Below are 72,089 nucleotides of genomic sequence, written 5' to 3' on the forward strand. Positions count from 1 at the left end.
TAAATGTATAGAGTTGGCCTAATGGCTAAGGTGCTCGACCTCGGACCTGGGGATCTGGGTTTGAGTCTTGGTAACGACGCCAAACATCCTGTGATTCTGTACAAATCACGTAATCTCCCCATGCCTAAAAATGAATGTGTGTCCTCATGTAACGTAACTGGTGCTATGCAAAGCGGTCTGGTACCTGATTCCGTTCGGGTCAAGTTCGCGCTATATAAAACTCCGCAAAGAAAAAGAAAAATATGGTGACCGTCTGCATAAATGATGATTCTCCGCCAAGTGGGCGGTCTGATGGGTTTTATTCGAACCTCGGGTAGTCTACGGCATTGGGCTCCACCTGCATGCTTGTTGGTTGCATGTTCACTTGCTCAGTCATACACACCACTGTCTAGACTTGGTCTACTCTATTGTTGTTGTATACTCGTATTTTGGGGATTGAGTAGACAGGTCGGTAAACTATCCCCTTGACCCTCCACACTGTTTGTTTTTTGAGTATCTGCATAGCCTATATCCTTCTGCTGCAACTGCCCTTTCCAACGCTGTATTGGGTGTTGTGATTGGTGCTGTGGTTACTGAGATTACCTGCCTCAAAGGTTTGGGCTCTCTCTTTATAATATTAGTATGGATAAAGATGTGAGGTAGTATAAGGCATTAGGTATTCATCATTACATACAAGACAGATGTAAAATTCATGCTATTGATTTTGTTAACCTATTTACACCGAAAGTGAAAAAAATATTTGCCACTCGATTTGTCCTCCAACTCTACTTGACTTATGCCCCAATGGGTAATGGGTTTCCTATTTCAGAGGATAATTGAGTTTGATAAATTAATTAAGGACAGCACTCTCTGGGACATCAACCCCCCCCCCCCTTTACCTCGCACAGGTGGTGATTATGAAGAACACTGGTTGGATCATTTGGAGGCACAGCAAGGAATTCATCCCTTGCAGGGACTTGAGTATAATCATTTAAAGTGTCCAGGACTTGGGTTGATGTGCTTTCATTCATGGAGGGAAGTCGCAGGCAGGAGATAGTTGCAGGTCGCTGCTAAGGATACATTTGTTGTTCCCTGAAAGAGAAGACGAAAAAGGTATTAGAGGTTTATTTTCCAACTCAGAACAACATGATTTATATATAAGTGTGCACAATTCTGCTGCTGACATTATTTTATTAACTAATAACTATACATTGACCAGCTATGCAATAAAAAGAAATCATCAAAGTTTACTTAAAATAATATATTTACAGACCTATTCGATTTTTCAGTGAGACAACAGCAATGCAAAATGTTGGTAATCTAATTCCTACAGCTCTTAATATTGGCATTTTAATTGGAACAATCATTTAGCCAAAGAGGTAAAATATACTCACATGCTTTTTGTTAGCAACAGTGGTGTGTACCACGGATGTATGACGATTCAACGCAAACAAACACAAAGCACACCATTACATCGCATTCCTCACATCGCACACACCATTACATCGCATGTATTCACCACCCAAACCATTACATCGGACTCCGCATTCACACGCATACAAAAGACTTTTTCATCACACACTACGACCACGCATTCTATCAAACCGCAAAATTCTCCGTAACGTCCCCGCCAAACATAGTACAACACCCTCACACTTCCCTCAACCCTAAGGTGTAAACAGTAAAGGAAAAGCAGTACCATACACTAACAACCCTAAGGTGTAAACAGCAAAGGCAAAGCAGTACCATACACTAACCCTAAGCCCTAACTGTAAAGACTAAAAGAGTAGCATATACGACTCCTAACCCTAAGCCCTAACCCTAAAGCCTAAAACAGTACCATAGACGACTCCTAACCCTACGCCTTAACCCTAAAGCCTAAAACACAACCATATACGACTCCTAACCCTAAGCCCTAACCCTAAAGCCTAAAACACTCCCATATACTGCTCTGAACCCTAAGCCCTAACCCTAAACCTAAAACACAACCATATACTACTTTTAACCCTAAGCTCTAAAGTCTAAAATCCTCCCCTCCACTAAACTCCCCATAAACTACCCTAAAACTGTCCCCTCCACTACGGCCCTAAAGCCTAAAACTTGACCTTACCTGTTGCTGGTTGTGTTTCCAGCGGTGTCTCCCTGCCATCCATGTCCGGGCACCTGCGTTCTAAAAGCGCCCTCGATGTAATGGCACCCGTGATGTAACGTCGTGCGTAGTGAACGCACGTGTCGTAACGTCACGTGCGTTGTGACAGAACGCGACGTATAAGCATGCGATGCGACGCGTGAGTTGCGATGGGTGTTCCCCGTGTACCATGGATGGAGCATGCACATTCACATGCAAACACTCATGCCTGTACAAAAATTAATAATTAAAAATCTGTTTAAACATAGACGATTGATTAAGAAAAACCATGATCCTGTAAAGTCACATATAAATTGAAGACATGTTAACCATTATGCCAAATGCTTTCCTCTAGCAAGTTAACTGTACTGATCTCCGAACATACAATGAGAAAAACACCATAATCAGTACCGTAACACAAAATTATGGGGACTCCTTGCAGAGTGGGCTGAATTGTGGGCTGCTGATTGGTTGAGCCCCCCTACACGGCACGTACTTGCTTCGTAAAACAGAGTGGCTTTCCAAAGCGTTTCTTATCCAATTCCATTGCACGTATTCTGCAAAGCATGCAATGGCTTGGCTTAGAGGGCGAGGGGGCCCCTCTCAATACAAGAAACTCTGCCTCCACGCACCGCGGGCATGCAAGGGGTTCCATTCTGCCCCTGACCATAATTCATATATTTATAATAGAAAGTGCATCTTGATGTATTCAAAGTAGTTTTTTTTTGGGAAAATCTTTTTTATTGACTTTTTCCATACAGAAATACTTTGCCACATAGTTGACATCATTACATTCTCTGTAATATAGGAATACCACCAGGTTATCTGGCAGTTCACATTATCAGAATCTATACGGTCAATTGTTCTTGAGAATAGGGAAAGAAAGGAAATTAAGGCACTCTGTCATACGTTTCAGATTATTCCCTACTCAGTCCACACGTTTACCTATGACATGCTCACTTACTCATTACTGTCAATATGTAAAAAGCCATAATACACACTTAATTAAAAACAAAACAAGACAAAAGAATGGAAAAAGGGACAGAGCTTTGAAACAACTCATGTCTGTAATGTCATAGAAAGGAAACTTATGTAGACAACTAAAAAATAACTGCCAGGGGTCCGCGCGCTCCTATGATAGTGAGAAAATATACATCGATTCTCTAGGCAGGGATGGGGGAGGTGGTTAGGGGAGGGGAGGGACGAGAGAGGGGGAACACCCCTCATTAGGCAGAGGGGGCAGGGCTCTCAGTTCCAAGCACTCATGACACTCTAGTCCTCAGACTTCGTCAAATCATCTCCCTTGGCATGATCTGACACATGGCGAGCCTCCCAGGCCCGAAGAATGTCTCACCACGGTTCCGCATATGGCCAGCACCGTTTTGCAATCCTGTCCTCTGCAATCAGGGCCCTTTCCTCTGCTCTAGCCCAGCATGAGACATCCACCTCCCATTACATCACCAGTGGTGGGTCTGCGGACTTCCAACCAAGCGCTATCCATCTTTTAGCCAAGAGGAAGGCCAGGTCAGTAAACCTATATCCCAGCTTACGAGCTTTAGGTCTTGGAAAGAGGCCCAACAGATAGATTTCGGGAGTAGACAACAGAGTATGGGACACCACCATATTAACCATATCCATAATCCTAACCCAATAGGCACAGAGCCGCGGGCACTACCAAATGATGTGATCGAAGTCCGCAACCTAGTGCAAGACAAATCCACTCTATGATAGACCACATTCAGGCGGTGCGGGGCAAGATATGTTCAATGAAGTACATTACATTGAAGGACTTTAAAGGCGTATTCCTCGATGTGAGAAGTTGGCCTGGCATATGATGTCCACTATTCTAGTGGGCACCTTGCACCCGTCCAAACAACCCTTATTGATGGTAGGTTTAGACAACCTTTATAGAAAGCTATCCTAGTGGTAGCTGTGGAGAGCAGCCTTCAGGCTAAGTCTTGAAGGAATGTAAAGCAGCTTGTTTTACCAGTCTATAATCTCTTGAATGATCAAATGAAAGAGCACCACACCAGGTTTATATATAAATATATGTATTTATTCTAAACACAACCCCTCTACTTTTTTTATGAGGCTAGAGGCAAAAGTACAATACAAGAATTTGAATAGCACACAGTAAATAGCACGGTATACGTTTTGCCCTGTCGGCCTCACAAACCATATGCTAAAATAGTGGTATAAGAACAACGTGAGAGTTAGAAGTGAGTCCTAGGGCCTGTAGAACCACAGGGGCAACCAGGAACCACCCAAGGTAGGGAACCAGGAGACCCACGGGAGACGCGTGCTTTGTTTAAACACAGCAGCGAATAACAATTGACTTCTATGGCGAAAGTTAAAGTTACAAAGTAAAAGATTAGGGACACTTAGGCGTGGACTATGGTGGAACCCTTTCAGTACTGGACACTTCCAAAGTTAAGACCCACGGGAGCACCAAAGTACTCGTGTTACCTCACCCAGGGAACCCGGATGCATAGGTCACTTTTCGTGTCAGATTTCATCGTCGATTCCAATTGAGAGCTGAGAAGAAGTGATGCAGGCGACCAGAGGAAAAGTGTCCGGATGGATCCAAGGGTGGATCAGAGATCTGAAAAACCTGAAAGCAGAGAGGACAGAGTCTGGGTCACTAGCCAGTGACCGGGGATGGCGACAAGAAGATGCCAGCCAATGTTGGGTGCTTTAAGGTGAAGTAGGTGAAGCTTGACTCTTCAGCCACGAGGTCCAGGAGGCGTCGATGACAACCAGGATCTGGATTCGATCTGTTACACTTTGGATGGCGAGTGCTGAAGCATCAGAATTCAGATTGGGCCCAACAAGCCTTGGCAACAGCAACCCACACAAGATAACAAGATTGGCTTTGGTGCAGACCAGCAAGGTCTGAGGGACTCACGCTTTGGAAGGGAGTCAGGGAACGTCTAGAGCAACCAGGAATGCCCAAGAAACAAATGATTATCCTTCATGAGGACCCACTAGCCAAAAGACTAGAGATCGCATAGGAGCCTCAAGCTGCGGTGAAGAAAGTGGGCCCACGGAACACTTGTGGACTGTAGACCTCTCAGCTTTGGTGGAAAAGTTACTCGGGGCGAGGGCAATAAAGAGCCCAATGCACAACTTTGGAAATATTCGGGAATTAGGTGCACTTGCAAACTTGCAGAATGTCCAGGAGTTCTGGTCCCACGTCTCTCGTGATAGCTACAGGTCTCAGCTTCGCTGGGGACTCCTGTCAGCCTGAGAGATGTCTGGAAGTCCATGTCCTGTATCACAGATTCTTCAGAATCCATTAGGAGCCTTAAAAATGCAGACTGGCAAGCTGCTTCTTTGGTGCCTGTTTGAACAGTGGAGTCACTCCTTGACCCAAATGGAGATTTCTTCCATCTTTCAGTCGTTATGGAATGTTGAAGGTCCAAGATTTTGTCTTCAGAGTTTCGTCCAGGGTAATCTAAAGTCCTAGTGACTGGGTTCCTAGGGTTTGGATTAGCTCTAGGGTCTCACTTATGAGAGGACTTGGGAAGGGGTGATTACACCCCCTCCCCTTTGTCCAGTTTTGTGCCAGAGCTGGGGCTGAGTGCCCCAGCAACCGGTTTGAACTGGGAACTGCATGGAACACCCTGTGTGCCCTACGCAGTGTCTGAAAAGCATTCACTGATTGCAACCCACCCTGCCCCAATACACTAAAGTCTGTCTGGGGAGGTGCTGGCACCTCCCTGGACATGAAACCTATTGTCCAGGCCTTCCCTGCCAGAGTTTTGTCCAGCAGCAGGAGGTCAGACTCATGTCTGTGCCAGCAGCATCCTTTTTGTGATGCTGAGGCTCTTTTAAACATTTACCAGGTAAGTAAGTGTGTACATGCCTTCTCCTTCTAAAAGGGTGGAATGCTACCCCCGCCGCCAGAACTGGCAGGGGGTAGTGTTCCAAAGTGTTTGACACCAAACACGACATGTTTTGATAAAGCCAAACCAAAGTTAGCATTAACCGCGATGATTATGTATGTATGTATGTATATGGCATTTGTAAAGCGCAACAAACACCCTACGGGTACCCTGGCGCTAGTAGAAACGTAAGATGCAGACCAGCAGGAGCAAGAGAAATGGCTAAAGAAGGAATACGGCCAACATAAGCATTGTTACGGCTCAGCAGAATTAATTTCTAGGGAACAGCCATGTTTTAATCTTTTTCTTGACCAGGGACAGAGTACTGCATTGTAATGCACTTAAGAGTATATGGTATGGCCATATCACAGAACAGCTATAAGGAAGGGATTCTGAAAGCTGCAGAGGGGCTCGGCTCATGCTAGGGCACCCTCTCACACAATACCAAGCACTCTGCCTTCAGGATTGTCAATGCCTGCCATAGGAGGGACTTATAGGTTAATATGTGTCTGTTTTAAATGGTGGATATAAGTTTACTATATCCCTGTAAGGGGTGCTTACACCACCTTACCCAGGCTGCAAATGCAGACCTGTGGTGCCATTTTGGAAGGTTTCCCAGTAGTGGCATAATACATGATTCAGCCCCTGGTAGGCCTCTGGGGTACCTATGCCCATGGTACCTAAGGTACCATATACTAGGGACTCCTGAGTGTGACCCATTAACCAATCTGGTATGTACCTAAAGTACATGCAATCAATTTAGAGAGAGAACAGCTAGGCTGTGGTCCTGATTAGCAGGGCCACAGCCGGACTAAAGTAAAAAAAACAGTTAAACACAGCAAAAAGTTGGGGTAACCATAGGAAGCAGATCCAACTCTCCTACATTCTAGACTTTCTTGGGACCCTTCAGTACTTTCTGCCACTCCTTGTCTGGCAGGCTCCTATGTAAGGTCCCCTCCCATCGCTCCCGTAGGCTTGATAATGAACCCGGGCTTAACTCCAGTATTGCGGGATAAAGCCACCGCACCAGGTGCCCCGCCGAACCCAATGTCACTACCACATCCTAAGCTGGGTGGGACTCAGGTACTTCCGTGCCATCTCCCCACAGTTCCCACACTGCCCCTCTTACTTTGTGGTAATTTAAGAATTGCCCCGCTTGGAGTTCCTGATATTCTAAAAAGTTGTCTAGGGGGAGCAGTTCCTTATCCCTGTAGCAGTCTCCAATTGTCAGTAAACCTACTTCCTACCAACCTGCCAATTGGCCCCACAATATCCCTGCCTGGGGGATACATATGAGCGGGAGGCTAGGGGTATAGAGTAATCTATTTTTGGAGCACACCGTGCAACTATCCCAGCATTTAACTGCCACTGAGAGCAACGTGCCCATGTGTTGAAGTTTCTGGCGCCTGTTTAAAAGCCTGGGAAAGAGCTGGGCACAGCTCCCGTGGGAAGCGGCAATGTAACCAGGTTTTTGCCATCTAGCCAACTGGGTAGCCACTGTACCTGCGCTGTTAGATAGTAGGTTTCAAATTCGGGGGCCCCCAGTCCCCCATCTATAAGTGAAAGCCGTAAAGTCTGCAATGACTATTGTGGCTGCCTTCCCATACCAGGTCTCTCAAGAGTTTGTCCAGTATTTTAAACCAGGATCATGGTATCAGCACTGGGAGGTTGACAAAATAATATAATAGACGGTGCAGGACCACCGTTTTAGATAACGCGACTCTCACCATAATTGGGAACTTAAGAGTGCGCCAGAAGGCCAAGTGCTCCCAAAGTGCCTGCAGGGCGCCCCGAGATTCCCCTCGAACATATCGCCCTGTATAGGGTACCCCTGTATCCCCAGATATTTAACAGGCATGGGCGCCCATTCTATGTTGGTCGGCAAAGACAAGGGTCTGTCCATGGTGGGGTGCAGCATTTACTCATAGGCCCACATAGGTGGCAAACTCGTCCAGGATTATTTAGATAAATCGGATCTCTGGCGTTCCATCTAGGAGATAACTCAATTCACCCTCCGCATATAGCAAGATAATGTGATGGGCCCCGTCCAGGGATATCCCAGATATGCTCCCTCTCTCCGGATCCAGGCCGCCAGAGGCTCCATTGCCAGAGCAAAAAGCAATGGTGACTGGGGGCATCCCTGTCTGGCCCCTCTATAAACAGGGTAGGAAGTCGAAACCATTGTTCCTGTGCACACTCTGGCAGTGGGCTTCCCATAGAGGAAACTGACCCACTGCAACCAGTCCTCTCCCAATTGTATCTCACCCATGTCAGCCAATAAAACTCCCAGCGGAGGGTGTCAAACACTTTTTTCGAAATCAATCATCACCACCACTGCCTCAGGATAGTCCTGCAAGTTCGAGTGAAACATGACATGGTACAACCTCCTGAGGTTCTTTGATATTGAGCATGAAGGAATAAAACTGTCTTGATCCACACGGACCAAGCGACGCATGTGGGGGAGGAGTCTCAGGGCCAGTGCCTTACTCAATATTTTGAAATCAATGTTTAACATGGAGAGAGGGCAGAATTCAGCTAAGGGAGAGTGTACAGTCTTAGTCTAGGGCAAAGGAATGACCAATGCCTCACACAGCGTGAGCGATAACTGCTTAGCCTGGAATGCAGAGGCATAGATGCATTCAAGCTGTGGAGCCAATATTTATATATAGGTGCTGTAAAACTATCCCCCGGGTCATGTGCCGGACCACTGCTCTAATCTCACCTGCGTGAATTGGAAGGCCTAGCGGGTCCCTGAAGGCCCGATCCAGTTGGATCAAGGGTTGGTCAGCAATACATATCCACAATACTTCCTCTTGGGGCAGACCTGGGGAATCATAAAGCATTTCATGATATTCCCTAAATGCGTCATTGATAGCCCTCAGGGAGGAGAGCGTGTGCCCATGAAAATCCTTAACGCTCATAAGTTGCACGCTTCTGCTATTAGATTTAATTAACCAAGCCAAGAGCCTCCCAGCCCTACCTGCCACTGTATGTTATGTGGCCTGATCCGTCTAAAGGTCCAGCACTCTTGGTCTAGCCCAAGTGGCACTGTACAGGCTTTTTACTCAGCAATCTCCCTGTCTAAGGTCAAAATCCGTGTTTCCAAATCCTCCAGCTACCGGGTCACCAAATGTCGAGCGCTTACTGTCTGACCCAGGCAGTGTCCCGTAGTTACCACCTTAAACGCCTCCCATTCCACCAGAGGTGAACTGGCAGTGCCCTGAATATTTAAGAAATAGTCCCTTACAGCTGAGCACTTGACGGATCCCATCATCCTCTAACAGATAAGGGTACAGTCGCCACCACGGTATCAGGGGCTTCTCAGGGATCTGGATAAACCCCAGGAGCAGAGGACTGTGGTCAGAAAGGGCTCTGCCAAGGTATTCAGCTCCGGACAACATGGTGGACAATGTGGGAGGACAGAAAAACATGTCAATGCGTGTGTGTAGGTCATAGAGATGAGAGTAATAAGAATATTCTCTACTGTCAGTGTCGTGGAGATGCCACACATCATGAATATCCCACCCGGAAGCCCATCCCCAAAACCCTCTAGCCATGGAGGCAGCCATGGTACCCCGCAGCGGAAGTAAGGACCTATCCCACTACACATCATACACACAGTTGAAGTCAACTCCCAAGATCAAATCCTCATGGGGGAGGCTCACCAGGACACCGGAAAGCCGGTCCAGAAAGGAAAACTGGTCCCGAATCGGGACATATATACTACCTATTGTAATCTCCATACCCTTCAAAATGTCAATAATGACCACATACCTCCCCTCTGTGTCAATCACCTTCCGGATGAGCTGGAAGGGTACCCCCGTCTGACCCATTCCAAGGCTGCAGGGGTGAAGGCCGAGTATTCGCTTGCAAAGAGCTGACCCCTCCATCTACGCCTCAGGTGAGCAACCTCCATAGGTGGGTTTCTTGCAGCAAAACCACATGTTCCTCCCGTCGCTTAATGTAATTCAATCTATTGTATCTCTTAGAGGGCGATCCCATCCCCTGATGTTCCAAGTCATGAATTTATACTCCCCATTAGACCCCGCCATGAGAAGTCAGAGCATGTCCCCACAACCCCCCATCCCAACACCAAACTCGGAACTGCCCTGGTCTCCCCTGCATGTATCAACAACCCCAACAAATAAACTCCCCATCCCGAGGGCTGCCTGGCGACGGTCAGCTGCCCAAACTTATACCCCGTGACAATAGCTACATACCTGGTGGTACCTATATCAAATCACAAAGGTCCAAGCCAGAGATCCCTCCAGGGTCACTTTAGTCCACAAGCTCATCCGCCGTCTGCGGGATCACCTTCGGCATATCATCATTCTTGGCCTGTGACACAGCAGAGTCAGTTTCTTCTTCTCCATATTTGGCCTCTGAGTCCTTCTCCGAGGATGATCCCCTGCCTCGCAGCAGGTGTGCCACTGCTGCCAGCGCTTCTGCCCTTTCCGTCGCCCTCTGAGATGGGCTCGGTCATTTGGACTCCCTTCGATTCTTCTGGTGTCTCAGTCTCTTCTCCGGAAGTTCTGATCCAGACACCTGTCGCACAATACGCAGCTTGGCTTGGGGGCACCTTCCGATGTATACAATTCAATCCCGTCCCAGGCATGTTGCGGGTCCTCACAGAAGAACATTTTCCCGTCCAGCATGATCTTGAGCCAGGCAGCAAACATTAACGAGTACTGGATGCTTTCCTCGAGTAGTGTCTCCAGTGTAAAGTCGGAAAGGAGGGAAACTTTACTGTTCTCTCCTGTAAAGGGGCCATCGGAGCGGCTTTCCTTAATAACAAGTCCCGATCCTGAAAATGGAGCAGCCTAGCCACTACCGCACATGGAGGACGGCCCGGATTGACTGAGTGAAATAGTTATCTATTGTTTCCACAACTCTGAAGATATTGTTCTGGGCCTAGGGGAAACAAAGTTGTCATGTTTATACGGTTATCAGAGACTAATCCCTTCTTGTTTATTCGAGAAAGTTTCTAGTGACCTTTGAGTTAACTGGCACACACACAAATAAGTTTAGTATACTCGATAGAGACATACTGACCTCAGTCCTATTCATATTCATTCATTCGTTCAAATGCCCGACTTTTACGTCAATACTGGCATTCCTAAGCACCTTCAAGGTATAAATATAACTTCACTTGCTGTGGCAAAGCACGGTGTGGCTTGGTGCAGTTCGACTACCTACTTGCACGACGCAGCATGAAGCAGCTCGCTACAGCTGAAGCACTGACAAGACGCTAACCTCCTCCTGCCGAGAATCCAGCTCCAGTGTTTCTGACTCCCCTTGTGGGGTGTTGGGAAATCGAGTTCTGTGAAAGAGATACCAACCTCTCTCATTCTAAGGTATGGAGCTGATTAGAACCTAGAGAAACCTTTGGCAATTCTTGTCAGAACTAAAACTAATGCTAAACAGCACCTACTTCTTCCCTGGTACTAGACCTAGGTTAGGTACATTGGGGTAGGCGTATTTTAGAAGCACCACTTGACTATTTTTAGCCTGTGTTATTTTTGTATGTATTTTTATATATGTTATAGCAACAGACAATGCTATTACAGTATTACTTTGTATTACTGTTCACACTGTATACATTATACTTCGCATTCTGTCTAACAATTGTAGCAGTTTATATCTCTTGCATGAGAAATAAGACTGTTCAATAAACCCCTTCTATTGAAACGCCCGTCTCTCTATTTCTATGTAACTCTGTAGAAACGAAGCCAGTATTGACGTAAAAGTCAGGCATATGAAGGTCATGAATGAACCCAAAAGGAATAGTTGTTCATGCATAATAATGAGTTCTTGGAGATATCAATATCCAGGCAAGGGGATGTTCCTAACGGCTTAAGAGTCTGGTTTTCCAAGAAATCGTTGTGACGTAGATGAACGGATGGAAGTAGCCATGCCTATATTTGGGTAGCATGAGCTATGCCTAAATAAGGACTGGATTTCTATGCCTATATAAGGGCAATGTGAATTATACCTATATAAGGGCATGAACTGGGATATTCATTCGGAATCTATAATCGCACACAACACCCACTCCACTTTCTTATGTACGATGTTACTAAATTCTAAATCATATCTACACATGAAGAGTGAAAAACCCACCCGAAATACATAAAAACGCATTAGAACTGGTTGGACACATAGAAGATGCATTGGTGCTGTATGCATTAAAGCAATGTTTCATTCTATACATATATTGACATTCGAATGCTAAATGAATGAAGCATGAAAATATACATTTATGAAATGGCTCGTAAGTACAGAAGAAAAAAGGCCGAAACCATTTCATGTCAGATTACATTAAACTGTTTGTATGTGGACAAGGTCAAATATTGTCGGTTAGAAGTATTCAAAGAATTCTTGTTCTCTATGAATAGTTCTACTTTAATCAGATTACTTGTGCCAAAAAATAAAAAATACAAATTTGGAAAAATAAATTAATCATAGGAAAAACTTTGTTGTTTTCAAAAAATTAAGGTCAAATTCAAAAGTCTCTCAGAACACTGTGTGCTCAAAAGTCAGTGTTAGTGCCTGGGGAAAACATGAAATCTTCTAAGCCTGTAAAAAAGTTGTCTATCATTGTAGGTGACAGTTGGATTACCTCGTTTAGAAGATTAACCGCACATAAATGTGAAGCATCGCTTTCAGCATTGGTCGCATTAGCAATGTTCGTATTGGATGTTACCTGCATGCTTGTAGTTTCCCCTCGTACCTCAGCATCAGCATTTTGCATCAGTGAATTCTCAATGAATGCCATTATCAGAATTGGTAGCCGCTGGGGACAACACCGCGCATGAGCCATTACCGGGTCCAGCAAAGTATCAACATCTGTTGGCATGACTGATTGGAGTGTTAGACAGATGTCTAGCATGCATTCTTCTCCGCATAGCAGGCAAAGTAGAACAGGTAAGATGCAATCTTGCCAGATAGGTCTGAATTACAGAAATCATGTGGTATTTATTTCTTGTAAACAAGTTAATCCCAAAATGTGGATGATGCGCTCACGACACTTCATCTACAATAGAGCTCTCTCTATGGTGCTTGGAGTGGCGCTGGTGATTTGGCTTGCCATATCGTAGCAGAAGGAGCAAAAATAGTATTCCCGCAAGGAGGGATATCTGTCAAACACAGAGTCCACAAAGTTTGGAAATGTTCCTAGGGCTGCATTAAGGGGTACTAACAGTCCAGAACATACGTTCTTAAATAGATGTACAATACCACTCGTAGAAGACATGTTTAAGATACGGCTTAACATTTCCGAGAATGTATAGGGCAGTTTGTAGTTAAGAGGGCATTGGTGTGTCCCATCCCATCCATGTGAACAGACTGAGGACATCTGGCCTTGAGGAAACAGCCCTAGCTTGGCTGACCTTTTTCTTGAAGGATGGATCATTTCAATTATTTTCTTCTGAGACTAGATCTGAGACTAGTGCCCTGATCCATGGTGTGCCTCAAGGCTCGGTGCTTAGCCCCTTGTTGCTTAATCTTTACATGCCCCCTCTTGTGGACATAGTGAGGAGCTGTGTTCTCTCTCTCGTCTCCAGAGGGACATAACTCTAAGTCTCTCAACCTCGGTCTCAGATGGATTGCCTCCTGGATGGAAGGCAACTCTCTCAAACTTACTGGTGATAGAAAAAGAGGTTATGGTTCAGCTGCGGGGCCCCGAGCACTTGCCAGAATTTTTGGTGACCATTCCATCTCCATCCCCCAAAGTTTAAGGTTTATGTTTCTTTTTAGAATCAAAATTTTTTTATTATGCGCCCAGTTAGCAACATTCACAGCCCAGCTGCCTACATCGACTCGCCGGCAGGGCATAAGCAAGTAGTAATTAAACACAGCAGTCGGACCTACAGCCCGGAGGGCGGTCCTGCGTTGTAAAAGCCTAAGGCACACCCCACCGGCACAGCGGGATCCGCAATTTTCTGAGGAGAGGAAAATCCACAAAAACAGAATAGGAAAACAAGAGAAAACACCTCTCACCCCACCCTCCACCCAACCCCCCCTGTCCAAGCCCCCCCAAATCCATCCACCCGCCCACCCCCGCCGCATCAACCATCAGCCACGAAAAGAGCAACACATCCAACCCCCCGACCTAGGCATATCCATCCCAAAAGGCTAGGGTCCTGGTACAGCACCCTCCGGATCTAAAGGAATAAGCTGTAGGACCTGCAGGTACTTTAGGCATGTAACTTCTCGAATCTCTTTGGACTGGAGCCGCAGTGAGGGAGCCCACAGGTAGTGTATTTAGACCCTCTACCATCCACATCAAGTGAAAGGCGCTCCATCACCAGTGTATGCCACAGGCGCATCAACCAATCGCGCATCTCCGGGGCATCAGGAGAACCCCAGTGCGCCAGCAGGACCTTCCACGCAGACAACAGCCCCAATTCGATTTGTCAGCCTAGTGGGGTGCGCAGAGGGAAACAGTTAGGGGACGGAAGGCCTAGCAGCGCATGCTCTGGGAGTCTGGGCAACGAGATTTGGAATGCAGCATCTAGTTCATCGAACACCATCTTCCAGTACCGTTCCAAATTGGGGCAATGCCACAGCAAGTGTAAGAGAGTGCCCGACATGCCGCAACCTCTCCAGCAGAGACTAGATTTGGCCTTGTCCCAGGATGCTACGCGCTGTGGTGTATAGTACCAGTAAGTCGCCAGCTTATATGCCGAATCCGCACCCGCTGTGTTAGCTGTCGTGTGGTGTGCGTGATAGAACACCTGCTCCCACTCCTTATGCGAGAGCGGGCGCCCAAGTTCCACCTCCCTCCGCACCTGCGCTTTTGTTCGCTGCTTTCGCGGATCACGCAAAATCATGGAATAAAGCTCAGATAAGGCGCCGTTCGTTCTTCTTAGGCATAAGCCATTGCTCGAAGGTCGTAAGGGGGCGCGACATCGATGCCATGTTGGTCGGGTGCGTCACCCAATGTGCCACTTGTGCGTAGGCAAAGCTATCCGACGTCTCCATTAGGGAGTGTTGGGAGCGCAGCTCCGCGAAGGGGACGAGACCCTCGAGATCAAAAAGCATTCCCACGCGTTTACAGTCCTTCTCTCGCCAGCGATGGAAGACCGGCAAAGCAAGACCAGGGGGGAAGGCGGGATTGTCCACAATTGGTGTCATGGGCGAGGGGAAAGTCGTCCAGCCCTTACGGAGCGGTAACTGATCCCAAGCTCTAAGCGTTGGTGACGTCACAGGCAAGGAGTATAGCCCCCACGCCCTACACTTGCGAGGCTGCCAGAGTTCCCGCCAGATATTGCAGCCCGCAACGGTCTGATCCATGAACAACCAGTGTTTACTCGACTCCGGTCTGTTCCACTCAACCACGTATCGTAGGCAGGTGGCTTGAAAATAGGCCACGAGGTGAGGGAAGCCCAAGCCGCCCGCCGCTTTTGGGAGGGTAGTTGTCGTAAACGCCACTCGGGGGCGCTTATTGTCCCAAAAAAACCTGCTCAACAAGCCCTGGAGTTTCTTTAGAGCTCCCGTCGGAGGTGTGAGGGGGAGCATCTGGAAGAGATACAGTATTCTGGGCAAAAGAGTCATTTTAATGGCCGCCAATCTGCCCAACCACGACAGGTTAAGGCGCGACCATGCGAGATAGATTTGGCGGTCTGTTCTATCAGGTTAGTATAATTCAAGGAGAGTGTCCGAGGTACAGTCGACGCAAGACGGATACCCAAGTACGTGATGTCAGATTGCGCCCACCTGAAGCCAAAGTCCTGTTGTAGTTCAGCGACTTCATCCGAAGGGACAGAGATGTTAAGGATCTCCGATTTAGAGAAATTGACCTTAAAGCCAGCTATGTCGTGGAAAGCCTGAATTTCCGCAGTAAGTCGTCGCAGAGAGGGAGCAGGATCTTGCAGAGCTAGAATGACATCATCTGCATACAGACTTATTTTGTATTCGTCGGCTCCAAATTTAATGCCCATAATGTCAGGGTGGGCTTTGACTCGCTGGGCGAAGGGCTCCATATAAAACGCAAATAGGAGCGGCGAGAGGGGGCAACCCTGTCGCGTCCCTCTTGTGATGGAAAAGGGAGACGATCTACAACCATTGACCCGCACTACCGCCTTCGGAGACGCATACAGGGCCTGAATCCAACGCAAGAAATTACCTCCGAGGCCATACGCTTGCAGCACTCGGAAGAGGAACCCCCACTCGACCCTATCAAAGGCCTTCTCCGCGTCGATGGATAGGAGGAAGGCCTGAGTCTTCGCGCGATGGACCCCATCTAGTAGATGCAACAATCTTTTGGAGTTGTCACCTCCTTGGCGGGTAGGGACCAAGCCCGATTGGTCTGGCTCAATCACGCCATCCATAAGGGGGCTGAGTCGAGCCGCCAGAATGCCCGCCAAGAGTTTGGCATCAATGTTCAGGAGAGAGATTGGCCGATAGGAGCTACAATCAGCAGGGTCCTTGCCAGGTTTAAGTATGACCGTTATGGCAGCGTCGGACATAGAGGGCGTGACCGAGCCAGTCTCAAGGAAAGAATTAAACAGGCGGGTCAGGAACGGAGCCAGTTCCCGGCAAAAGGTTTTGTAAAAAAGCGCCGAGAAGCCATCAGGGCCAGGAGATTTAGCTAGTTTAAGCCGGGCTATGGCGGAGATAACATCCTCCACTCGGATCTCCACGTCCAGGTCCTCGACAGCTGTCTCCAGCAGGGGGGTAATGCCCGCCGCCTCAATGTACAGGTCGCAATCTGCAAACGTCGTACCCTCCTCCATGTACAAGCTCTGGTAGAAGTGGCAAAAGGCTGCTACTACCTCAGAGTCAGTGGTGTGCGACACACCTTGGTGATCACGGATATCGGCGATGGCCCGAGCCTGGGTCTTGGCCCGGAGGCGGTACGCCATCATCTTGCCCCCCTTGTCCCCGCTCAGGTAAAACTTATCACGCAAGCGCAGCAGCGCATATTCCGCCCTGTCCTGATCCAAATGCTTCAGCATGCATCGCTTAGTCTCCAACTCTCTCCAGACCCTGCGGGCGCCCGTGCGCTTATGGATAGATTCTAAACCCCGCACCTCTCCCTCTAGCTCTTCCCTCTTGTCCCTCCTAAGCTTGGAGTACGTGGCGGCTAAAGCAATGAAGTCCCCCCTAACCTCCAGTTTCAGTGCCTCCCAAACGACGGTATCGCCGTTTCTCCAATGGGATTCTCAGCAAAGTAATGTGTGATAGTGTCCCTAATCTGTCCCACTACAGAGTCAGCGCGGAGCATGGAGTCGCGCAGTCGCCAGCCAGCTGCAGGAGGGCGCGTGCCGCTAAGGGTAAACAGGATCATGAGGGGCGCGTGGTCCGAGAGGGAGCGAGGGGCAATATCCGCATCGTGGAGGTGGGGTAGCAGTGCAGAGGAAGCCAGAAAGTGGTCCAAGCGCGCATATGTCTGATGTGCAGCCGAGTAATAAGTGTATTCGTGCTCTTGGGGGTGTTGTAGCCGCCATACGTCATGCAAACTGCCATCTACCAACCACTGCTTCCCCTTGCGGGTGAGTAGTGCGCTATACAAGTATCAATTTACATTTACATTTTCTGTCGACCAGGACCCCGAATTATGCAGTCTATACACCGACCTGTCGAGGGTCACGTTCTTTACAAGATTAAAATCCCCTCCCACTAGGAGAAAAGCATCGGGGGAAGCAAGAACCTGGGCTAGGGCTGCACGCAGGAAGGGCTCCTGCTGTGTACTAGGCGCGTACATGGAGCCAATAGTGAAGGTCGCATCCCCCATTGCACCCGCACCGCCAAAAATCTCCCCCGTATGTCTACCAGGTGGGTCAGGATTCTACAACGTGTCCGGGCGCTGAAGAGGAGGGCAACTCCGTTCTTCTTCACCGGGCCTGAGGACCATAGCTGTAGGGGAAACCTCCTGTCGCGCATTCTACGCTCATCCTTATGCAGGAGATGCGTCTCCTGCAGGAGGCATACATCCCCCCCAGTTTGTTCAAGGAGCGATAGGACTGCGGAGCGTTTCACTGGATTGTTGAGCCCCCGAACATTGATACTCACCACTTTCAGCTCCCTAGCCATCCCAGGTCAACAAGATCAGCAGCTAATGCGGCCCATACAGAGTCAGAAGCAAAGTGTCCCCTGACAACACGTCCAGCACATGTACTCCCCAGCATACGAGACAGAGGCGGTAATGCACAGCCACCCAGAAGCGGTCTAGGTTTGATGCGGCGTCCCCCCCTTCACTCACTCCCCCTAACCCCCCCGCACACACACTGAACCCCCCCGAAACAGAACCAAACATAAGCAGGAAAAGAACATAGTGAAGTACGAAAGTTCGTAGTACAGGCCACAAGGGCATAGGGGGTAGGAACCAGTCCACAGTCTTCCAGTTCCCGATACGGGACTCACTCATCCAGCAGGACATACTAGAGTACCTTCAGGGAACGGCTCCCTCCGACGCCAGCGATGTACCCTTTCGGGCCTCAAGGTGCCTCCGAGATATCATCCGGGATCGCCTCGATGACCAAGACCACGGAGGCCAAAGCTGCACCCCTCTCCTGGAGGCATATTGAGGGGTCGGGTCGTTTCTTGGTTGCAGGGCGTCCCACTGTCTGCCAGTCCGTCGATCATCTTCTCCGCCTGGGAGTATTGATCCCGTCCGCCGTCTCCGTGCGTTCTAGGAGATCCATGGCCTCCGCAAGTGATCGTATCTGCACCAGTTTGTTCTGCCAGCGGAAAATGAGGCGTAACGGGTGACCCCACATGTATGCTAGGCCGTGCTCCCGCAGGTAGGACTTGGCTGGCTTGAAGTCCCTACGCTTCTGCAGTGTTGACGCCGCCAGGTCCTGGTATAGCATCGGATTGTGCCCACGGAACTGCAGAGGGCCAGCATCACGCGCCATTCTGAGGATACGTTCCTTCAATTGAAAGTCATGCACGCAGACAAGAATGTCCGGCGGCGGCACCTTTGCTCCTCTCGGTAGACCCACCCGATGCACTCTGTCCATGCGGATGTCCGAGATCTCCTCGTCCTGCAGGACCTGTTTGAAGAGGGCCTCTATGTCCTCCCGTAGATCGGACCCCTCTCCCTTCCATGGCACCGCTCTGATTCGGATGTTATTGTGGCGGGACTGGTTCTCCAAGTCCTCCGCATGTGCTTGTAGGTCGAGGTTCTGCTCGGTGAGCCGGATAACATCCTGCTGGAGCTGATGAATATCGCCCGCCGTCCCCAGGTCGTGCTCCTCCAGCGTGGCCACCAGCTCTCCTATGTCGTCCACGTCTCTTCGGACCTCCCTCAGGTCCGCAGCCAGCTGCGTGCGCAGTCCTGCAATGTCTTCCTTGATGGCTGCAAAGAGATCCAGCATGAAGGCTTTGGTCGCAGGTTCCTCCGCTAGGTCCCGGGTAGGAGATTTGTTAGCTACCGGGGACGCGGTGTCCTTTCGTCGCGCTGTCCTTGCCGGCTTATCTTTCCTCACCCTAGCCGTCGCCATGGTCGAACCTCGTAGGCCTCCGTTCTGCGGGATGTCTGCGCGACTAGGAAAGGCCGCTGGAGCGTTCTAGTAAGCAGGCCCAAACACACACGTGGATCACTGGGCCCCAGACAAGCACAACTGTCTTACGACCCTCTAGGGCCTCCGAGTTTTGGGACGCGGCACAGGGGGGGTCCCCACTGGCAGCCCTTCGTCGCTATGAGTGGGGGGGCACCTTACGGCACCGGCCGTCTGCCGATTTGGGGGAAAGGGCGGGACAGAGCCGTGCAGTACCGGGGCGCCGCGTGTCCCACCAGTGTCCACCAGGAATGCACTCGCAGGCCTCAGAGATCCGGCCCCACGATGGTCTACGCAGTTCTAGAATGCCCAAGTCCGTTTTAGCAGGAGGGGGGGCCTGCACAGTCCAGGACAGGCAGCCTCAGCCTCCGGGGCCTAGCAGGCCAATCGATTCAACACCCCAAGGGGGGGGCCCGCAGGTAGCAGCAGGCTCTGTGGGCTCTAGAAGCCCGGCGGCAGGACAGGCAGCTCGCGTGCAGGGTCTCGCAGTCAGGGCCTACCTCGGCTCCACTCACTTGTCCTCCTCCGGGCTCGGTCTCCGTCCACCCGGGTAGTGGGAAGCAGCTCCACGGGAACACCCCCAACCTCAGCAGGCCAGCCACCGTCACACTCCTCAGCCCCGGCTCCCGGCCGAGAGAGCCGAGCGTCAGGGCAGATCCCTTTTCCCGGCAGCAACCTCCGGCACGTCTAGGCCACAAGCCTCGGTCTCGCATGGATCGCGGGGCCGGGTGGCGCGCCCCACCCGCTCCGGGCCTCCGCCACTCCGCCTCCTCCAGGGCACTGCCGCAAGACCCAGGTTAGCACCACTCACACTCAGGCATCTCCCGGGCGCTTCTCGTAGTGCAGCCCCAGCGCACAGCCTTCCTCAGTCGAGCCGCGGCCACAATCGGCAGCTCTCCGCCGTGGCTCGTTTGCGCGGGCAGCCAGCTCCCGCTTCGCCAGGTATCGCTCTCAGCCCCCGGGACACAGCGGCAGGGCAGCGGAGAACCAGCAATGGGGTTCGGGTCTCCAGGAGATGCAGGGGTACTCAGAGGGCAGTAACCGAGACCCGAACAGGGTGCTAGAACAAAGCTGTTGAAGGCCAGGTGCCGGAGGCACCCAAAAGCACGTCCTACTCCGCCGCCATCTTGGCCACGCCCCCCTTATGTTTCTTTTTAGATGAAACTTTGTCTATGCCGCAAAAAGTTGCGAAAGTCACATCCACCTGTTTTGGATTATTCACCATTTGGCACAGAGAACTCCGATTCAGGCCCTAATTCTCTTAGGAATAGAACATGGTAATGTTCTCTATCTGGGACCCGACAAGGCCTGCATTTAGCGCCTACAGGTCATGCACAATTCTGCTGCTAGATGTCATGCCTGGCTCCCTAGACATGCCCTGGCCCCACCGATCCTTCGTGAGTTGCATAAGCTTCCAACTGGAAAGAGAGTGTGTTAGATCTGGGGGTCTCTAGTTGGCAGAGGTAGGTACCACTGTCCAAATAGGGACCCTTGCTTCTAGTCAGGGCAAGGAGATAACCCTCTGAGATAACCCCTGCTCACCCTCTAGGTAGCTTGGCACGAACAGTCTAGGCTAACCAGAGGCAATGCGTAAAGTATTTGTACCAACACTCACAGTAACACAGTGAAAACACCACAAACTGACTCCACAACAGTTTAGAAAAATAAAGGTATTTTAATCTAAACTACACAAGACCAAAACGACAAAAATCCAACATACACAGTTCAAGAATATGGTTTCAAAAAGAGTTCTTAAGGTTGCGTTAGAATTCTCTACGTTGCGATAGAATTCTCTACTGATGCGTGAAAAGTTCACAGTTGCGTCACGTTTACTCACAGTACCTTTTAGTTGCAACAAAGTTCCAAAAGCAGAAGCTGGTGCGGTGGAAAACAAGCGATGCGTTGCTCCTGAGACCCTGGGGAGGCGATGCGACAGCCCCGCTGCAGCAGCGGGCGTGTTGCGACGAATCCGGTCTGTATGGGGAGGAAGGCCACTTGTATGGATTCCGGTGCGTAGGTTCCGTAGGAAGTCTGTTCTCGCAAAGGCACGATGCGACGATCTCGTAGGGGCTGCGACGATCTCCGGGGCGACGATGCGCGGTCCAGCGGGGATCCTCTCTCTCGCAGCTCCTCGATGCGTTGATTCTGCGACGATGCTCGCAGCAACGTGATGCGGTCCGCAAGCAAGCGGTGCGGCGTTCTCACCCAGCGACGACAGGCTCTGCGACGATACTCGCAGCGATGTTCGATTCTCCCACACCGGTCTGGTGCGTCCCGCAAACGAAGGATGCGACGTCCGACGATCTCGACCTCCGTAGCGGCGGGAAACTTCTCGCACTGTCGGGGATGCGCTCCGCAAGCGAGCGATGCAACACCTTTCAGTTTCAAAAGTCACTCAAGCTCAGTTTCAAGCTTCCCAGCTCAGGTACAACTTCCAGAGGCCCCACAACTGGATCAAGCACTCTAGGAAGGACAGAACTCTCTCAGCAGAGTTCAGGGAAGCTGGGGGTGAAGTCCTTTTGTTCCTGGGACTTCAAAACAGGGAGCCAGCTCTTCTCAGGCCCTTGGAGATTCCTTCAAGACAGGGGACACAGCACACAGCAAAGTCCTTCCCCTCTCCTTGGCAGCAAAGCAACAGGTCAGTCCAGCAGAGCAACAGCAGGACAATCTTCCTTCTTCAGTTTCAGCTTTCTCCTTGGCAGAGGTTCCTTCTTGATTTCCAGGATGATCTAATTTTCTGTTGTCAGGGGTCCTGTACTTATACCCCTAAAGTCTTTGTTCTCTTGGTGCATGTGGGCCCTGAGCCCGGTCTAAACCAGTTCTGGGTGGATCCTGAGCACTTTGATTTGCTGGCTGCATCTTTCCTTTCAGAGTGAGGGGCAGGGTCCTCAGCCGCCCAGCAGGGGGGTGGAGCCAGCATTGTGGAAGGCAGGCACAGCCCTATTCAGCCCAGGTGCTAACTCCTCCCACCACTCCAGTTGCAACTGCAGTCAATCAGCCTAGTGCTGACTCATCCATCCTGCTGGGGAATTCCCCAGCCCCTGTCACTCACAAACCAGACAGTCAATACACAAACAGGCCCAGGCACACAGAAGGGTTAGACAAGAGAACAGCAACTTTCTAAAAGTGCTGTTCTCAAACCTAGGATTTAAAAACAACCTTTCCTAAAAGATGTGTTATTAAATTCTGAGTTCAGGGATACTAGATACTTATGTCCTATCTTGTTCCTATGGGAAGAAATGCTGTTAACCACTGTAGCCAGCATCCCCCATGTTAATCTATGGAGCAAGATAGCCTTACAATAGTGAAAAACGAAAATGGCTGTAATTCACTACCAGAACATGTTACCTGCACCAGTACGTGCTCTACCTTTCACATACACTGCACCCTGCCCAGGGGGGTACCTTGGGCCTTCCATAGGGGTGGCTGATGTGCACAAAAAGGGAAGGGTTAGGCCTGGTCAGGGGGGACACTGGCCAGGAGGTCATTGCAGTTCTAAACTGCCCATAGGCACTGCAGTGGCAGGCCTGAGACACCATTTTAGAGCTACTCCTGTGGGTGGCACAATCAGTGCTGCAGGCCCACTAGTAGCATTTGTCATCACCCGCCCTGGCACACCCAGTGCACTTTACTAGGGACTTCATGGTGATACAAACATGCCAAACATGTATATCCAATCAGAATAACAATTTACACAGGGAGCACTTACACTCTGGCACTGATCAGCAGTGGCAGAGTGTCCAAAGCATCTAAACCAGCAAAGACGAAATCCAGCACAGCATCAAAAATACAGGAGGTAGAGGCAAAAAGATAGGGGGAAACCACGCCAAAGATGCCAGGTCTAACACGTGTCCCCTCCAGCTGAAAGTGGGGAGAACTACCCACCCTCTTGGGAGTTCTCTTCACTAAGGCGGAAAAACCTGGACAGACCATCAGCGTTGGCGTGTTCTGTACCAGGGCGGTGTTCCACCGTAAAGTCCATTCCCTGTAGGGAGATGGACCACCTCAACAGCTTTGGATTCTCACCCCTCATCTGCATTAACCATCTGAGGGGCCTGTGGTCGGTCTGAACACGGAAGTGAGTCCCAAACAGGTAGGGCCTCAACTTTTTCAGAGCACAGACCACAGCTAATGCTTCTCTCTCAATCGCACTCCACCTCTGTTCCCTGGGGAGTAGTCTCCTGCTAATGAAGGCTACCGGCTGGTCTCCTCCCTCCTCAGTGATTTGTGAGAGTACTGCTCCCACACCATGCTCTGAAGCGTCTGTCTGAACTATGAACTCACTGGAAAAGTCAGGTGCCTTGAGCACCGGTGCTGTGCACATAGCAGTTTTCAGGGTTTCAAAAGCAGTTTGGCAGGCGTCAGTCCAGTCAACTCTTTTGGGCAACTTCTTGGAAGTGAGTTTTGTCAAGGGGGCGACAATAGTGCCATATCCCTTGACAAACCGTCGGTAATACCCGGTGAGTCCTAAAAAGGCCCTCACCTCTGCCTGGGTCTTGGCCAGAATGGTATCAATCTTGGCCTGTAGGGGCGCCACCTGGCCGCTCCCCACCTGGTGTCCCAAATACACCACAGATCCCTGCCCTATCTGGCACTTGCTGGCCTTGATAGTGAGGCCTGCCCTTTGCGGAGCCTTCAACACTTCGCAGAGGTGTTGCAGGTGTTCCTCCCACGTGGAGCTGAACACAGCGATGTCATCCAGGTATGCGGCGCTGAATTCCTCCAGCCCGGTCAGTACCTGGTTAACCAGTCTCTGGAATGTGGCTGGGGCATTCTTCAACCCAAAGGGCATGACACGGAACTGGAAGTGCCCCTCTGGCGTTGAAAATGCAGACCTCTCTTTGGCCCCATCAGTTAAGGCAATATGCCAGTACCCCGAAGTCAAATCAAATGTACTGAGGTACTGGGCAGCTCCCAACCGATCCACGAGCTCATCTGCTCTGGGGATGGGGTGTGCGTCAGTCTTCGTGACCGCATTGAGCCCACGGTAGTCCACGCAAAACCGGAGTTCTGGAGGGCCATCGGGTGTAGCAGCTTTCTTGGGTACCAAGACCACTGGGCTAGCCCAGGGGCTGCTGGAGGGCTCAATCACCCCTAGCGCCAACATCTTGGAAACCTCTTCCTTGATGCTGGCCCTGACCTTGTCAGCTACCCTTTAAAATTTCTGTTTCACAGGCAGACTGTCTCCAGTGTCCACATCATGGACGCACCAGTTGGTGACTCCTGGGGTCAGGGAGAACAGGGAGGAGAACTGACCCAACACTTGGCGACAGTCACTCTGCTGTTCTGGGATCAGGGTGGGCGAGAGGACCACACCATCCACTGACCCATCTTGCTCCTTAACTGCCAGGAGGTCAGGGAGAGGATCACTATCCTCTTCCATTCCTGCATCTGTAGCCAGGAGCATGGTTACTTCAGACCTCTTAAAGTGTGGTTTGAGGCGGTTCACATGCAAGACTCTCAGGGGCTGCCTGGGAGTCTTCAGGTTAACCAGGTAGGTTACCTCACTCTTCCTTTCCACCACCTCATATGGCCCAGTCCACTTGTATTGGAGCGCACAGGGCTCCACTGGCGCCATCACCCACACTTCCTGCCCAGGTTGAAATTCGACCAGAGTGGTATTCTGGTCGTACCATCTTTTCATTTCTTCCTGGCTTGCTTCCAGGTTCGCCTGAGCGAGCTTCCTGAAGCGTTGTGTCTGGTTGCGGATGGCCAGCACATAGCTGAACACATCCTGGGGGGTTTTCCCACGGGACTTTTCCCAACCCTCCTTCACCAGTGAGAGAGGTCCTCTAACAGGGTGGCCATACAGGAGTTCAAAGGGACTGAACCCTAAGGACTTCTGAGGCACCTCCCTGTAGGCAAACAACAGGCATGGTAACAAGATGTCCCACTTGCGTCTCATGGGCTCCGCTAGGCCCATAATCATACCTTTCAGGGTCCGGTTGAATCTTTCAACCAACCCATTTCCTTGAGGGTGGTAAGGAGTGGTGAACTTATAAGTTACCCCACACTCCTCCCACAGAGACTTCATGTACTTAGAGATGAAGTTGGTACCTCGGTCGGAGACCACCTCTCTGGGGAACCCCACACGGGAAAAGATCCCCATCAATGCACGGCCCACCACGGGTGCTGTGATTGTCCTGAGAGGGACTGCTTCCGGGTACCGGGTGGCATGGTCCACCAAGACCAGGATGAACCTGTTGCCTAAGGCTGTCTTGGGGTCCAGGGGCCCTACAATGTCTATGCCCACCCGCTCGAAAGGGGTGCTCACTACTGGGAAGGGTTGAAGGGGTGCCTTCAACTTTGTTCCAGTCTTGCCACTGGCTTGACAGGTGTGGCAAGATCTGCAAAAGGAACCAACGTGCTTTCTCATCTGGGGCCAGTGCAAGTGGGTGACAAGCCGGTTTAGGGTCTTGTCTTGCCCTAGATGTCCTGCAAGAGGCACGTCATGAGCCAGACCCATTAGGAAGTTTCTGAAGCGCTCGGGTACCACCAGCACACGGGCTGCACCGGGCTCAGCAAACTTAGGCTCGCTATATAACAAGTCATCCTCCCAGTAGATGAAGTGATCTCTGGCTGCTCCACCTGCTGCCTGATCTACAGCCTGTTGCCGCAGACCAATGAGGGAAGGGCACTCCTTCTGCGCCTTGCAGAATTCCTCCCTGGAGGGACCACCTTCCTGCTGCCAATGGGTCAGCTCAGGCAAGTCTCCCAGTTCGGCTACCTGTTCCCCTGTAGGTTCCAGGGCATCCCCCTCAGGTTCCGCTTCCTCCTGGACCGTGGGAACGGCTGGGGCTGGTTTCCCGCGCCCCCTGCCTCTTCCTCTCCTGGCAGGTCTCTGGGCCACTGTTTCAGGCTCCAGTTCTGCTGACTCCCCCCTACTGGCTGTCATAGCACGTGTGGACACACAGATCCATGCAGGCAAACCCAACATCTCCAAGTATGTTCTGTGTTCTACATCTTTCCATGGGGAACTCTCCAGGTCGTTACCTAACAGACAGTCTACAGGCAAGGCATCACTGACAACTACCTCCAAAAGACCAGAGACTCCCCCCCATTCAAAGGGCACACGCGCCAGCTTGCTGAAGCGCACTGAACTGTCAGCTGCCACTACAGGGCGGAGTACACCAGGGATGATTTGCTCTTCAGACACCCACTGACACCTCATGGATGTCACGCTGGCTCCTGTGTCTCTCAGAGCCTCAATCTCCCTCCCATTGATGGTCACCTTCTGCCCATATTTCTTAGTGTTAGAGGGCAGTAAGGTTTCCTGGACCACCTCTTGGTCTCCTAGAGAGACAAGGGTCATAACTGCTAGCTCCCCCCAATCACTAGAAACCAAATCCCCTCCCAAAGCTACACTAGCTAACGCTGGGGCGGGGGCACCAGGGGGTGCTTGCTTCTTCTTGGGACATTTTGGAGCTATGTGGCCCACCTCATTGCAGTGATAGCAGGTAGGTGGGCCCCTGTTGTCTTTATTGTCCCGCCTGCCCTTAGAGGGCCATGGCTGTTTAGGTTTGGGGGGTTGGGATTCCTTTCCCTGGGAACTATTTTGGGGCCCTTCTGAGAACTCCTTTTGATTACCCTTGTCCCCCCCACTCTTCTGCTGGGGACCCTGCCCACCTTTGGCTGTGGTACCCACAATTCCTCTGTGGACCCTGGTACTGGTCCAGCGGTCTGCCTCCTTAGCAAGCTCAATGGGGTCTGTCAGCTAGCTGTCTAAAAGATGCTGGCGCAGCTCTGGAACACAAAGACTACTCAAGTGCTCCCAACTGATTAAATGCAACAACCCCTTAAAATCAGTTACTTTACTGCCCTTCATCCAACCTTCCAGTGGAAGCGAGTACAAATTCACACACTCCATCCAAGTCTCAGACTCTCTCTTCTTGGAGTTCCTAAACTGCAGTCTGTACTGCTCTGGGGTAAGGCCATACCTGAGACATAAGGCCTCCTTCATATTGGGGTAGGTCATGGCACCTGCTAATTCTAAGGGCTCTAGAGCACTGCTCCCAGAAGCCTCAAAATGTTTCCACAGGCCCGCCCCCCAATGCTGATCCGGCACACCATTCATCTTCAATGCAATTTCATACGAAGTGAACCAGGCATAAATATCCTCACCCCTATGGTAATTCTGTACCTGGTCCTTGGGAATATATACTTTACCCCATGCACTGGCTGCGCGCTGCCACCATTAGAACTGGCATCCACCTCCTTGGCTTTAAGATCCAGTTCTTTCATGCTCAACTCATGAGCCAAAAGCAATTTATTTTCCTCTAGGGCACGAGCCTCCCTCTTGTCTTCCGCTGCCCTCTCTTTCTCCAATTCCAATTGCCTCAGTTTCATTTTCATGACTTCCAAGTCATATTCTCTCATTCTCTGATTTTCTTGTAACTCTTCTGGGGTGAGGCCCCTACCGGAGTGGTTGCTGCCAGCTCCTGAGCCTACTCTGCCCACTGGCAACTCTGTGCTTTGAAAACCATTTTCTACATCCACATCATCTCCTTCTTGTGCCTCCCAATGGGCTTTCAAGATTCTCTGCAGCTCCTCCTTTCTGTAGGCGCTTTTTATGGGGGCACTCAAACTCAAGGCAGACATTCCTTAGTTGCTCAACTTTGTATGAACACAAATCCTCAATGCAAAACTCTAATTCTGCTTCTGCCCCCTCACTGAGTGCCTTTCCTTTCGCAGACATGATGCTTTGAAGAGTTACTCAAAAATAGAAAACCAAAAACCAGTAGTATGCGGTGGCGTAGTGGTCTGCACTCACTAGTGATGTACACCAATTACTGTGGGTCAAGTACAAATACAAGTTCAAATCCCACCGCCTGACCACCAATGTTAGATCTGGGGGTCTCTAGTTGGCAGAGGTAGGTACCACTGTCCAAATAGGGACCCTTGCTTCTAGTCAGGGCAAGGAGATAACCCTCTGAGATAACCCCTGCTCACCCTCTAGGTAGCTTGGCATGAGCAGTCTAGGCTAACCAGAGGCAATGCGTAAAGTATTTGTACCAACACTCACAGTAACACAGTGAAAACACCACAAACTGACTCCACAACAGTTTAGAAAAATAAAGGTATTTTAATCTAAACTACACAAGACCAAAACGACAAAAATCCAACATACACAGTTCAAGAATATGGTTTCAAAAAGAGTTCTTAAGGTTGCGTTAGAATTCTCTACGTTGCGATAGAATTCTCTACTGATGCGTGAAAAGTTCACAGTTGCGTCACGTTTACTCACAGTACCTTTTAGTTGCAACAAAGTTCCAAAAGCAGAAGCTGGTGCGGTGGAAAACAAGCGATGCGTTGCTCCTGAGACCCTGGGGAGGCGATGCGACAGCCCCGCTGCAGCAGCGGGCGTGTTGCGACGAATCCGGTCTGTATGGGGAGGAAGGCCACTTGTATGGATTCCGGTGCGTAGGTTCCGTAGGAAGTCTGTTCTCGCAAAGGCACGATGCGACGATCTCGTAGGGGCTGCGACGATCTCCGGGGCGACGATGCGTGGTCCAGCAGGAATCCTCTCTCTCGCAGCTCCTCGATGCGTTGATTCTGCGACGATGCTCGCAGCGACGTGATGCGGTCCGCAAGCAAGCGGTGCGGCGTTCTCACCCAGCGACGACAGGCTCTGCGACGATACTCGCAGCGATGTTCGATTCTCCCGCACCGGTCTGGTACGTCCCGCAAACGAAGGATGCGACGTCTCTGGCAGCGGCGTCAGGCGCTGCGACGATCTCGACCTCCGTAGCGGCGGGAAACTTCTCGCACTGTCGGGGATGCGCTCCGCAAGCGAGCGATGCGACACTTTTCAGTTTCAAAAGTCACTCAAGCTCAGTTTCAAGCTTCCCAGCTCAGGTACAACTTCCAGAGGCCCCACAACTGGATCAAGCACTCTAGGAAGGACAGAACTCTCTCAGCAGAGTTCAGGGAAGCTGGGGGTGAAGTCATTTTGTTCCTGGGACTTCAAAACAGGGAGCCAGCTCTTCTCATGCCCTTGGAGATTCCTTCAAGACAGGGGACACAGCACACAGCAAAGTCCTTCCCCTCTCCTTGGCAGCAAAGCAACAGGTCAGTCCAGCAGAGCAACAGCAGGACAATCTTCCTTCTTCAGTTTCAGCTTTCTCCTTGGCAGAGGTTCCTTCTTGATTTCCAGGATGATCTAATTTTCTGTTGTCAGGGGTCCTGTACTTATACCCCTAAAGTCTTTGTTCTCTTGGTGCATGTGGGCCCTGAGCCCGGTCTAAACCAGTTCTGGGTGGATCCTGAGCACTTTGTTTTGCTGGCTGCATCTTTCCTTTCAGAGTGAGGGGCAGGGTCCTCAGCCGCCCAGCAGGGGGGTGGAGCCAGCATTGTGGAAGGCAGGCACAGCCCTATTCAGCCCAGGTGCTAACTCCTCCCACCACTCCAGTTGCAACTGCAGTCATTCAGCCTAGTGCTGACTCATCCATCCTGCTGGGGAATTCCCCAGCCCCTGTCACTCACAAACCAGACAGTCAATACACAAACAGGCCCAGGCACACAGAAGGGTTAGACAAGAGAACAGCAACTTTCTAAAAGTGCTGTTCTCAAAAGATGTGTTATTAAATTGTGAGTTCAGGGATACTAGATACTTATGTCCTATCTTGTTCCTATGGGAAGAAATGCTGTTAACCACTGTAGCCAGCATCCCCCATGTTAATCTATGGAGCAAGATAGCCTTACAATAGTGAAAAACGAAAATGGCTGTAATTCACTACCAGAACATGTTACCTGCACCAGTACATGCTCTACCTTTCACATACACTGCACCCTGCCCAGGGGGGTACCTTGGGCCTTCCATAGGGGTGGCTGATGTGCACAAAAAGGGAAGGGTTAGGCCTGGTCAGGAGGGACACTGGCCAGGAGGACATGGCAGTTCTAAACTGCCCATAGGCACTGCAGTGGCAGGCCTGAGACACCATTTTGGAGCTACTCCTGTGGGTGGCACAATCAGTGCTGCAGGCCCACTAGTAGCATTTGTCATCACCAGCCCTGGCACACCCAGTGCACTTTACTAGGGACTTCATGGTGATACAAACATGCCAAACATGTGGATCACTGAAATAATATCGACTACCAAAATATCGACTACCCAAAATATCGAGGAAAAAATATCTACAACCAAAATATCGAGTTTGTATGTACAAACAGGTAAGTACAAAAATATCGAGTACAAAATATCGTTTACAAAAATATAGTTGTAAAAAATATCGACTTTAATAAAAACAATGTTTAATTACATTAATATAAAAAATTAATTACTAAAATATAATTAACAATACTTAAAATAACTTTTAATAATTAAATAATTAATGAAAGTAAAAAAATAATATTTTTTTAATCATATTTCTTAAAACATATATATATATAGTAACAAAATTTAATTAAATAATAGCTAATATTATTAACGTACAAATACAAAAGAGTAAAAATTACTATTCCCACTGCAAAGAGTGCAACAGTGGATATATGACGTTACAACGCAACTTTTACAACGCACTACCATTACAACGTAAGTATTGGTAAGTATATAATAATTTTTTTTTAAAATAAATAAAAATATTTAAATATAATTTAATTTAATTTCATTTCATTAAATTAAAATAATGTAAATTTAATTTTACTTTATTTTTACACTGTACCCCAAAACTGACCCTGAACCCTAAAAAAACCCTTTACCCAAAAACCCAAAACTGAACCTGAACCCTAAAAATACCCCTTTACCCAAAAACTAAAAACTGACCCTGAACCCTAAAAATACCCCTTTACCCAAAATTTAAAAACTGACCCTGAACCCTAAAAATACCCCTTTACCCAAAAACCCAAAACTGACCCTGAACCCTAAAAATACCCCTTTACCCAAAAACTAAAAACTGACCCTGAACCCTAAAAATACCCCTTTACCCAAAAACTAAAAACTGACCCTGAACCCTAAAAATACCCCTTTACCCAAAAACTAAAAACTGACCCTGAACCCTAAAAATACCCCTTTAATTTAACATAATTAGCAATTAATCAATTAAATTAAAATAATTACCAATTACATTTTAATTAATTAACAAATATTATTTAATTACCAATTAATTAAATATTACTACCAATTAATACATTTACATATTTAATAAATAATAATTAAATTACTTCCCACCCTATTCCCCTATAAACCCACAACCCGCTACAGGAAATACATTATTTTAATTTACATAATTAGCAATTAATAAATTAAATTAAATTAATTACCAATTAAATTTTAAATAATTAACATATATTATTTAATTACCAATTAATATATATTATTTAATTACCAATACCATATATTATTTAATTACCAATTAATTAATGTATTATTTAATTACCAATTAATTAATTATTACTACCAATTAATAAATTTACATATTTAATTAATTATAATTAAATTACTTCCCACCCTATTCCCCTACAAACCCACAACCCGCTACAGAATAAAATTACACAATAATTAAAAAAAAAATCATTAATTAAAAATAATTATAACATAAAATGACACTTTTCACACATATTATAACATAAAAACACTATAAATAATTACATATTATATAAAAACGATATTTTTTACTTTCGATATTATTTACAGTCGATATTACTTCACTTACCTTAAAAACGATATTTTGGCTGTCGATATTCTGACCTGTCGATATTTTCTCCAAACGATATTTAAAACTCGATATTCTGTCCAAACGATATTTTGGAGTCGATATTATGTCTGTGTACCCAAACATGTATATCCAATCAGAATAACAATTTACACAGGGAGCACTTACACTCTGGCACTGATCAGCAGTGGCAGAGTGTCTAAAGCATCTAAACCAGCAAAGACGAAATCCAGCACAGCATCAAAAATACAGGAGGTAGAGGCAAAAAGATAGGGGGAAACCACGCCAAAGATGCCAGGTCTAACAGAGTGCAATTCAAAGCTCTTTGTTTAATATTTAAAGCCAGGGCTGGACGCGTCCTATATATGTACAGGACCTGGTCTCCCTCTACCAACCCTGCCGAAACTGAGATCAGCGAGTCAGGGCCTTTATTGTGTGCCTAGAATCAGCCAGGCCCGTTCTGGGGGATGTACATTTGATTTGCATACCTAGGTAATTCCCTACCGCAAGTCCTAAGACACTGCACCTCCCTATTGTTGTTCCGTAAACTTTTGAAAACGTGGCTATTCAAACTCTGCTTGATTCACCAGTATCTGTTCCTATGCCTAGTGCCAGGAAACCTGATGGGTAGCTGTGCGCTCTATAAATTAAATGGACAATAACAACAACATACCATCCCCAACCCAAGCATAACATGCCAAAAAACCATTATATCTTCTTGTTACTTTTTATTTCTATGGTTGATATTTTCAGCATCACACCTAGAAAGCGGAAGATGTATTTAACATTTAGTTTTTTGGCTGTAGGGTATCCCTTGGTGTACTGAAACAATGCTGCTTGTAAAGTGCCCCCCTTGGACCCTGACACAAGGGCGCGCGTTCAATGCTACTGGCCTACACACATTTCACTAGGACATGGAATAAGCAGAAGTGCACCACATATTGGCACATTACTACTTTCTCTGTTTCATCTAATGCAATGAAGCACAGCAAATTCACGTGCTGCGTGCATTGCAGCAAAGCTTAAATCTGCCCCTTCATACAGGTAATTAAAAAAATATTGATTATAACCTTAACCATTATAAAAAATATAAATACATCAAAGCTCATGTACATTTATCAATACAATGATAAATATGGTCATTAACTTTGCTGAACACTTGCCCTGCCTCATAAGTTTGAAATATCTGAAACACCAGGGTGTCTGAAAGCCCGACTCAGGAAAACAATTTGATCATATGACCGATGCCACCAGTTCCTCAATGAAATTCAACCCTCCAGGACGTCAGACCCTCCTCTCGTGGTCAATGTAGCATTTAGGTTCCTGGCCAGCTTCTCTTTAGTCCTGTGTTTGTAATCATGCCATCTTTTATTACATTTAACCTGGTTCCTTCCCTGGTGGTGCTACAGCATTTACTTTCTCCGCCATCTTTTGGCAGAAAGCTATCTTTTTAGAAAAGGGTAATTTGGAGGTAACAAACAAATATTTTTCTTTGTTAGTCAACTCAGTAATCAATATCTGATTTTCCTCCTGAATGTTGACCTTCTGTTTGTGAGTCCTGTACAAAGTAGCACCTCCATCCCTTCTTGAGGCTTCCTGGCTGGTACAATTTCATTAGTAGCCATTTTTTACATTGGGAACCGACTGCACTAGTTAGCTTCACTTTTTAAAATACACCACAATGCATTCATCGCTTGCTTGATGCAAAGTCGGTTTGCGTCACACATTTCTACCTTATGTTATGCCATCCGTCTTTGCGACACACAAGAGATTGATGTATTTTTGCGCCTGGCAGGAGAACTACAATTTCCATCCTGCCGATTTGTATTTGAATTGTGCTTGTGCTGTGGTGCATGGTTTAGTAAATACGGCACATTCATAAGGCAAGAAAGCAACAAAACACAATGCAACCATTTATCACAAATTGCGATGTATCACTGTGCAGCGCAGCTCTGCGTGATCTACCGCCAAACCTTAATATGTGTCCTTCAATCGAATTTCAGCACTCACGGTGCTTGCTGTAACTTTTCAGTTATCACACAAAGGTTTCAGATTTACATATTTTGGACACACCAACCTTGCTCCTGCCTCAGAAATAGATCAAAGTTAACAATCAGACAAATGGTATGCCTCCAACCAGTCATATATTAAGGAGGACCATGGAAGGACAGAAAGACTGCTTAGGCTGTGGTTAGGACAGATTTTCATTAATCAACAAGTATGGCTGCAAAGTGAGCACTGGGCTGCTCTGGGCATGTTTCCTCACCAGGCTCAGTGTGGGGTTGCAACTGGAACTTAGTGATGTAAGCCATGAGGTTGCTCCACGGAGTGTCAAGCCATCGCTGATGCTTGGACAGGCACCACAGTTGCAGCCGCCCTGATCCTATTTGCAGGTCTGAATCTAGGCTCCACTCCTCTAGGGCATTTAAAAAACCAGTGTAGGTAGACCCATAGCCTTGCACTGTGCGCCCAGAAGACTGCCTGTGGTCCTGGTGTCGAGGAGTGCTGCAATCCTAGGTCAGTTACCCCTGCTTTGCATCAGTTTTATTCTTCAGTGAAAAATCCTACATGACACGAACAACAGTCATTCACGTTTGAATCATTTGAGTGCTTTCCCGTGCACCCCAATAGGATTTTACCCCAAAGTCTCTATTACGCGACTAGGCATAAAAGAATATCAGGCATTCTGCATAGCAATGGTAACACGAAATACCAATGAAAATCACAAAACCCTGGGGCCTCATTTATGAGGCCTTGCGTCAGTTTTGCGCTTCCGATGCGTCACTTTTTGTGACGCATCGGCGGCGTAAAACATGCCTCCTGTTGCGCACTATTTACAAAGTGACACATCTAAGCAGATGCGTCACTTTGTAAACCCCTGCGCTACATTATACCTGCGTCAGGTGTAATGTATGCAGAGGGGGCGTTCCCCTGCAAAAAGCCCCGTAATAGTGACGCAGTGAAATCTATGAGATTTCACTCCGTCACTTTTAGGATGCTGTTGCGTCAAAATCTTGCTCCTGCCTCACAGCAGGCGTAAGACTGACGCAAGCCCTTTCACATGGGGCTTTCCCCATGTGAAAGGACACATTGCTGGAGTTGCGTCACTTTTGTGACACACTCCAGCAATGCGTCACTTTTGCGCTTACAGATACATCCGAAATACTGACGTATCTGTAACTCCTTGCGCAATGATGCGTCATATTGTAAATATGACGCTTCATTGGGGTCGCAAGGAGGGTGCAATGAAAAGTGACGCATCGCTGTTTTTTCGCAGAGATGCGTCACTTTTCATAAATGAGGCCCCTGGATAGTTGATTAACCTGAAGGTGCATTAAAAAGAAAGATGGCTTCTTGGTGCAGCATGACAGCAGGCAAGCAAAAACGGTCTGACTGTGCTTTAAAGAAACATGGAGGCCAGTGTAATTGGGGTTGAACCCTGGATAATGCATCCTGGTGTTATCAGTTGGCACACCAGCTTTCTGATACCCTAGTTGTAATGAGGAAAACGCTAGGGCCTCATGTAAAAGGCATTTATATGTTTCTTCAAATGTATTTAACAAATATGAAAAATCAATAGAGGTACAGTGATCCTCTTTATGATATGACACGAATACAATTCCTTATTTTCAGTCATAATTTGTTGATAAGCAATTGCAAATTAAAAAAAGGTTCAGAGATATATCACAAATCTTATTGAATTGCTATCTTAAATACGTTTGCATTGGTGCAACAGCAGACTTTATTTCAAAATTATCGGTTATGACAGTCCATTGGCAACTGTCTGCGCCCTTACGGGCTTCCATGTCCAAGGAATTAAGGCCCACATGCATCAAAGTGGGAGATTGCGATTTCTTATTTGCATTTTGTAAGGAATTGCAAATAAGAAATCGCAAAATGCTATGCATCAATTTTTTCGCGATTTTTTTGCGTTTCGCAAAATGTCGCAATTAAATGCGATTCGCGATTTTTTCCGCATTTTGCGAAATCGCATAACGCGAAATCGCATTTTGCGATTTCGCAAAATGCGAAAACAGCACAGTTGATGAATTGATGCAGTCTGATTACCTGAGAGCCACAGAAGGCAATCAGGCACACCTGATGTTCCCTTTGAATGTAGCTCTGGCAGTTGATCTCAGAGCTTGGTGAGGAAGGTTGGTTATTGCTGCAGTGTGTGTTTTGGAGAAGGAAGGACATGGAAAATCAAGAGGCAGAGGGGCCCTCCAGGAAGAGAAAAGTCAAATTTTCTGACAAAGAGCTAGAAATTCTGATTGAGGAGGTGACAGACAGGCATGAACAGTTGTTTGGGAAACTGTCTCACAAAGTGCCTGATGCTGTAAAAAGGAATATGTGGCTCAACATTCAGTCAAAGGTGAATGCAGTTGGAGTGGCTCACAGGGAAATCTGCAATTTACAAAAGCGCTGGTATGACTTGCGCAGTCGCGCTAAGGAGAAGATAGCTGAAAGAATAAAATCAGCAAACAGAACTGGAGGGGGCCCCCCTAAAGACACACCAACAACCCCTTTGGATGACCTTGTGGAAGGGACACTTCTGACTGAGGCAGTTGTTGGAGTCATAAACATAGACACTTCAGACCTCATCACTCCCTCTGAAGGTAAGTTAACATGTGTTTGATAATGTAAGTGTGTGAATGATATAGTTATTAAGTTCCATAGTGAAGCCTTTCAAAGCAAGACTGTTCCAACATTTACATGCTTGGTTCATTACATTTAGAAGCCTACTTGCCTTTCTGACAGGGAAGTTAGATTGGTCACAGTAATGCATCATGGTTAATGTAGTTTCTGAGAAACACTGCTTGACATGCAAAAGTTTTACATCTCATTAAAAAAATACATAACTACAGATATGTTAGTAAATATCCAAAATTTATTTACCCAACATCCATGAGCTACAATTAATACTTTTATTAATCACAGCAAAGCACTTTCAAATCAAAATATCTGTTTTTATTTCACAGAATTACTACAAGAATTGATAGAGCGAGATCTAAGAGATTTCACTAACTTAGATATTCAAATTAATGAGGATGCCAACATGCCAAGTACCTCAACAGCACAGGAGACATTAACTGAAAGGCAAAGAGTACGCCAATTATTGCAAACAGAATCAGAGGATGAAAGTACTCAAAGAAATGCAGTCTCAACACCAGAGCCCACACCAACAGCTAACAATGTCAGGCCTAGTAGGCGAAGGAGACAAAGCCAATTTTTCAGAAGGCGTCCAAGGACATCCACAGTGTCTATGTTTGAGGAGGGTTCCACCACTGGAAGTCATGTTGAGGATAAAATTTTAAAAATACAGCGTCTGCAAGGAAAAGACATTAGAATTATAAAAGGAAACATGAAGTTTATGTGCAAAAACATAGCAGGCATGCACACCACTATGAAGAAGATGGCTGATGATTTCAAATGCACCCAAGAGGCTACTGTTAAGAAAATGGACAGCATAGCAAAATCATTGGAATCTATTTGCACAGTAATGACATTGCAACATAAGGAAAGTGTTCATAGGCACCTTAGGCAACAGACAACCTTAAATGGCCAGAACAGACTGTTATCAAGAATTTCCAATTCATTGTTTAAATTTTGCAAACAAAATGCAGAAATTCATGATAAAATTAATGCTTCATTTGTGGCAATAAGAAAGGGAATGGAGAGAGAGGTTTCCTTAGAGCCTGCTTGTAACAGTGATAATATACCTGTTATAACTCAACCAAAGGATGATCTTGCTATGGGTGGGACAAAATTTAATCCACCAGAAGGTGTCTTTGGTGGGTCTAGAAGAAGTGTTAGATTTGCTAAGGAAGCATGCAACACGGTGTTGGATGAAGGAAATAAAAATGCAAAGGCTTTGGGTGTGCGTGGGCGTAAAAAGTAGTGCACAAGCAAGAACTTTGTTAAAGGCATTTTTCATGATTATTTTTCATTCACATTTACTCATTGACTGAAATGAAGGTCCTCAAAAATAGACAGAGGCCTGGTGTTTTTTTCCTGACAGATAACAGAAATTTAGTTTGTATACTCTGTACATGTCTTTGGTTCCATAGTACATATTTCCTTGCTTTGAAAACAAATTAAAATAAAGCATGGTACCTTTTCAGAAATAATTCTGTGTAATTTCTGCTCTCCTCATCCGTCCTTCTGCAGCTTCTGGTCCATGTTGTCTTGCTGGGGGTTGCTGGGGATCATTGTCATTTGGTGGTAACATGTCTTCTTCTTCCAAAGGTATGCCTCTCTCAGTTGCCAAGTTGTGCAGCATGGCGCAGACTGCTACAATTTTACAGCATGTTTTTGGATTATACTGCAAACTACCACCAGTCTTATGCAGTATGCGAAATCTTGATTTAAGCACACCAAATGTCCTCTCAATTACATTACGCGTTGACTTATGTGACTGGTTGTAATGTTGTTCCTTTCTACTTGCTGGGTTCAGGTATGGAGTCAATATGTATGACCTGACTCCATAGGCACTATCACCTATAACCAAAATAAACCAACAATTACTTCAGATATGTATTACTTGGTAAGTGTGACAGAAGGACAAGATATAATTTTGAAAAGGAGTAAACAATTTACCTAGCAAATAACCATCTCCAAACTGTCCTGCTAAAAGTCTGGCGTGTATTGCACTATGTTTGAAAATGTATGAATCATGGGCACTCCCTGGGTAACTAGCTACTATGTCAGTTATGATGGTCTTGGAGTTACATATCACTTGAATATTCAGAGAATGAAAATTTTTCCTATTACGGTATATGTACTCATTTTCTGATGGAGGACAAATAGGTACATGAGTCCCATCAACACATCCAATCACATGAGGAAATTGTGCCATACCATAAAAATCCACTTTAGTTCTCTGTAAATCTTGTTGAGTAGAAGGAAACTTTATGTAATGACCAATTCTACTTAACATTGCATCCAAAAAAGAGTTAAAAAATCTGGACAAGGAGCTCTGGGATACACCACCAGCAATAGCTACCACCCCCTGAAAAGACCCAGACGCTAACAGGTGTAGACAACACAGGACTTGAACATGAGTAGGGATAGCCTTTGTCCTGCGAGTCTCCCTTTGCAACAAGGGATCCAAATCATTAATTAAATCAATTATTAAGTCACCAGTAAGCCGGTACCTATCATAAATTTGGTCTTCAGTTTGACCAAGCAAAGTAACCCTAAGTCTAAAAATTCTCTCTTCTATCTGCCTTCCCCTCAAACCTGCACCTATTCTCAATCTATGGCGGCGCGCAAGGAAGAAAAGTGCTGCCATTCTGAAAGGCTCCTGTTTGCTCTCTGAAAAGCAGCAACAGTGGAGGCAGCCACTACCCTGCCTTATATTGTGGAACTGGCAATCAGGACGGCCTTCACATCATCTGGTCTGTAGTACAAAAGTAGTGCAGACTGATATGGGAGTCCTAAATCATTGAACAACGTTATATGGGAAAAAACCAGCTTAGCAAATTACAACAACACACATATATAAATAAAATAGTTTCTCTAACATCCACAACATTCATAAAATGATTTCCACCAGCTTGCACATGCATACATTTCAATATTCACGTATATTTGTGAAACAGATGATTTCGTAGAGGAAAACAACATTTGTGCCATCATTTGCACAAAAGGTCAGAGGTCGCAATAAATCAGCCCTTTCCATGACCTGTGACAACATTTACTCGACTGAGAAAAGCAATCTGTCACTTTAAAATTAATTTACAACTTCCAAAACACACACAGCAAAAGATTGCCTATAGCAGCGAAAAAATAACACCATGTCTGAGTACTTCTTAATTTTAGAAATGCAATAACCGATTCCTTCACCATTCGCATCTTCCAGGCTTTGATGCATAGGGACTTTTCCAAAAAAAAAACGATTCGCATCCATTGCGCTTCGTTTTAGAAATCGCACTTCACTTTAGAAATTCCTAATTACCGAAAAACCAAGAAGAGAATGATGCATCTCACTCTATCAGATTGCATTCGCAAACGGACGTTTTCTGAGAAAAACACCGATTGCGAATGCAATCTACTATGATGCATGTGGGCCTTACCTTTTTTAGCATGAGGTCAGGTCTGAGTTTCATGTGGTCTCACGTTCACAAAGGTACCGAGTGGTGAATGGCTCGGAATGCTTAGGTTTCCACGTCACTTGTACATAATGTTACCATGAAATGCATGGACAATTGACACAGATGACCAGAACTCCTAGGTAAACACTCCTTGATAAACCTTCTTCCAAATGCTTCAGCCAATGATATTACTCCACTCTCGTTTTTAGTTGTCACAGGCGGGAAAAGGGGCTGTGGCTAATGGTATACTTTACAACATCTCCACACACGAGAATGCAAGTTTCACCATCCTCTATCTAATGTACTACTGCAAAGTCCTGAGCAAGGAATATCTCCACTATTTATCTGTTTTATGTGTCAATACTGACCGCCTGCCATGCAGCTGCTCAATAGGCTTCTGAGCTTGCTTTCCGAAGGCATCTTTTCTTCTACGACTGGCACAACTCCTACACGTGTATCTACTGGCAATTATTAGCGAGGATGCAAAGCCCGTGCCCAGGCACATACAGTATGAGTTTTATTAAGTTATTTCACTGCACTATCCTCCCCCTAGGGCCTTAATTAAAACCAAACACATGGATCACTGAATATCATGCAGGAACATTCCTGCCAGCAAAGGACTTAAAAGTATAACATTTGGGCCAAACTCATTGGGAGTCCAGCCAAATAGAAATACATCTCTCTGTATACTAGAACTAGCTACAGAGAGTTATTGGTGTGTAGCGTGCGTGTGATTCAAGGAAGGTATAGCACTGATATACACATGATGGAGGGAGTCAATACTAACTAATGCAATATTTTACTCTACAATAAATCAAATGTTTGCCTTATCCACATTTGAAATATTTGTATTTTCTAAAAGGAAATTACAAAATGCATATTGATGCTCTGTCGGAATTCGACATCAGGGTGAATTTCAAGATGAGCATTACGTCGCGGATCGCTTTAGCCTCCATGCTCGTCCATCGATGCAGTGGCGGTGATCCTTTGGAATAGTCACGACGCCAACCCCCATACCTGCAAATAAAAAGGGAAAAAATTAAATAAACAAAGAAGCCCCGAGCGCGGGGCACACCGTCCTGTGAGGGAGCGTCCAGGGACAAGGGGGTCTCCTGGGCGCTCCCCACCTCCCTCCTGTAGCCCGCCCCCCCTGACCGGGACCTTCTACCTTGTATCCGGGTCAGGGAGGCCGCCGGCCAATCGGTGGTGGGTCGCGCCCCCCAGGGCCCGCCCCCACCACCGAGAGGCAACAATGGGGAAGGGGGGGCGACGGTCGCCGCGCCGCCATGCGCGCGGGGGGGGCCGAGGGCCCCCCCTTTTCATTCTTCTTCCCGGGATGCCTACCGGATGTCATGAATAGGAGTACTAGCTAGTAGTTGAGTAACTACTTCATTATAATATGGGTGATATCTCAAATATATGCCAGGGATTAATATTGTATATCGAGTTTCTCTCCCTTCTGTTAGTACTACCTCCCAGATGCCAGTGTGTAAATTCCCACCTAATATCAGGGATCTTCACTTTAGGTGAAAAAAACACACACTTTATACTATGAATGGCATCACCACCCTGTGCCAAGAATCCCCAATTCATACCAATCAGAAAAGTAGGACCCTTTTCCAAAAAGTTGTCCTGTCACTCACTTGGTAATATGCATTGCAGAAGAGAGCAAAAAGATAAAGTTGCATTTGTCAGTGGTAGTTCTGAATGGCTTAGCAATGCATCACCCAGCTGGATAATAAGCACAGTGAAAGGAAGCGTGAGTGACATATAGTGGTAAAATCTTTGTACATAGTACTTAGACGTCCTAATGGATGGTAAGTTTGAGATCATTTAAAAGCTTAAGTTTGATTAAAGAAATAAAATAAAATTCAAAGGAAGATATCTGGAACAATATCCAGCTGAAAGTGCTATATAGATCACTGGAATGTCTGTGTGTAACTAAAATATTGGCAGCCTTCTAGTTGCCACTTACCCTACAATACAAATCTACATTCAGCCCTCAGCTCAGCAATGCTGCAAAAATCTAGCCATATGCATTGTGAATACTGCTGATTCTATGAAGTGAGAGGTAAAACAGTGTAGAGAGATGCTTAATTTTTATAAGCAATACAAGTGAAGCATCAACCTATACTTACACGGACAGCATAGTGATTTCTACAAATAATGCTTTAAATCTCACCCTCATGCTTTCGAAATAAATTGGTGTTCTGGTATTACGAATGCAGATGAAACAACACTGCTGAATTTGTATGTGCGCATTCTTCGAAAATAATGGTGGTGCTTTTAAAAAACAGTAGATTGGAGGGGACATTCACAAGGAAGTAGCGGAGAGAGGCGTTAGCCTTCTTGGCTTAACGCCTCTCTCTGCCACTTCAGAAACGCAAGGCTGCACCATATTCACAACTTAGTGCCAACGCAAGCTGCAAGCTGCAAGCAGGGAGGTTTGTTTATGTACAGGAAGAGACACCTTCCTGTACATAAACAAACCATGGCATTTTGCATGTTGCATGTGTGCTGCTTTGCAGCACATATGGAAAAAGCAAAAAAAATGAGGAGAAATAAAGCATTTCTCCTCGATGTCTTAATTTTGGTGCTACCTCCTATTTACGCTGCCCTTGTGAATAGGTGGCAGCATCAAAATCAATGGGAGTTGCGGTGGAAAACCCACCACAACACGTGCTGCACTTCCCTGTCAAGCTAAACTCAGCGTGACTCCATATATGTGTGACGTGCATTTAAGAGCAGTGTCACTCACGAGAAGAAGCGCAACTAAATAGGTTAATTTGTACATTAGAATTAATGCTAGATTTTGCATATGAATAGCAGATATGCTGTTTCTTTTTGCGCAGCAGTTATTTGGGGGGAAGGCCGCTTCCGAGATTGCAGGGAAGAACAAAAATGTGTGACAATGTATCTGTTTCCGGCTAGCGTTAGGTGCACACGTGATCATCACAATTTGCAACGGGTAGTGCCAGTGGTTAATTAAGTACAATCTGCTTACAAAAAAAGTGCTGGACGTCACTGTGTTGGCCTACAAATATGACGGCTTTTCACGCGGTAAACTACGGAAATAGAAGAAGAACCTGAATTGTATCAGGCAATGCCGCTGAAGGATCTGATAGTGAACTCTAAAATTGAGCTTCGTTGCTTCATGGTCCCCAGTCTCGTGCAATACGTCACCTCCTTTGCACTTATCCTTTATTTCATATAATACTACCTTTGAGAAAAAGGCAATTTTGTGTGTGTAGTAATACACAGTACGGCTGAACGTTAATAATGGTAAAAAACAAACGATATCGCGCCATTTACCTTGGAGAGTATTACTTGCACCTTTCATACGGGAAGAGGATTATATCTGTTTTTATCATAGACACATGGGATAAATTGTGTTGACCCACAGTTGGTATTCAAGTTCACGGTAGCACTCGGCTATCACCGTCCCTTTCCTGTATTTATCAGAGAGGTCACATGCCTTGTCCCGGGAGATAACAGGCGGATGCTTATGGCTGCCCTGCACAGCTGAATCCGTGTCATCCCAATAAAGTGCTATTAACTGCTGAGCTTGGTTTGTAAGAGAAGAAAGAAATGGAATGGCCTTAAAGTCAGTGGTGCAGGATACACTAAGGGAAAATATCAGCTTTATGAAAATGTATTATTTTTAACACAGGCGAGTGAACAGTGTGCAAGTGGCATTTCTCAGAATGTTTCAAATGCTCATGCAAACAAATCCAAGTGCGGGAATTGAGGACCAGTGTGTTCCAAGATATTTAATTTCAAGGTGGATCAATAAACAATTATCGGTTGTATTTGAGGAGAACATGATTTATGGACAACTTTGTTGCAGTATGGTATGACAGTGCTATTTAAAATTGTGTCAACAGCATTGAATCCTTTGTTTCCAGGAAGAAAATAATACTAGCACTGACCTGATGCCAGATAGCTATACATTTGTCTTATGCTGTCACAATCTGTAGCTATGCAACTCTCCGACCGGGAATGATCTACAATTAGTTTTCTATATTATGCATTATAATAGGTCGCTTTGGCCTGGACTTTCAAGCAATTGTTTCAATGAAACATCTTTCAGGGTGCTCTTTTGAAACAAATATAACATTTGGTAATGTTGTGCGAACAGACACTTGTTAAAGACAGTTAAATCAACTGAATAACTTCCAAAGTGCTTACTAACAGCACTAGTGGACTCATGAAGCATCACTAACAAAGTCGACTCCAGCAGACAACATATTGCAGGCTGCATATGCCTTCAGCATACACCTTCCGAGAAAAGCAGGTCTTCCGGATCAGCTTTCCAGTTAAGTACTTTAAGCAGAACAGCAGTTCTTCTGCAACATCCTCAGTTATTAGCCCAGTAGTGTCTGATTTTAGGGGGTCAGAGACCAAGCACTTATTATAAAAAAGGCCTTGAAGTGGGGGTGGCTTCAAAACGTGTTCTTTGAAGTGCACAAATATCCTCTCATTCCATCCCTGTCTGCCAGGCTATCCATGGTGGGAGGGGGTAATTTAGCCTTTGTTTGGGGACAGGATTCTACCTATTGTAAGCCACTCCCTTCCGTCCAGACCAGGCAGGGCCATCAGAAATCGGATGTTTGTAGATAAGTACTCAGGCACATCTAGCCTTCCTGTATTTGTGGCTGTCTAGAGGGAATGTACAAAGTGTAGCTGTCACCCACCCCAGATGTGTATTGGAGACAGTCTGCAAGCCACACAGAGCAGTAAGTGCAAAAAAGGTTCCAACTGACAAGCAAAAGCCAGCAATGTGTTTAATTCCAAACTCAGAAATAGTTAGATAGCCAGGTTCACATAATCTTGATCAATATTTTCCAAAATGTTGACACGTAGATGTAGCAAATACACAGCCGACACGTGTTTTGTCGTTAGGCGACTTCCTCAAGGCTTGAATTGGTATTTGTATGCAGAAAAATCAATAACAAACAATCCAGTCTTCTCCAATACAAATGGTCAAATGAATGAATGAATGAATGAATGAATGAATGAATGAAAGAGAATTTATGAAGCGCGAACTAAGCCCAAGGGCATCAAGGCGCTCTGAAACAGACGAGCCTGCAAGCACAACCAGCATTCATACTCAGGTTTACTTTACAGAAAACAACCAGGTCTTAAGGATCTTACGGAAGATTGAGTGAGCTTGCTGGCCCGAGAGGGAACGGGGAGAGCGTTTCAGGCCTTGGCCGCCGCAAGTGAAAAAGCTCTCCCCCCCCCCATCTCGTCTTTTTAAATCTAGGGACCACAAGCAAATTTTTATTGGCTGAACTGAGATTCCTAGCAGGGGCGTACCTGTGGAAAATATACTTTATACCCACTGGGCCCTGTCCATAGAAAGCATTATGGGTAAGGCAAAGAGTCTTAAACAGGACTCTACGGTCCACTGGAAGCCAGTGCAATGAACTGAGAGAAGAGGAGGCCGAAGAGCGCTTGGGAAGATCCAATACAAGCCTAGCCGTGGCATTTTGTACCAGCTGTAGGCGGCGCAACTAGCCCTTACCTATTCCCAAATGTGTGTAGCAATTTCGGTATAAAACTAGACAGCGCGATCTACCCAATTAGTCGTTAAAAGTGTAGCCGGTCAAATGAAAGGATCGTCATGATAAAAGAATCAGAAGTCAAAGTATCAGGCTTCTAAACAATTACAGACATCAGTCGAAATCCTGTATGGCTTAGTAACAAGCTCCCATTCTAAATAGTTGAAGCTTTGGTTTGCATTGGAGAAGACTTGATTGTTTGTTATTGATTTTTCTGCATACAAATACCAATTCAAGCCTTGAGGAAGTCGTTTACAAACGAAACACGTGTTGGCTGTGTATTTGCTACATCTACATGTCAACATTTTGGAAATTATTGATCAAGATTACATGAACCTGACTATCTAACTATTTCTGAGTTTGGAATTAAACACCTTACTGGCTTTTGCTTGTCAGTTGGAACCTTGTTTGTGCTGTGCTCTGTTTTCAATAATTAATGTGTATAGAGGAATTGTTTATTTCTCCCTGTACTGAGTAGTACTGTGGATGGCACTGTGTTTTACATTGATCACGCATATGGACATTTTGTGATATATATCTGCTAAATAAACAGAGGTGCTGACTGTTGTTTTTTTAAACCACTGCCATAATTTCTGTACATTACAGAGCAGTAAGTGCACAGAAATGTCCACTTTCTAAAAGTGAGATCTCAAAAACAGCAATATTAAATTCAACTTCACCAGTATGGGGGATATATCATTACCATACCAAAGATATGAAACATAAACTGGTCCGTTCTCTCTGATCCGAAATTAAAGCTTAAAAGTGTATTAAGGAATTTCGTATGATAACCTATGGGAGGGGTGGGACACACAGTAATGAAAAACATATATAGCTGTTTGTCACTATGTAAAACTCTCTGACAAAAGTACATGTCCTACTTAAGGTCTACCTTAGGAGTGGCTTATGTGTAAGAAAAGGAGAGTTTAAGGCTTGCAAGTAGTTTGCAATTCTAAGTCGAAGTGGCAGTAAACTGCACACATAGGCACTGCAGTGGCAGGCCTGAGACACGTTTGAAAGTCTACTTCTGTGGGTGGCACAATCAGTGAATTTAATTTAGAGGCCCTGGGTATATGTTTACAAGAGACTTTCAGATAAATTAAATATCCAATCATGTATACATCAATTACACACATGGTTAGGAAAAAAGCATATGCACTTCAACACTGGTCAGCAGGAGTAAAGTGCACAAAGTCCTGAAGCCAACAAAAATATTCAGCAAAAAGCAGCGGTACGCAGAAAAGGTTTGGGGGAAGACCACCCTAAGGGTGACTGGTCTTACATGGTTGTAGGAAAATACTTAATATTTTTATATGTTACAAATCTAACCACTTTCCTGACCATAAGTGTCAGTGACATTCATCTTTGGATCAACATCATCTTGTTGAGAGGCCATGTTTTCATTATTAGTTCTGTGGGGAAACCTCTGAAGTTACACTGAACAAGGAATTATAGATACTATGGGATACAGAAAATATGAGGTGCAATATTTATATCACTGAACCATTCGTATTGTTTACCATTAGAATGAGGAGACACCTCAGAAATTGGCACTTGTGTGTGTATTAGGGCAGTTTTTGAATGATAAGTATCATTAGATCACAAACTGGGATTCTTCTTGTCACCCATGAATGTACTTAGTAGCTGGGACGATAACTGAGACAATAACTCATGTTAGATGATTGCATGAATGCTGTGCCACTACTTGGAAGGTTTGTCGATGTCCATGCTCAATTGTTGGATTATAAATTCATGTTGGCCTAATGCAAAGTCATATATTGGCATGAATATTATTATTAGACAAATAATTTGACTGAAATGAAAATTATATTTAAAATATACTGCACACTGCTACCCAAAGGTGTCTAGGTGCCAATATCTCTCTTTGTACATTGGTATATCTCCTCCTACAATCGGTAGCCGCCAGGTAGAGGAATACATCATTACCAGTGGTTAGAAGGGGAAGATGATGGCATCAGGGCAGGCCACTTGCTCCACCAACACAAAGGAAGAGGCAAAAGCCAAAATTAAATAGACGTTTATGCCCATCCAGAAGTTGTATAATGTTTCCAGCAGATGCTTTCTGGGACTCAATGACAGAGGCAACAAATATTGTGCTCACGATTGCCCGATCCGGGATGACAGCACAGTGAATGGGAGTCCTGGGTCAGATCAAATTCTGGCCACATGGATAAAGCCCAAAGATCACCTCGCCTAATAGCCACCTCTCCCATCTCTCTTGTTCCCAAAACTAGAACATGCTCGACCAAAGATCAATGACCAAGGTACTATTATGCCTGGCTCCTCAAAGTCCTCCCATGGTCCCCTTAAATCTTTCCATCCATAAAATCCAGGGACGAGGCCATGGAGCTTTATGCATATCTTAGCAAGATTTGAGGACTCCTGTGCTTAGGAGAACCAGCCAAACCAAGGTTCTGAGAAACGCTAATTAAATCGGTGAAGAAAGGGGTTGCTGCAGGTATGGATTTGCATGTCAAGTACCAACTGAATCCATCATGCCTGCCTACCTCCTAGAGTGCCTCCTTGCACTCACCTAAACTCCCAAATCATTTCCCACATGTCCACTTTGTCAGCTCTGAATATTCCTTCACTAACCGCAGTTCCCTTGGCTCATTCCCCCTATGCATGTATTGGAGCCTACTACACATTTGCACATGATCAATTGTTAGGCACAAAAGGAGGATTTGTTTTGCCATTAATATTATATATTTGGTGTGAGTTAAAACTGGAGGGTTATACTTGGAAGATGGCCTATAGAAAGGATACTGCTGTGAGGTTTTGTCTTATTTAAGAATTAAAACAGCCATCACTACAGGTATCGACTCCGCGGCCAACCACACAAAGGGACTTTTCAAAATAGTCAAAGAATTCTCCAAAGTTAAGCCAAAGAGAATACCATTCACCCCTCCCAATACCTCTGCGACAGACTCTCTGACTAATTTCACAGCACGTATCTACAACAACTTCAACCTCCATCCCACCACCCTGAACCACAACGACCTATACCAACCAGCGATCATCATCCAAACCATTACCATCTGGTCTCCACTCACCAGCCTGACCAGCTCAGCCATTATATCTTCCATCCGCTCCGGGGCCCCTGCCCCCACCACCTCTACAACCTTACAACATACCCAGTCAGCACACAACTAGCCAGCATCCTCAACAACTCCATCTCCAAAGTAACCTTCCCGGAGAGAGGAAATATGAAGACGTCAGACCCCTCCTAAAGAAAGCCTCTGCCCTCACCAGCGATCTAAAAAATTCCCAGTCAATCTCCCTGCTCCCCTACCCAGACAAAGTACTTGAGAAAGCTATCGACCAGCAGATCACCGAATTCCTGGAGCAAAACTACCTACTGAATGAGACACAATCAGGATTCCGTGCCAACTACAGGACTGAAATAGAACTGTTTGCATCCACACATCAGAACTATCCTCGACCATGGGGAAACTGTGGCATTGATCCTCCTTGATTAGTGTTTGATACCGTTGTGCACAATCCTTTCAACAACAGACTTTACAACATAGGCATACAGCCTTCCTTACAGAGCATCTGACTGCCTCCCTTCACCTCCGCACCTCCGCACCTAAAGACATCATATGTGACATACCACAAGAATCATTCCTCAGCACCACCCTGTTCAACATCTATATGACCCCCTCACAGACATCATCAGATCCCACAGACTCAACATAATCTCCTATGCAGATGACACTGAACTGATCCTCTCGCTCACTGAGGAGACCTCCAACTCAAAAACCAACTTTTGCAATGCATAACCAATGCAGCCAAATAGATGAGAGACAACTGCCTCCAACTCAACCCCGAAAAAACTGAAATTCTGATCTTTGTTAAAAGCACCTCTGTTTGGGACCACAGCTGACCGACCATGCACCCAACCTCGGCATCATCCTCAACAGCCAACTGACTATGAAACAACAAATCAATGCAGTCACCTCTTCCGGCTTCCACACACTCCGCAGAATTGTCAGGTGGACCCCGACCAAACTAGAAAGACCATCATACAGACCCTCATCACCAGCCGCCTTAACTACGTGATGCCCTCAATGCCAGCACCTCCACCCAGCTCCTCCAAAGACTCCAGACCATAGAGAACACTGCAGGCAGACTCATCCTGAGCCCCCCCTAAACATACCTACATCACCGACACCTCCATTGGCTCCCCATCCAAAAGTGATGCCATTTCAAGATCCTTACACATGCCTACAAAGTCCTTCTCAACCCAGGACCTGCCTACATAAATCACCAACTACATTTATATCATCCCTCTAGATACATGCCCTCCTCTTGACACGCCCTCGTACACACCACCCACCACCCACATTGGTCACAGTTGCAGGGGTCACAGTTCTTTCTCCTAAATCCCTGCCACAACCTGGAACGACCTTAACCTCCAGTTGCACGCATCCCACTCACTAGCAGACTTCAGAAAGAGACTCAAGACCTAGCTCTTCGACAGTGACACAGGGCCCAGATACATCTAAGGGTGACAGTGTTGCTCTTTACAAATGTTGAATGATTGATTGCAAGGCCCTTACTTAACGCCCATCACTGGGGGACAACAAGCCTGCAGTATGTATGTGATTTGTCTTCATAGAAGGCACTCATTTCCAATTTTAAGGAAAAGCTTATCTTGAAGGCAAAAGTCACATGTGCAAAATTGCAATGGGGAATACCTTTTTTGAATACAATTATGCTGTACTGAAGAAGGTGGTTTGAAATAGAAACACACCAGCAAATGCATCAGTGATTTATGTGTTTTTAATTCCTTATGGCCAACATGTGTTTGTGATTGATATAATCAACTTTTTTACATATTAATCTGTTAGTTGAAGACCAAAATGTTGTGAATTTAATCTTATGTCATTTTATTTCTCCATATGTAATAAATAAAATGTACATTTATCTAATTTTGCTGTAATGTGTCCTGGGGAAGGTTCTTGGTTTTAGTTGGGGACTGCACTTGTATTATTCAATAAGCAAAGATAAAGTGTTTTCTGTCAATAATAGGTTCAAAGGTAGCTAATATGGTCTGGTAATTTAAATGTATCTTGTATCTTTTACCTGTTAAGACATGGATAGAGTTTTATGATCGAGATGAGGAGAGTAAGATGGGTTACCCTATGCCAATCACAAGATAGATTGGCTTAGCTCTATTGAACAATCATACCTTGTCTGGCAGTTGCAAATAAACTGAGTGAGCTTGCTGATTCCACCTGTCCATACCTTGAAATTGCATAAAACCACCAAGGCCTAGTGGCGGCCTTGGCTGATAGCTTTTCCTATGTATCATGATCAAAGGAAGGCAGTGCTCCCAGGCATCCTTGGTACAATGGCAACTGCCACTAGGCCATGGAAACCCTAATATCAGCTATCAAATTCAATGATGAGCTGGCAATAAAGGCCAATAGTCTATCCCATAAAAACACAATCAAGCCAGCTAAAATAAATTGGGAAGTAGAACATTGGGAGAGTTTGAAACTCGCTCTAAATAGTAGGGACATGAGGACCTTCTGGAAACTAATAAATACAAACTCCAAGGAGGACAAACTAGCATTCAAACTGAATTTAGGGGCTGAGGTTTGGAAGGCTCACTTTCAGTCACTTTTTTCCATGGTGGGGGATTATTCAGGGCAAGCAGTAACCCATTGTCCACAGCTACAGTTAACTCGCCTGGATACCCCCGAACTTTCCCTAAAATAGATAACAGCTGTAATTAACAGAGTAACTCCTGCAAAGGGTTTGGGCTTAGATAAGATCCCTGGAGATCTCTATCGTACTGAGACTAGCATCTGGGCTCCGTACTTATGGACCATATTAAATGCAATTCTCCAGGGAATCGAGATTCCCACAACATGGTTAGGGGCAGAAATCATCCAGATTTTCAAAAACCACCCCTTCATCCTGCGAATTATCGGCCCATTACCCTCATTGATTAGCACAGAAATGTTTTGCTTGAGTGCTCCTGGACCGTTTACAGAACTGGATGGAGGAATTTTCCATTCTAAGTCGCTATCAGGCCCGGTTTTAGAGCAAACATTTCCACAATCGACCAAGTTTTCATGTTGCTATTTTTTCACTGGAAAACAGTAACCTTGCAGGGTGGCAGCCTCTATATGATTTTCGTAGACCTAAAATCGGCTTTCGATTTAGTCTCCAGGGAAAAATCATGGGTTATTCTATTAGATTTGGGAGCACCCCCGTACTAATGTCACATATTGAAAAGACTGCATGAACATAACTTCTCCCAAATCAGATATGGAAAGAACGGAGAGCTCACTGATCACATACCTATAGATAGGTATGCAGCAAGGGTGCATTCTGGCTCCGACCCTCTTTTGTATTTTTATCAATGGCTTAGTGAGGGCCCTGACAGCAGGATGGGACATGGATGCTCCCAAGTTAGTGGGCCGCAAGGTACCTGCCTTGATGTTTGCAGATGACACCCTCCTGCTGTCGAGGTCACCAATGGGTATACAAAGGGCTTTGGACATCTCCCACTCATTTTGCAAGAAAAGGGGCCTGGAAATCAACACCCATAAAACCAAATATATGACTTTCAATGCAGAGCACACTAAACAACCCAATCCCCAACTAGAGAAAGTCCCTTCATGCGAATACTTGGGATTGTCTCTAAATGAGAAAATGGAGTGGAGTGTTCAAATCAAGAAAGTTTGTTTTAGACTAGCACACACATCAGGGGGACTGCACAATTGCAGAGGAAGTGTGTTCGTAAGATACTGGGGCCAGTCCTGGAAATATATGAGGCACAAGCAAGAGGAGCTGCCTTATATGGGGCAGAAATATGGGGTCATTGGTCATCTGTCATCTACACAACTTGCTAAGACCGAGAACTCATTTCTCAGACAACTTTTCGGACTTCGCAAAAAAACACCACTCATCCCGCTCCGAATGGATCTTGGAGTTAGCCCAATTACCCTGGAGGTTGCCCTCAGACCCTTGCTATACTGGTGCTTTTATGGTGCACCCCTGAACTTTCTATCTATGGAGAGGAACTGAGGGAAGTGGCAAATCTTATTGGAGCAAGTAAAATATCTTGGCTTACCCACATTAAGAACTCCTTGATATTCATTGGAATAAGAGATTTATGGGACAGTGCCCAAGCTAGTTGTCCATCAACACCTAGGAAGCTTTTGATAAAGAATTTCAAGGATCATAATCTTAACCTACTACTTAGGGGTCCCAGGACAGGTACACTTACATTATCTTCCCTAGAAGTCAAACTGCAATATAGTTTAGAACTCAGTATAGACGATACACAGCCGTCTCTTGCCCAAAAACTTTATTTGCAGTTCAGGCGTGGTGCACTTCCCTTACGTGCCATCACTCATCAGTGGGGGCATAGCTCCACAAAAAATTGTCCGACCTGTAATAATTGTACGGAGACTGACGTACATGTACTTTTTTTTGTCCGGCATACAAGGAAGTAAAACATCGCTGGCTACTACAGCTATGTAGGACTCTTAGAACTTCCCATTGTTCACAGGCTTTTAGGATCCTAAAATATGATTGTAAGACGCCTATTTCTTATTCAGTGTCCCACTATCTGTGTTCTATGTGGTGTGCCCGATGAGCAGTTCTAAAGAAAGAGCAAGTCCAACTAACTCACTCTACTTCCCCATTATGATCTGTGATTTCACCTTTTTTAAAACATGAATTTGCATAGAATGATTGAGATACTTGTATTTTTTTTAGGATATTTATTTAATCCAACAATTTTTTTACCGATCAAATATTTTAATGTGTATGTCTAATTATAATGTTGAAAAAGTTGTACTGATTGCATTGTTTTATTTATATGTTTTACTTGTGCTTTTATGGCCTCATCATGCAGAAATCAAGTATCTCTTGATCTTGATAGAGATGAAACTAATTATAACCCTTCTAACAAAAATAAATAACATTGTGTCAAATATCAATTGGGAGCTCGGAAAGTCTGTGTTGGACCTGGCCCTTTCTGCAGGGTCACCGCAGACTTTAATCTTCCTTTGCTGAACTCATTTTTGTTGGCTTCTAAAACTCAACACATTTTTCTACTGCTAACCAAGGTAAAGCATTTGTGCTTCCCCTTCCTAAATATGGTAAATTTGGTATACACCCGATTACAACATTTACTTATGAAGACCTGGTAAATGAAACTACATGTACCCAGGGCATGTATGTACAATACGACTAGTGGGCTGCAGCACACATTGAGACACCCACTAAAGTAGCCAGGTCAAGCATGTCTCCGGGGCCGACATTGAAGCGTTTGTTGGTTTTAAACTGCTATTTAAAACTGCCACGCTAAACATTCTACCAAGCCTAAACCTTCCATTTTAATACTTTTACATCATCCCTAATGTAGGTTATAAAAGCTTAAAGTGCAGGGTGCATGGCAATTTAAAGTTAAGACAAATGTACTTAGGTTTTACATGTCCTTGCAGTAAAGCAATCCTAAAGTTGTTTTTCATTATAGCAGGTCTTTCTCGCCCATAGACTAACACTGGGTTACCTTATTAGACTTAATTAGTGATAACTTCAGTTTGGAAGTGGATAGAGAAATATTTCTTCCACTCATTTGATTTGTAATTTAAATTCCTTTTTATTGGTAGAGCTAGGTTTTAAGATACCATTTTGAACATGCCACTTTAAGAAATCTGGCCTTTCTTGCCTTTCTGCCAGTGCTCAGGGTTAATCGCTGGTAATGGTTCTCCTGTAGTGGGATGTGGGGAATAGTGCTCCTCTCCTGAGTAGGATGACCTGGGGTTGTACACAGCCCTTCCTGAGTTTTAAAGTTTAAAGGGTAGTAGCCTGAGTGCTGTGCCCACCCATTTTTTGACTTCTTAAGCTGCTTGCCATGTCACTGGCAAATGCGGCTTATGCCCTTTGTTACCCTAGACTGTTTGGAGTCTGGCCCAAGAGAGGGGAAAGAAATGACCAGAACCACTTTGGGGGAAAAAAAAGAGAAGGACCCCAACATATAGGATTGCACTGGGAATAAATGTGGCACACTCAGAACCTCTCTCATGAACATTCCTGGAACTGTGGAAGATAAAAAAGAAGGGCTGACCTGTTGTCTGAAAAAAGAAGACTGTACCTGTTTGCCTTAAACCCAAGATCCAAGAAGTTACTAGAATCATCAGTTGGCGGACCCCTTTTTTGAGCAACAGGGACATAGCAAACTTTGTGAGGCCTTCCCTGTAACCGCCCAGCTGACCAGCACCAACAAGACCAGCCTGTAGCCTGCTGCTGACCGCTGCTGGAGGGAGTCCTGTTCTCTAAGAGGGGTCTCCCCAAACCTTGAACAGTTGACTGGTGTTAGAGTGCACTGCTATGCAAACTGCAAGAACTAGACTCCAGGTGAAAATACAGAGGTTGTGTGCTCTTTGCATCAGAACCGACCACCAACATCCCCCACCAAAGTAAAGCTCTGAAGGTGATCTGCACTTTGCATCATCACCAACTGCCCACGTCCGACCCCTAACACGAAGCTCTGAGTGTGACCTGGTCTTTACATCAACAATAAACTCCTCACTGTCCCTGCAGATATGAAGAACTTTGTGAGGCCTCTTGTTTGGAATTGGACTGCGTGAGAAGGTAATCTCTCCATTGGAAAGAACATGGTCTCTCTATCTGACCTGTACTCCATCATGGTCCCTGAACCTTTCTCTGTGACCTAGTCCAGCATGACCACATAACCATGATTGTCATTTTGTTCTCTATAGCACTGTTTTTACCTGAACTTTAAAAATGCATATCTCCAGATCTACTCACAATTGTATTGTTTTGGTACCATTATATTTATAATTTTTCTCAGTTGGTTTGGGATTTTTGTTATGTTGTGTTTTCACTTGAATCCTGGTTATTACTGTATGACTGCTGCTAGGGGAAGTGTACAAAGGTGCTTCCAAAGCCACCCAGAGAAGGTACCACCAGGTAATTTGAGAAAGAGTAAGACAGCAGTCGAACAAATAAGCGCCAGCTCTAACTGCAACAACGAAATCTTTTCAATTATCAAAAATGTCACCAAGCCCACCCATAGCTGTCTCTGACAACATCAACCTAACCCAAGATCTTCATAATGACCTTTCTACTTTCTTTTGCAGCAAGATCACAACCATATACAGCAATTGTGCTGAGCAACCATGCCCCCTGACTCTCACCGGAAGTCTCCCAGTGATTACCGAAGGCAACACAATCACCACATAGGACACCAGCAGCACAGAGGAAACCACAGCAATCATAAAGAGTATACACTCTGGGGCCCCAGAGGATCCCTATTCCCACCATGCCTTCAAAAAAGGAGTGATTGCTATCAGTAAGGCCCTCACCTCATCCTCAACGCCTCCATGAGTGCAGTCCCAAAACTATGGACACAAGAAACCATCAACACCCTACTAACCAACCTGACAAAATGTATGAAATACTAAGCAATATCCCTCCTTACTCAGCCAATGGCTTGGGCAAATTCATCAACAAATGTCTCTCTGACATTCTTGCTAATCACCAGCTTCTTGATGAAACACAATCAGAATTTAGACCCAATCCCACCACTTAAACAGCCCTCAAAGCAGCAATGGACAACCTCCAGATGTTCCTTGACAGGAGGGAAACCACAGCCCTCATCCCCGAGACCCTCAAACACTGTTTCTCATTCCATCCAGATATGCTGACTCCATGAAGTAGGCATCCAGGTACACACCCTCAAATGGATCTGCTCCTTCCTCACTGGAAGAACCCAAACTGTCAACATGCCTCCCTAATCCTCTGAAAGATGGCAACTCATCTGCAAAGTCCTGCAGGACTGTTCGCTCAAACTAAATCTTTTCAAGATCTACAGGATTCTACTGCTTGATGCCTTCCAGGCTCACAACTTAAACATCCTCACATAAGCCGAAAACACATAACTGATACCATCCCTCTCAGACAAAACACTAAACACAGGAACAAGTTCACTGCATGCATGACCGAAGTGTTGTCAGGAATTCACATGGCACTGCTGGTGCAATGACCTGTGTCATTTGCCAACACCCCCATGGTCTCCACACAAATCATGTTGCAGTATTTTTCTAAGGTATATCTCTTGTTGGAATGGTTCATGTCTTCCTGATGTTGCCAATGGTTGTTGTGTGGAAAAGTAAATTTTGCCATGTTCTGTGTCCCTACGCCTCATCCATCATATGTTATGTGTGCATGATCAATATGCATATGTTATTCCCCATTTCTGATTAAAGACGCAATTACAGTTGTGTCCACCTCTAGTATGCTATTTTCCAGTCCTCGTGAATACTACGAATATCAGGCCTATGTAAGTAATGTTGCCACGTTTCTCAGTATGCACGTTATTCAATTATAAAGTCCCCGTTTCCAGGCCTCAAAAGGGCCCGGATCACAGATTCAGCTCCTGTCTCCTGAAAGCCTCGCTGAGGAGCGATACAGCCCCCACCTGTGTCCTCGACCCTTCACTTACTTCCTGCCTTGCAGTGCCCGGTGCACCCCGGCTCTGCCTCTGAGTCTGCCAAAAGTATGTTATAGTTCCAGCTATCAGTTCAGTCCTCCTCCTCTGCATTCCTAAGCTACTGAACTGCATCAATAGTTTCCGTCATTGTCTAGCCTTCTCGTCTCCACGTTGGAGAAATACTGTATTTAATGGTCATTTAATATTCATCACGCACTACATGTAGAATAATGCATGGTCCAGTCTTAGAATCAAGTTAGCTTTTCCCCTCATGACTTCTAGTTTATATCAACATGTTCCCTAAACAGTAGATACCAGATAGGGTTTAGGTACATGTCGCTCCGACCCTCCAGACTCTAGTCTCTGCTCCTAGCACAGAGTTCGTAGCCCCCAGCTTCTCCTAGTAATACGTCATTGCTAGTTTTCGCGCACCATTAGGTTAGAGGTCCCGGCTCCTTAGGTAGCCCCCTCCAAAGTTTCCGCCCATTCATGACATATTCTGTTACGTTTTGCATCACATGTCTAAGTAAACTCCCAGTTACACCTCTTATTTCTCTTATCTCTCGCGACTGCTACGCGTCACGCCTTCTACTCCACCTACTGTTACGCCTACTGCAATGTAATGCTATGTGTTTGCGCTATGTATATAAGTCAATGTTTTGTTATTAAATGTTAGCGCGCTCATCCCAGACCTAGCCCCAGCAGCTGCTGGGCCTCTTTTCCCCTGCTGGGCCTCTTTTCCCCTGCTGGGCCCTGTCATTCTGTTCCTATGCAGGTTGTCCTGATCCTGTCCTTATGCTGTAATAAACCTGCAGAAACTCCTACTACCTCGAATCTTGACTCTTATTTATTGAGCTATCTGTTATGCTATAAGTCTAGTCAAAAATAGGGTATTATTTATTTATTTACCACATAATGGCGCCCGAACAGGGACTTGCCCTTTCCCCACGCGTCGGTGAAGCCACGCCGACCCCCTGACCCTCTGCAGTCGTGACGGACCCATACTGGCCAAGTGCAGATATTTCTGCTTCAAGTATCCCTCAGGCCCACGGAGGAGACGGAGGAGGCGGTCCAGCATCCGAACGAGACGGTGGAGGAACGCGGCGAGTCCCGACCAGAGCCCAAGCCGAGAGTCCAAGGTCCGAGGTATCCGGAGGCCCACCCGTAACTGATGTCCGAAGTCCGAAGTTCGTCGTCATAGTCCAGTCCCGTCCGAGGCCTTCCGTTCCGTGCTGCCCGGTGAGTACCATTGCTGGGGTAGTGTCTAGACAGGGTCAGTCTAAATTGACTCCTGGTCCGTGGGTTGGTGGTACCCAAGCCCACAAACGAAGTGTTCACCTAGGTGGATACGGGTCTTGATGCGTTCCTTTATGGGACCGGTATGTTCCGTACTGTTACAGCAGTGCATCCAGTAACTCTAGTCTGTTCCGTTCTCGAGAATTCTGTTCTGTTTCTGTTTTCAGTATTTTCAGGTAGTATTCTGTTCGAACTGTTATTTATGATATTGTTTAATGTATTTCCAATGTCGTGGTATGCCTGAATTGTTTTCCCAATTGTTATTGTTTTTCGTGTATTGTATTGTGTTCCGATTCAAGTTTAGAATGCCGCTCTTTTCCAAGTTACGTCAGTTAAAAACTAGAAAGGGTCTGCTGGAAGCAGCAGTTCCTGTTCCGCCTAGGGACAGTCCAGGTCACTTTATGTATCAGAAACATGGCATAAGCGCCATATTGTATCTAGATTTATGGGTAGAGTATACCAAACAGTTAGAAGAAAAGTATAGATGGCCCGTATCGGGTACATGGGATGCCGAACGTATCATGCGAGTAGAAGAGGCATTATGGAAAAAGAAAGCCAGACAGTCACAGAAAGATGCCATCGAGTTATGGCGTAAGGAAGCGCATAGAAGAACGGAAAAGGAAGTCAGAAAGTCAGAGTTAAGTAGAGAATCCCAAGAACGAGCTCAAGAAAGAGAATTAATCGAGATAGGTGAACAAGTCAAAACCGAACAGTCAGACAGACAGAGGCATGCCCTTATTAAGGGTATGTATCCTCTCCTTGCCGAAGGCTTGCCAAAAGCGACCCCAGAGGCACCCAGTAATTTCCCACCACCATTAGTTCCGACCAAGCTACGTCACAAACCGACCGCAGCTGATATTTTTATTTCGTCCTATCTGGACGACACAGTTCCAGAATATGCCAATCCTGTTCGCGCTCCGCCTGTCCCTGTAAATCAGGCACTTCCCGTTCCTCCAGACACCGGAGTACCTGTTACGGTACCCACGGGTCAGCCTGCCATACAAGTTCAGCCCACGTTACAATTACCGACCCTGCAAGCACGAAGAATGTCAGTCGACGATTCCAGTCTAGGGGCCGCAGGAGGAGGTCCTCCTCAAACCCCGCCGCCACACAAGCGTTTATCAGCACTCGAATTACATGCTCAAGCATCACAGCGTACTCCTAAAAGTAATAAGTCTGTTACAGAAATCAGACAAGCCCTTGCCGAATGTGTCTATGACGCAGTCCCAGGCGAGTATAATATGGTTTTATATTCCGTACGCGTAAGAAGGGTGACCGAGTATCTAGTCACCTTACCAAATATGAAAGAAGATCTAGACAGAATATATCGTTTCATCCGTACAGGGGATGATCCAGAAAGTATTGGCGAAATTATGTCTCAAAGGAAAGCCGAGATTCAGCTCATGATATTAAAGTTCCTGATCAATTGTCTAATAAGAGAACAAGATTACCCGTCTAAAGATCCCGCCGAAATGAGAATTCTAACAAGGTGGAGTGATAATATAGCCGAGGGTAAGCACAAGACCATTAGTGCCATGGAAAGTATGTACAAGAAAATTCGTAAAGAAGTAATAAGGTTACACGAACAGCGTAAAGCAGCACAAGTAAGCGAGAAAGAAAGTGTCTCTGATCCTGAAGAGGAAGACGAGAATCCCGCCAGAATAGCGTATGTAGGAAGATCCAGATTTCCAGATCGCCATTTACGTCCAGAACCTAAGTCTATTTTTCATCATCCAGCACCAGAACAAGGTTCTTTAGAACAAGTATTTCAAGCTACCGATCACATCCTGAAATCACGAGTCGGTTACAGTGAACTAAGTACCATGCATGAACAAGAACTAGCCCGATCAGCAGTCCGATGGATTACTGATTCTACCACTTTTCCAGACGAAATAGTGGCACAAATGTTTCTGAAACTGCCCCCAGCCGAGCAACGACTGGTGGGTATGTATATGATCCAGCACCTCATTACCCTGTATGAGGGTCAACATTCTGATCCAGGCCCGTTACATGATATCCTGAACGAGTCACTCCAGTACAGATGGAGAGGTCTAGGTACCGATTTAATTAGTGTCATTCTAGAACAGCGCCACAAGTATAGAACGTTCCTGAACCCGCATTTTGTTCATGTCTCACCCCCAGAAAGTAAACCATTCTACATAGATAGACAGAATCCGCTACGAGAAGTCCACCCAGTCCAAGGGGCGGGTGGCGTAATGCAACGAGTGTTTGTATACACTCCAATATCAAAGATGGAACTTCTTGAAATGAAGAAGTTAATCCCCTGTCACGACAAAGATCCAGCAGGGTTCCATAGAGAATTAAAAGACATGCTCCGTATGGGAGAATACACTTACCCAGATATCATTAAAATGTTAAAGGTCCTGCTACCCGCAGGGGTGTATGAAAAGTTAAAGGAAAAAGAATGGGAGGTGGGAGAGAAAAAGATCGATTGGGCAGCTCTAGAAGCTGAAGACAAGGCACGAGTACCAGGTACCGGTCTTGGAGATAAATGTAAAGAATTACCAGAATTATTGATTCAAGTTTTACCCAGATTATTGACAACTAGGAAAGAAGACTGGGATGCAATCTCAGCCTGTAAACAGAAACAAGATGAGGATATTAGTGATTTTTATTCTAGATTTGAGAAATGTTTTAGTATTAACAGTGGTCTCAAGACAAGTAGTGAGTCATACCCTCATCTTTTCGTTACCAAATTAGTCGAGAATTCAAGTCCACAAATTAAAAACCGAGTTTTGAAAGTCGAAAGCACCTGGCAAGCAAATACTCCGTCCCAGATGCTCCAGATGCTTCAGTATCACCAGAATAGAATTAGAGAAGAGCAAGAACACGAAAGAAAACGTATGAAAGACACGAAAATGAAAGTGCTAGTTGCACAATCTATTCCTCAAGACAGTCAGAAGAGAGGTCCGAATCAAGCCAGTCACCCTGCGGCTCCCGTTAAAGGGAACTGCAATTATTGTAAACAGCCAGGTCATTTTATAAACGAGTGTGCAGTTCTGAAACACAACATAGCTACTGGTAAGACTAAAGAAAGACCACGTCCGCCGAGACAAGAACAAGTTTCACAGACTCCTCAGTCACAGAATGCACAACAGACAGTTACAGTACCGCAGCCCATTGCTGCAACACAGCACGTTACATCGCAGATGTACCAGTATGCACAGTCTGAGTATCCAGAGTATCAGTCATATTCATGAAACAGCCTAGAGAGGGAGGTAGGCTTGCCTCTCATCGAGATACCTGTAGACCAAGAAGGTCCCTATGTTCATAGTCAAGTATTAGGGAAAGACAGAAAGTTTTTGATCGATACAGGGGCAAGTAGGACCACAATTAGTCACGCCGAAGCTCCAGGGGCTCCGCTCTCAGGCTCAAGAAATGTTTCCCTTGGATTTTCAGGAAAACCCATAGTTAATGAAATATCTAAGCCAGTTACTCTAGAAGTAGGTCCATTGTCCCGTACTACTGATCTGTTACTTACTAAGTCATGTCCAGAAAATCTATTAGGTATTAAGACACTGAAAGAATTAGGTGCAGTTATTTGCTGTTCCCCAGAGGGAATACGTCTGTTCCTACGTGACTTTAAGGGTCACTATGTATTACGAGATTTTGATTCAAGATTGTCTAATGTTCCGCAGCATTTATGGGCGCAAGGTCCAACTGATGTAGGTTACATGCAAATCACACCCTATCGTGTGACTCTCAAACCAGGTGTAGTGTTACCACGAATCAGGCAGTACAGATTGCCACCTGAGGCTGTAGCAGCCTTATCCAAAATTATTGACGAGCTCATGGCTCAAGGAGTAGTTGTAGAAACTGACTCCAATGTATGTAATTCCCCGATCATTCCAGTCATGAAACGTACTGATCCGAATGCACCCCCAGTATATCGATTAGTGATTGATTTACGAGAGCTTAATAAATGTATTATTCCTCAGTACCCAGTTGTCCCAGATATTTCTTCCCTGTTAACAGCCATTGATTCCGAAGCCATGTTTTTCACTGTTATTGACCTCAAGAATGCATTTTTTAGTGTTCCAATTCATCCAGACAGCCAGTTTCTTTTCGGATTTTGTTTAAATGGAAGGAGCTATATGTTTACACGCGCTCCTCAAGGTTTCACAGAAAGCCCTAGTATCTACAGTCAAGCACTCAAGAGACAACTAGACAACATTCACATGCCAACTGACACTGCCCTGCTCCAGTATGTCGATGATCTACTGATCACAGCCCGTTCTGAACGTGACTGCGAGTGTGCATCACTTACGGTTCTGTATTTTCTAGCCGAGATGGGGCACAAGGTGTCACCTTCGAAGCTTCAATTCTGTGTCCAGCAAGTGGTATACTTAGGACACTTGCTGTCCAAGAGGGGTAGGCAGTTGACACCCGACCGTATCCAGTTAATAGCGAGTCTTCCCCAGCCCAGAACCCAGAAGGAGGTACGTGCCTTTATCGGCCTTACTTCTTATTGTAGACAATGGATTCCCCAGTATGCATTCCTAGCCAAGCCACTGATACAGTTAACGACACAGGAGGCAGCCGTATCGACTGTCCTCCCTTGGACATCTGACCATACACTTAGTTTTAACGAGTTAAAGAAAGCCCTATGTCAAGCTCCAGTTCTAGCTACACCGAACTACAGTAAGCCTTTTACACTTTTCGTTACTGAACGCGAAGGTACAGCATTATCTGTCCTCACACAAGATCAAGCAGGTCAATACAAGCCCTGTGCTTATTTTTCGAGCACATTAGATCCAGTCGCCCAGGCGTTGCCTGCGTGCCTCAAGTCAGTTGCAGCCACAGCACTAGCTATCAGACAAAGTGATTCTATAGTTTTAGGACATTCCCTGACAGTACAAGTTCCACATTCAGTAGAAGTTCTCTTAAACCGAACACAAACTCAGCACTTGACAATTGCACGTTTAACAGGTTATGAATTGACACTGTTCCAGCCACACATAGAAATTAGACGCTGCAACATCCTGAATCCTGCTACACTGTTACCATCAGTTAGTTCAAATCCAGACACACATGATTGTGTGGAAGTAGTTAACATTACGACAAAGCCAAGACAAGACCTGACAGACATTCCGTTACCAGATCCTGACCTGACACTTTATGTGGATGGTTCATGTATGAGAACTAGTACAGGAGAACTAGTCGCCGCGTATGCAGTGACTACTGACACTGAAGTTATTGAAACACACCGTATTGATACTCTGTCCGCTCAAGCAGCAGAGCTAGTCGCTCTGACACAAGCCTGTATACATGCCAAGAACCTGAAGGTTAATGTTTACACAGATTCACGTTACGCATTCGGAGTTGTACACGACTTCGGAGTGCTCTGGCAGGAGAGAGGTTTTATGACTTCTCATGGAACCAAGATTCAGCATGGTCTCCTTATTCAAGCCCTGTTAGATGCCATACATTTACCGACATCTATTGCTATCATGAAATGCAAAGCACATACGAAAGTCACTGACATTATTTCCCAAGGTAATGATTTAGCAGACCGCACAGCCAAGCTTACAGCACAGACTCCAGACATTCCAGTTAATCAGACACAGACACATACTCCAGATCCGATTACATGCATGACAGTTAAGGACCCTACTCAAGATGTCATAGATATCCAGTTACATGCTACTCCTGATGAAATCAAGAAATGGTCTGTACAAGGAGGGGTCCAGACAGATCAAGGATGGTTAACGAAGGGTAGAGCCACATGGTTTCTCCCCGATTCTATGGTTCAAGTCATTATCAATACCGCACATAGTCCAGCACATTTAGGAGAAAAAGCTATGTTAGACAGTATCCAGAACATTTGGTTCAACAAGCATTTACGAGCTGCAGCCAAGCAGAAAGTCCGTACCTGTATGATATGTTGTCAGTTTAATCCAGGTAAAAGTGTCCCGGTGGAACAAGGTGGTTTCCAGCCCCCTGACCACCCTTTTGAGGTTCTCCAGATGGATTATATTCAAATGGAGCGATGTCGAGGTTTCAAGTATGTCCTTGTAGTTGTATGCGCCTTGTCCAGATGGACAGAAGCATATCCAGTCCCAGATTACACAGCCGCGACCACTGCCAAGCAGTTGGTTCGTGAATTCTTCCCTAGATATGGACTCCCTAGAGTCGTATATTCTGATAACGGCCAGCCATTCTCATCTGAACTCATGAAACATGTTTCCCTTTTGTTAGGGTACCAGTGGAAGTTCCATTGTGTACGCCATCCAGAAGCAGCTGGACTAGTCGAAAGGCATAATCAGACTCTGAAAATCCGTATAGCAAAAGTCTGTAAAGACAAGGGTGTAGACTGGTTAGTAGCTTTGCCAGTCGCTCTGTTTTATATGCGCATGGTCGCACATTCCAGATCAGGTCTGTCCCCGTATGAGGTCGTTTTCGGCCGCCCCCCTAACATGTGGGGTACTCCTAGACCCCGAAGTATTACCGATGTTTCATGTAATATGCTGACAGATTACCTAGCTTCCTTGATGTCTGCCCTCAACTCATGTCGTTCACAGGTTGCCGCCGCATTTCCAGACAATACCGAGGTGGCACCGCACGAGATCGTTCCAGGCTCCCTAGTGATGATCAGAAATTTCGACAGATCAAGTCCGCTGGAACCACGTTGGAAGGAGCCACGTCAGGTCCTCTTGACCACCCGAACTGCCGTCAAGTTGGAAGGCAGGAAGGGGTGGGTCCACCTTTCTCATGTAAAACTTTTCAAAGGACCGAAACCAGTCTTCAAAAGCATTTCCGAGAACATTTCCCAGGATTCGAAGGATTGCCAGAACATTGTTTTAAAGGACTTTCCCGCACAAGACATTATTACAAACCCTCCCTTGTTAGAGAAAACTCCGCAACAGGAGTATAAGTTAAAGCTCAGGTCTAATAAGTCAGCCAGTTTGATTGTATAAGTCCTCCCCTAGGTGAAACGGTTAGACTGTTTCTGACATGTATAAAATAGACCCCCATAGTGAGAGAGTCAGTCAAAGCTCAATCAAATGTATCGTTTTTCTGAGTTTCATATTATTCATCAGCCTAATGATTTCCTGCACCAGCTATGCTTTCTATCTGTGTTTTTCAGTTCCTCATGTAAATATGTCTGCTCATGCTACAGTAGAGCACACGTTTAGTGATCTGCCTCCTCACGAATATGCATACCGCCTCGCTATGCGTAATAACACATTTATCCGTATGTTACATTATTCACACCAGACCAGCAATGCCACTAATTGTTGGGTGTGTGGTCGACTCCCCCCTTTCCAGACACCGAAGGGAGTTCTGCCACTCTTTCCTTATCCATTCTCACACAATGGTTCGTGTGGAGCATGGTCCACGTTAACGTCATCCTCAACAGATATGTCTTTTCTTAACAGTACATGTTTTCCAGACAAGCAAGGTATCCCCCACAGAACAGGTTTAGATCTAGAAAATGAAGTATATAATTTAGGAAATTATTCGTCGAATTTCATGGTCCTGAATGTTCAGTCTGATACTACTCCAGACTTACCTGCTATTTCAGTACTACCAGTCAAAGGCGAATTATGTGTCCGTAGTTATGGTTCTGTACACATAGGTCATAGTGAATGTACTACTGTTATCCAGTATAGTGACAGTGGGAAATCTATTTTCAAAGCTTCACGTCATTCTTATTTTATTTGTGGTCAAACTGCATATGTCCGTCTGCCCCTCGATTGGGAGGGAACCTGTTACATTGCTTTCCTACTGCCACCTGTTTTTCTAGCCCCACCTGACTATCATAGGAACTCTTTCTTAGTACACACTAGACACAAGAGAAATCTCCCGATTGTTGATTATACTGAAACCGCCGCAGAGCAATTCATTGATATAGATAAAGGTGTTTTCCCTTACTTAGGTACAGTTGTAAATAGTAAGCTTATTCGTAGGTTAACAAGAACCCTTGAAGCAGTAGTAGATGAGACTGCCTCCGCTCTAGGTAACCTAACCGAAGAGCAATCCTTTATGAGAATTGTCGTTTTACAGAATCGTCTCGTCCTTGACGTCATACTGGCCGATAGGGGCGGGGCCTGTAGAATTCTCGGATCCAGTTGTTGCATTTTCATTCCTAATAACGCGCCGTCTGTTTATTCAGCTATAACCAGACTCCATAAAATTGCCCATCTGTTACACCAAGATCTAGGCACCTGGACATGGTCCGGTTGGTTCTGGAATATAATTTCCGCATGGGGATGGAAAGTCCTGTCCTTCTTAGGTATTGCAGTAGCGATCATATTTAGCTGCTGCCTCTGTATATAATGTGGCCCTGCGATTTGCAGCATGTGTGCTACCTCTTGTATTCCCAGTCCCAAGCCCCGTTCTAAATCCCGCTCCAAGACAATTCGAGACGAGCAAATGGTACTGTATGAAATGATAGACGGTATCATGAATATTGATGTTTCCTGATGGAAACGTAGTGACAAGGAGGGAATGTGGAAAAGTAAATTTTGCCATGTTCTGTGTCCCTACGCCTCATCCATCATATGTTATGTGTGCATGATCAATATGCATATGTTATTCCCCATTTCTGATTAAAGACGCAATTACAGTTGTGTCCACCTCTAGTATGCTATTTTCCAGTCCTCGTGAATACTACGAATATCAGGCCTATTCAAGTAATGTTGCCACGTTTCTCAGTATGCACGTTATTCAATTATAAAGTCCCCGTTTCCAGGCCTCAAAAGGGCCCGGATCACAGATTCAGCTCCTGTCTCCTGAAAGCCTCGCTGAGGAGCGATACAGCCCCCACCTGTGTCCTCGACCCTTCACTTACTTCCTGCCTTGCAGTGCCCGGTGCACCCCGGCTCTGCCTCTGAGTCTGCCAAAAGTATGTTATAGTTCCAGCTATCAGTTCAGTCCTCCTCCTCTGCATTCCTAAGCTACTGAACTGCATCAATAGTTTCCGTCATTGTCTAGCCTTCTCGTCTCCACGTTGGAGAAATACTGTATTTAATGGTCATTTAATATTCATCACGCACTACATGTAGAATAATGCATGGTCCAGTCTTAGAATCAAGTTAGCTTTTCCCCTCATGACTTCTAGTTTATATCAACATGTTCCCTAAACAGTAGATACCAGATAGGGTTTAGGTACATGTCGCTCCGACCCTCCAGACTCTAGTCTCTGCTCCTAGCACAGAGTTCGTAGCCCCCAGCTTCTCCTAGTAATACGTCATTGCTAGTTTTCGCGCACCATTAGGTTAGAGGTCCCGGCTCCTTAGGTAGCCCCCTCCAAAGTTTCCGCCCATTCATGACATATTCTGTTACGTTTTGCATCACATGTCTAAGTAAACTCCCAGTTACACCTCTTATTTCTCTTATCTCTCGCGACTGCTACGCGTCACGCCTTCTACTCCACCTACTGTTACGCCTACTGCAATGTAATGCTATGTGTTTGCGCTATGTATATAAGTCAATGTTTTGTTATTAAATGTTAGCGCGCTCATCCCAGACCTAGCCCCAGCAGCTGCTGGGCCTCTTTTCCCCTGCTGGGCCTCTTTTCCCCTGCTGGGCCCTGTCATTCTGTTCCTATGCAGGTTGTCCTGATCCTGTCCTTATGCTGTAATAAACCTGCAGAAACTCCTACTACCTCGAATCTTGACTCTTATTTATTGAGCTATCTGTTATGCTATAAGTCTAGTCAAAAATAGGGTATTATTTATTTATTTACCACAGTTGTCACAAAAATACTTGCTACTGCCAATGCTTGTTGTTATTCATTGTACATTCATGGCTGTCCCTATTTTTATAGTAAAAAGAAAGCCAATGAACGCCTGGAAAACGCACACTAGCTTTGTTTCCTGGTTGCCATAACAACACTCCTTCCACGTGACCGGAGAATAACAACAAGTTGGTCGCATGGAAGTATAATGTCATCAAATACGTTGATAACCACACCCCCGGCAACGCTCTGTTCATTGGCTATAAATAGCCTCACCCCCGATATGCTGCGCTAGGCTTTGTTTATCTGTCACGTCATGAGCTCTGCCAGTTCTTCCCCCAGCATTGAAAGCATCAGCCGTGTCAAGGATTCTTCCGGGTTTACTAAATCGGAGTTGTCTCGTCGAACTGACTCCAAGACCTTCATGCTTCACAACAGCAGGTCTGCAATTCACATTGCGTGTCAGCTAAATGAACATTTCCATTTTACGAAAATTGTGTGTTGAGTATATTCCGCTTTTGGATATTAGCGTTTTCATGTTTTCATAGTTGTATGGCCAGGAAATGTTGTTTATTTTTCATACATACATTATTTCAAAAGCCTGATTTTTTGATGAACCTTATGTACAGATATTGCTTTAATTTGGCATTGGACTCTTGATAAATGGGCATTAGACTCTTGATATTATTGCTGGGCTTTTTGTCCTGATCATGCACATGAGAAGTATCAGTGCAGTGCTCTAATATATGAATTGCCCAACAAGTCATTTACAGGTGACAGAGTTCTGCATGGGTATATATTAGTACGTACTGCGGAAACGTGCATGTCATCATATATTGTACTCTTCCTTATTTTTTGTATAGAACAAGTTGTCAACATTTGCTTTTAAAAATCTCTATGATGAGAGAATGTTTGGGGAAAAAGTGACACTTTGCGAATTCCTGATTATGATAAGCATCAACTAACATCAGACGTAATTCTCTAGTCCTAGCTGAGTATGGGTGCTTTATAAATAGTTATCCATACATTTCCTGTTAGCTAAACTGAGGTTCTGATTTAAGGTAAAGAAGACTAACGGTAGTCATGCAATCCCAAACTTGAATCCTGGCTGGCCCAGGTGGAAGATCAAAGCTGTGTCTTCTCTTCTTTTTTCTTTTCTCTCATTCAAATCCCCTTTCCATTGGGACACCTGCCAGTGCTCCTGTTCTCCTCACCAGTGCTGAGAGACTTGTTCTGGGAAGGTTCTGGAAGGGTTGGAGAACTAGTCATCGACCCTGCAGATGGTCGTGCAGGGGTGGTCCTGGATTTCAGGTGAGTGTTTGGTCTCAATACCTAACAACTGACCACCTGGATGAAATCTATTTGCCTCAAACTGTACTCAGGCATGAGCTAAGTGATGGTCTGTGGAAATACGTCTCGCCTTTGAACCGAACCTGGTTGCCCAAGGGCTTCGAATCCACTCCCACACTTTGCTTACAAGCAAGAAACCTCAGAATCATATTAGACAATAAACTGAACATGGCTGCCCAGGTCAACGCACATGCCTCATCCTGCTTCAACACTTTAAGGATGCTAAATTACATTTTTAAGTGGCTACTAAAGAACAACAGGAAAATTATCACCCAAGCACTCATCACCAGTAGATTAGACTAAAGGAACACCCTATAAGCAGAAATAACTAAAAAAACACACAAAAAGGCGTCAGACCATTTGATAAGCAGCAGTCAGAATAGTCCTTATTCGCCCAAGGCAACCCCACATCATATCATACCTTAGGTAACTCCACTGGCTCCTGATACACAAGTGAGCACACTTCAAGCTCCTCACCCACATGTACATGGCATGCCACAACACAGGCCCTGCCTACCAGATTAGCCTCATTCATTTCCAGCAAGCAGCTTCCATTCTTCCTGACTCTCACTAGCACGCACCCCACACAGACTGCATGAAACTGGGTTACTGATTGAGGGGGGGGGTGAAACTCTACTGAAGCACCTACCACAAAGAATAACTCATGAATAATAATCCATACTTGTAAAGCGTGAACATATCATCCCTTAAGGTTTTACGGCGCTGTGGGCCATTGAGGAGATTAAGTGAGCTATTGTCCAGAGTTACATGGTGCCTCAGCTGAGCTTCCATGAGCCCCTCGCTCCTAGTCAGCTACTCTGGTTGCTGAGCCACACCGCTCCCTGCGCCATACCTCTCCTTATCAGGGTAAAGTCACAAACAAACCCCAAGTTACCTGTGCCCTATCCCTCTGGTAGCTGGCGCAAAATCAGTCAAGCTTATCTTAGAGGCAATTTGTAAAGTATCAATGCAGCAATTCAAACTGTTATAAAGTAAAAACACAATACAAAAAAATCACATGCCAATCTTGAAAGATAGGGAGCAATTTAATAAATAGTTCAAGACCAATGTGACAAAAATACAATCAGTAAAACCCGAGATAGGCAATTTTAAAGGTTTAAGTGAAAATAGCGCCAAAAGCACAATACCCAACTGTGGTAATCTGGTAGCACTGGACCCGGGACAATGTCACAAGTGCAGACCGATCGAGATAGAGCTTGGGCTGGCTACAGAGACCCTGCTGACCAAAGTACCTTAAATCCTGGTTGAAGAGCAATGCGGAGTCCCACATTGCGGATTTGCCACACAGCAGTGGTTCCTAGGATCAACACAGCTGTGATGTGGGGTCCCCTGTCATTGTTAATTATTCTTTCATGGAAGGGTTTGCAATGCAAAGTCACGCAGTGGCTGGGAATGAAGCAGCTTTGAGGCTTGTGATGCAAAGATCTTTGTCGGTGTTGCAGATGCCGTTGATGAGCAGATTGTAATGCAAAGTACTGCACTAGAGATGCCTCACAAAGTGTCCCAATGCAGTTTGGTGAGGCAATGCATCATGCAGTGGCTACAATGCAGAGTTTTGGGAGCCAATGCCCCCAATGCATTGGTTCTGCTGCTCCAACATTGGGCTGACAGCACCTTTAGGCACAGTGCCAAGGATCCAGGACTGGGGTGGCACCACTTGAAAGGGCAAAACTCACAGCTGATAGAATCGAGGTGCAGGGGTTAAGCCTATTATTTCTCTAAGGCTTTTGATCAGGAGGCCAGCCAACCAGTCCCTGGAGTCACTCTGGTGGTCCTAGGTTCAGGATGCAAGTCCAGTCCTTCTCACCCAGGCCAGAGGGCAACAGGAAAGAAGGGCAGCACCATATGGTTGCAGAGTGGCAGCACTTCTTGCTGAAAGCAGCAAAACAGTCTTTCTTCTGAGACTTCCACAGGTCCAGATGTGTACTTAAGAGTTGAGGTCTGAGGGCCAATATTTATACCTGTGTGGCATCTGCTTGCACCTGTGACAACTCTGTTGAAGTCATGGTTACCAGAGGATGTATGTCGCAATGCCCTTGGTGCAGCTTGTTGACTATGAGTTGGAATGTTACCTTTTGAAAATGTAACTGGACAGCTTCCTGACGTGTTGTACTGCCTGGATGGGATCATCTTCCTTTACAATAAACCTATAATCTACTTCTTCACATCTGGCTGGCATGATCATTTCATCTGGATAACCGGATCCTACAACCTGGTTCCCACTTTGAATTTGGAGAAGGCTCAATAGGCTTTTCCCCTACTGAGGTGCCATGCATCCCCTTCCCGCCCTGGCGCCAGATGGTCTCTGTGGCATAAAAGATTAGTAATAAACTCTTTGTGGGAGTGCTCATGCAGTACCTTTGTGATATGCAAGTGTGGCAGGTGACAGCTCCTAACTCTGGTTAAATTA

Source organism: Lissotriton helveticus, chromosome 3_1 (genome assembly GCF_964261635.1).
Source record: "Lissotriton helveticus chromosome 3_1, aLisHel1.1, whole genome shotgun sequence".
In the NCBI taxonomy this organism is placed as follows: domain Eukaryota; kingdom Metazoa; phylum Chordata; class Amphibia; order Caudata; family Salamandridae; genus Lissotriton; species Lissotriton helveticus.